This window comes from Anas platyrhynchos, chromosome 1 (assembly GCF_047663525.1).
Source record: "Anas platyrhynchos isolate ZD024472 breed Pekin duck chromosome 1, IASCAAS_PekinDuck_T2T, whole genome shotgun sequence".
NCBI lineage: Eukaryota > Metazoa > Chordata > Aves > Anseriformes > Anatidae > Anas > Anas platyrhynchos.
Genome location: NC_092587.1, coordinates 110,492,202 through 110,563,350, shown reverse-complemented (window position 1 = coordinate 110,563,350; position 71,149 = coordinate 110,492,202). Strand labels below are relative to the sequence as shown.

The following is a 71,149-nucleotide window of genomic DNA, read 5'->3' as shown; positions in this document are numbered from 1 at the left end:
CATCAAAGGCAGAGACGCCAAGGGGAGCACAGACACAATCAACTCTCCAATTTCCAGCCGTCCAGGCTTCTGAGTTAAGGGAACTGATTGCCTCCAGCAGATCCTTTGCAGAGCTGCCAAGTTATTAGGAGCTGCTCAAGGAAACAGAGTGACGAAGGTGTTCCCAGCGGCTGAACTCACCCACTGCCCTGCATCTGCAATCGAGCTCCACTTGGGAGCTTTGTTAGCTGGATTTCACTGAAGCTGGTGGGAGAGAAAGCGGATCGGGGTTTCTTTGGGGCTGCCACTCTGCGCCTACATCTGAATGAGTTACAGCCTCACAGTTCGGTTTGCGACCATGTTTTTCCCTCCCTAAGGCCAGTCTTTGGCTAACACCACTGCAGGAGGATCCTTCTCTTCCTCCCAGCTCCTCTATCCTGCTGCCAGGCCTCTGTCTAGAGATTGGAAGACTTGCTGATGCTGTCTGATCTTTTAATGGGGCTGTCCGGAGTCCAAAAGAGGTGTTTGCAATAGCAAGTGAAATAACAGAGAAGCGGTGGCAAATAGTCGGTTGTCAGGATTTCCCTTCCTGGTTATAATTATTCGTGCATAGTAGCACTGAGTGAGGACACCTTAAAACCAGGCCCTGTGCAGACACACAGCCGGAGTGTCCCTGTTGCAGTGAGCTTAAGCCAAGTCTATAGGATGAACAGCATGGGGGGATGAGGCAGCTCACCCTGGGAACCAAGGTGAACCATGGCTCCTGAGTAAAACTGCCCGCAGCTCTTCCTTCTACCACAAATCTGATCTTTTGGGGTTTGTACCCGTGCTTAAACTTAGGCAAACAGGTAAAGTCAGGCCGGATGAGCAGCTTAGGTTACCCCAACCACACGTACTTTCTGGTGTCATTACTATTTGGTAAATTGAACCCAGATTTAACTGGGAAACTTTCTCCCAGACAGGAATTTTGGTATTACCCTCCTGCTACGAGTTCACCCCAGCAATGCTGCCTGATTATGTTGGTACCAAGGAAGGTCTGGAGAGAGGAGGGCTCCTTCAGGGAGTTATCCAGAGCTCCCAGGGAAAGAGAGAAACCTCCCAATGAAAGGCAGATGCTGGAGGTAACCCAGATCTTTGCCACCGCTGTTCTTTCCAGGTGTCCATACTGGAGATGGAGGCGGTGACAGTCCCACATGGCATTGCCTTTAATGCTTTGTGCTGAAATCATTGCTTGGAGGTGGTGTCTGGCCATCAGGTCTCAGCATTATCAGACAAGACCCACAGGGAAGCCAAGGGCAGGGTGGAGGGGAGCTGGGCTGAGCAGGGCCAGCGGTGTGGGTGCAGGCGCCTGCATCCCGGCCCTTGCCCCCACTCATGGTCATTGTTGCTTCCCACTGACCAGCTGCCTGTGCTCCCCAGCCCACAAGCAAAATGGGTAACACAGCCCCCATTCAGCAGAGATTAAATGCCTGAAATGAGCCACACCTCCCAACAATTGCATCCTCCAGGAGGAGCAGCATTCAATAGCCAGGGAGCCCATTGATCCCTGCCATAAAGGAGGTGGGGGCCTGCGGGAGAAAGGCTTCACGCTGCCCCTCCAGCCCGCTCCCACTCTTCTTCCTCTGATGTCCCCCTCTGCCCACATCACTGTCCCCCCTCGGTGGCATTTGCCTCCCCAGACGGAGACCACGGTCTTAAAAAATTCCCCCATTCTTCCTGCAAGGCATCTCCCTCCTCACTGATCGCATTAGGACCATCATCTTACAACTCTCCCTCTCTAACAATTAGTTACTATCATTCACACTGTGCAATCAGCTGTTAAATCCTCATTTATGTTAATTTGAATGTGAATGTGCTGTTCAGCAAAATGTTAGATTGCCATGTTTACAAATATACTACAGGTATTTAGAAATTTAGATGATACAAAACATACTGCTTAAGCTACTTGTGATGCCAGTTTAAATAACTTAAGCCTATTTATCAGTTATTTAGCGATTCTTTGCACATACCACTGTTTTTCTTCATGCCACCCCTTGTCACACAAGCAAAAACATGCTTGCTTTCTAAAAAAATACATATATAATCTAATAACTGGTAATCTCAGTGATAGAATTTAATTGCGTGTAACCTCCACACGGGTAAGGCGACTTAACAGGAACACGTTTTTCTAATCCATGAAAGCATTCTTTAAAGCTGGTGCATTTAGAAATAAAGAGGAAAATAACCTCTTTGGCTTAGTGGTGGTAGAAGCGCTGCCTTAGAGACTGTAATATGTCCATGTGAAGTGATTTTCCCAAAGCCATTTCAGTATAATAAGCTCAAGAATTAGTTTCAAGTTAAAGTTTATCTCATTATGTGCTCTGACCTGTATGCATCTCACACTTCCCATCAAAAGCTGATTTCTTCTAATGGTTTTTCTTCAGTGCAGCCGGCAGGCTTAGGCCACTTAGCTGCACAAAACCTGCTTCTGATGCAGAAACTCTTCCCCCAGCCCTTGCTGGGACTGGCTTCAGAGGAGGTCCCACCTTCCACCCCACGGCGAGCAGCCGGGCTCTCCTCTGGGTAATGACTGCCTTTCCATTTGGAGCACTGGGGTCAAGGCCACCCTGATTTTCTCTCCAAGGGATTTTGGCATGCCCAGCTGTGCAATACACCCCTGCTCATTCTGGACAAGGTCCTGTGCAGCTATTGCACACTGGCTGCTTCTCCTCTCCGATGCCCCTGCAAGAATCCATGTTCCAGTCGTGCTATTAAATTTGATAACTGAATGAATTGTCGCAGCAGTGGCAATTAGTCTTGCACTGGCACCCTGAAGTCACAGGTACTGTCACCACCGATCCTCCAGCACCAAAGCAATCCCAGAGCCTGTACCTCTGAGAAGAAGGCAATAGGTGGCATTCCCTTAGGCTGCAGCCTTTAATATAAATGCTTTGGAAATCAGGGGCAGCTGCATGTTCTTGGTTTTGGGCACAGCTGGGAGGTATCGTTGGCACTGTTTGCACCAAAATGTGTGCAAGGATGAAATAAGATTGTAGGTGGCACAGAAGGTTTACTTGCCAAACATGCCTGTCTGACACACTTAGCACCTTATCCTACTGTTCCTCCACTCAAAGTACATCTCAGTGAGAAGGAAAGGAGACATCTCAAAATGAAGATGTCATTGAACATGAGAATAGCAAGTACAGAGTCAGATTGGGTGACATGGTCACTGGAGCATGGATGTAGTTCCAAGTCTTTGGAGGAAACGAAGGTGAGTGAGAAGGAAAGGATTAATCTACAGCCTGTGAATGCTGCAGTCAGTGCCACCAGCTTCTTGCGAGGTCCCCAGGTGCTGAAAAAGTCCCACAGCCATTGTGGACATGGGGCAACGTCAGGGTGCATTTGTTAGGGGGAAGTTTACTTTGTGCTTCGCTGCCATTGTTTGGGGTGAGGAATAGGTTTAAAACAACCAAAAATAAAAATAAAAATAAAAGTCTGGTCATTCTTTTGGTGTCTCTTGGCTGACAGAGAGCAACATCAGGAAGTTTGATGATCTGTCAGTACCTGTGAAGGGTGCAAGTCAACCACACATGTTTCCTGCAAGCTCAGTTCTCTCTGCACACCTTTGAAGTCTCTTTGCAGACAAAAGAACTTGCAGCAAGGAACCAGGACCAGCGAAGGAGAGGAATGGGGCAGCAGTGAGCCGTTGTATGTAGGTATAAGGAGGGTGAATGTAGATTTAAGGAGCACCCTGAACACTCTGAAACAGGGTGGTGGAAGCCACATGGGTAGCACAGGGTCTTTTCTTTTGGGTCAGGTATTTTCCAACCTTTTTGTTTGTTTGTTTTTGCAAAGTAGCCTGCCTCAGGTCTCCCTTATAGGATGGGACCATCCCACACCTCAGCCATCATGCAGGAAACGAGGGCAGCCAAGAGGATGGAAACCAGCTGGCTGCACTTCTGGGTGCAAAGTCTGCTGTCATCTGCTGTCATCTGCAGTCTCTACTGCTTTTGGAGTGGAAACATTGGTGAAGTGCTGAGGCTTTGCGGCGTGTGGTGGAGTGCAATGCTCTGGCCTGAAGAGATGTCCATCTTCATCAGCCTGAGGAGGCCTCCTTCAAGCTTGTGGTGCGGGAGCTGACCTTGGCTTGATTTTTTAATACTTTGAATATATTTCATGACTTCTCAGTGGAGTTCCCTCTCCTTTCTCTTCAGTGGAAGCTGCGAGTGCTTGGTGACGGTGACAAACAACTCAGTGTCCTTCAGCAGCCACCGGGGATGGAGGGACAGCACGGCACAGCAGCACTTCAGCTGTCCCATGGCCAGATTCCCAGCCCCACAACTGCCACTTTTCATTAAAATATTGAGAAAATATATGCGTTTGTTACATTTTTTGGAAACTAGAGCCATCTTTAAGGAAAAAGAAAAAGAAAAAACACACAAGATTTTTAAAGATGAAAAGTCAGTTGTTCAGACAACCTTCAAAGTGCTCGACTTAATCCGCGGGGCCTGGTGCTGCTTTTCTCGGTGCGGATTCCCCCCCGCTCACACACCTTGAGACAAAGGCCAGGGCTGAGGCGGGGACGGGGGGGGGTCGTGGGGGAAGGTTTTTGTGCAGGATGCGTAGCAAATTTATGCTAGAGACTGCCTGGAACAGGCTTCAGAAAATGGATGGAGTGTCTTCTGGAAGAAAAGGCCCCTAAGTAAACTCCGCCGCCATTCAGGAGATTTGCTCCGACACTTCACAAGTGGGGCAGGAAGAAAGGAAAATCTGCTGCCAGGTTTGGGGTGTTTATCAGCTCCCCTCCAGACACTTGACCCGGTGCCGGGGACCCCCTAATCCGCTGATCTGCATGCGGGAGCCTGGCGGGGCCTGGCCCGCGGTGGCCACTGGATGAGCCGGGGCCCCGTCCCCCCGCCGCACATTGTGCGCCTCTCACCTTCCACCGCCCCCGCCCCGCTCCCCCCAAGCTTAATTCTACTCACAGATCGTGAAATAAGTTGTTTGGGCTGGGTTGGCCGGGGGAATTGTCCTCCTAATGAAACGGCCTGTTCATTATACGGGGGTGGAAGGAAGGTTTAGCGCTCCCATACCCCAAGACCCATGCAGGTTAGCGCTGTGAGACCGGCGGGGGACAAAGGAATGAATAGCCAGCGCTGTCAAATCAGGCTTACAAACAGCTTGGCATACAAACAGTTACTGCTTGTGTGCATGTGGATTTAGGGTCCCCCGTCTCTTAATGGCCCAGATTTGTCAGTACAAATTGCCTTGCCCAGTGTTCAAACTGTTTGCCAAAGGAATGAAATGACCAAAAATTAGTTTGTTTTAGGAAGGGCTTCCTCCCCTCCTTGCCACCAAAAAAAAAAAAAAAAAGAAAGAAAAAAAAGAAAAAAGAAAAAAAAAGGTGGAAGCATCCGCTTCGACGCTTGGCGAAGGGCAACCTGGTTTCGCCAGGCCCCCTGAGCTGCTTCCCCCTGCTTCTTTTCAAAGCAGCAGAAAGTCTGACCAAATTAATTCCCAGATCTGTGGGTTTGCAGAATGCATTTAAATTATTTCAATGCCTGCTGACTGAAACTTTTTTTGCAATATTTTTTACGTTTTTAATTGCACCGATCATTAGCTGTCACTGTTTAGATTTATGAACTCCTTTGTTCGGAAACTATGCATGAACTGGATAAAAACAGTTTGATTTTCATAAGGTAGGGTGACTTATTTTGCCTAATGAATTGAACCAAGCAGAAATCCCAGAGTGAGAGTGCACTGTGGAAAATTTTCACCAGGTGATTTATCACCAGAGGGACACTTTAAATCTGGCTCAATTTTATTAAATCTGCCACGCATTTATTAAAGCTGGAGCAGGAATAATAGCTGCCTGCGATATCACATAATGACCATCATTCCACAAAGCCCCAAAATAGCCAGCCAAATATGTTTTTAAAGTAACAAACAAGGATAATCTCAGGACGTGTTTGAAATAACTTGTGAGCCTCATCCGACAGGCGTTTCACTCCCAAGTGCCTGTGTTTAAAACCCTCTGCCTGGGCATCAGCTGAGCCCCATTCCCTGCCACTGGCAGCGCGCTCCTCACGGGGGGCTACATTTGAACTCCCTGCCACATTCTTATCCTATGCCAACTGGATGCAGATAAACTTAAAGCAAGGTTTCTGGTGTTGCACTGGGGGGTGATCATCTGGCTTTGGATCGGGGCAGTGATGGATGCTTCTGCAAGCCCATGTGCCCCTGCATCAGCCAAAATCCTTTTTTTATTATTATTTTTTTTATTTTTTCCAAGCCAGTTTGAGGACACTGTAGCAGTGGTACAGGTAATGCCAGGCCTCCTTCTGGCTGGGTCTGAGCCCAAGTGGTGTCTCCACGCTGTCTGCAGTGGGTTGCTGCCAGCTTGCCCTGCAGAGGCTCCCAGCCAGCCTGAAGCTGTGGGTCTGCCCCCGTCTTGCAGCTGAAGCCCAAGCTTGTGAGCTGTGCTTGGGCGCACAGCACCTAAACTGGCGTCAATGTAGTCTGTGACAGGGCAAGATCTTCCCTGGATGGAGAATTTGCTGTCCCTCTTTGTCCTTTCCCATCTACAAGGACCTAGATGGAAGGGGAGAAGGGGTGGGAACGGGAATGAATGAAATAAATAAAGCAGAAAGAGAAAAGACTGGGAAAAAGTTGAATGATGGTGAAAAACTGTAAATGTGGAGGTTTGCTGGAGCTTGCAATGGGGTAGCAAAGCAGCCATTGCATTTGGGAAAGGACAGAAGGCTGTGTCCCTGTGGATGTCTGGCAGGGGAATGACAGATTTAATGGTGCTGTAATACAGTTTTAGATTGAAATATTTTAATAAAATGATAGTGTTACTGACAGCTGACAATCCTCTGAAAAATAAAGAGGAATGCACTTTGTTAAAGCCTTGTCAACAAATTCTTTCCCCCCACTTTTTAAACTCGTGAGTGGTAGCTGTGGTTACCCAGAATTTCTGAAAACCAGAGCCCAGCATTTAAAATTGTCCGCCCTAACAATGAGCCTTCCCTTCCCCAATTTGCAGACCCTTCAGAAAACACAGGACTGAGAGACTTGCCAGCTGAAAGTCTATAGCCTTTGGACACCTGGTCATCCTTCAAAATGCTGCAGAGGCTAAAAGTTAAACGTATCCCAGCTTTTGTAGAGACACTGAAGGGTAAATAGTATTGTGTAGATTTTTTTTATTCTTTTTTTTTTTTTTTTTTCCCTAGTATCACATTAATGAGAGAAGACTGAGTTTTCTTTGTACATGAGGACGAGCAGCGCACCAAAGCACCCTGGTAACACTGAGTCACTGAAACGGTTTGTAACTATTTTCCATGCCAGTGTTGTTGAGCCTTTCATCATTTAATTTAAAGCATTCACATCCTCTTGATGTAAATTACCTTCTTATTCGTAGGCTTCCTGAGATCACTAGACATCACTAGCAGCATATGTACTGTTTATGCACTGTGCTATTAAAACAGTTGTGAACTGTGCTGCCATTAAAAATGGAAAGACAATACAGCCCGGCGTCGCTATTTTATGTTTATTAGTGTGAGGAAGAAGGGAAAATAGGATTTTTTTTATTCAGCTGCAGCTAAAGGTCCGTGCACAGAAGTTCAACAGTAAGATTTTTAAAATTCAAAACATAAGAATAAGCAGCACTTCATTGCAGAGTTGAAAGATAATTGTGCAATTAACTGTATGAGGTCAATAATACCAGAGCTGGATGCTTCTGACAGATAGGGATAATCAATTCAGCCTCTGTATGAAAGGCTCAGAGGTAGCAATGGAAAAATAATACAGCACAAATGTTTCAGGGTTATAATGAACACCAGACAAATCATTATTGATTTTTTTTTTTTTTTTTACTTATTTTAAGTGCCAGCGCACAAGTATCTTCTTTGATTAAATGTAACTTTAGAATATTGCTGCAAGTTCAGTCTCTGGCCTGATCTAAGCAAGGATGTTAATTTAGAAATGTGGTAAAGTCTTCTCTTTGCAGTTTCATTGTGTAGGTAGCTGCCATGAAAATGGTCAGCAATGATGTCCTACCCTGTTCTGTTGAGGGGGATCATTTGAGCTCTCCTCACATTAGTAAGTATCCATACTCAGGTCTATCAAAATTCATTTAAAAGTCAGAAGATGCCCAGTGCTCACCGCAGCAATGTGGTAACACCAGAGGAAAAGGAAGCATCTTTCAGCCATCAAGAGCTTTCAGTCCTTATGGTTGCAGCCTGATGCTGCAGGTCGTGCCATGCCTCCTCCAGGTGACTTCTGCTTCTTGGAAGAGTTGGAGAGGAGCAGCCCTTGCTGCCAGAGCAACTCAAAAGCAGCGTCTCAAAACTTATCCCATCCACCTACAGTGCCATGGTCTGGCCATTAAAATAAACCTCGTCCTGCAAAACAATTCAACTTCAAGTGATTAAAAGGATTAATTTGGTGATGCTGCAATCAGAGCGAGAGCACGTGATTCATTATTCATCAATTACGGGTCTCATCCACACACGGCTGATTAGGGTGCATCATTGCCTCAAATTAAGCACGAAAAAGATGTTTTAAAGCAACCATATGGTTCTACTTCAGAAGCAGTTAGCTTACAAATTGAGCACATTGACTAGTCATAACTATTGATGAATGAGGGAAGAGTGCACCAAATTTATTTAGAGTTCCCCCTCCGCTCGTGCTGTGTTTTTTTTTTTGTTTATTTGTTTTTGTTTTTTTTTTTAATGTGATCTAATGAATCAGCGGAGTCAGCTTTAATTGCTAACTCGCTCGCCGATGAAAAAGGGAGCCTCCAAAAGACCCTTTTCCTCCTCCCTCTCTGCATCACTAGCTGGAAAAAAAAGGCCGGGGCGGTTGATTTCTCCCCCTGGTCTGAAGGCAAACCCTTGCATTTCCTCTCTCTGTACCCAGCGGAGCAAGGTGGAAGTTAATCACAGCGCAGGGGTCCGGCTGTGCTGCTTCCCCTGGGGGCAGGCAGGGCTGTGCAGAGGTGCCACCACCACTGCACCACTGCTTCATGAGGGTCTCCGTGGTGAGACTGGCTCCTGGGGCAGGGCAGAAGGTGCACCCAGCAATGGTTTCAGAATACATCACTGGATTCATGCGGGAGAGCCCAGAGCTTCCTTCCTGCAGTCTGTGGGCTGGGGGACAGTGCTCGTAGCCAGCTTGAGTCAAAGAAGAGATTCATACTGGCTTGGGTTCACTGGGTGCTGGGTCAGGCCCTTCATCACCAGCAGAGCCAAGGGGGAATGCCAAAACATGAGAGAGGAGACTCCTACAGAGTTTCCTTATCCCAGACTATTAGGGTGAGAGGTGGCTTTCAAATTATAGATAACATTGTCCCTCTTTTTGCAATAGTTTGCTGTTTTCGGTAAAATTACAACCTGTTGTTCTTCCCAAGGAACCATCTAAATAAAGGAGGAGAGTCACTCTGACCATCAGTTTTTAGGACAGAGACTTCATTTCTTATTTTTTTCTACCCAGCTGAATCAAACAGTGGGAACTCCACATGTTTGCAGGCATTCTCCTCCTCTTGCTGCTGTTGTGTAGTGTGCATTGTCAGGATGTCTGGAGCCCAGGACCAGGTAAAGGCAGTATGGAACGAAAATGACATTCCACATCAAGTTCATTTGTTGTCATACACAAACTTGTAAAAAGCCTCACTTTCAAAATAAATTTGCAATTTTTGAAACACATTACAATGACTTGCTCTGATATTTGTTTGGACTTTGCTTCACAGAAGCTTTTCAAATTTCTGTTCGTGTTCAGAACTGGAATATTGTTTAAACTCATAGGCATCCTTGAGGTTTGGGCGAACAGGAACACATCTAGCTTTACCTTAACTCTACCTTGTGTTGTTGTTGTGTAACTATAAAACATAAATCAGTGCAGATTCTCTGGTAGTTTTCTCTTTCTTCTTCTTTCTGTTTTTTGTTTGTTTGTTTGTTTGTAAAAATCAGGACATGTCAGGCAGCCAAGAATTTATCTGTGTTGGAGATGTTTTTATAGGATTCCCATAGACAGAATCAGAGTGATTAACCAGTAAGCAAGTATTTTCCTCCTATTAAAGCAAAATATAGGTGTATGTTGGTTTTGCAAATCAGAGTGGATCACATTTTCCTATGTGATTTTCATTTCTTCTTGAACCCATGGTATATGCTACAATTAATTGCTTCCTCCTGAAGCTTTAAGTAAAAGATGGTTTCAAATCAAAAACAGCATCCATTAAATTTAATTAATTTCTCCTGCAGCTGGTAAAGGGGCACCTGCTAATTGCGAGCTGTTGCTAAACCCTAGATCAGCCAGACCATTCTGGTCAGTGCAGGGAAGGGCATTAATATTTTTCCCTCACATGTGAGCGCTGTGGAAATTGCCACAGCAGATAAAGAAAGAAAACAGTAAGTTTGGGGCAGCAACTAGGTATATACACGGCACAGCATATTGCAGCCCTACCAGCAGCAAGGATCCCCCGAAGACCACACGTGGCAAACGGGAACAGCTTGAGACACACTGCAGCTGTCATTTGCTGGTACCATCGCTGCCTGCAGCACGAGGTGCCACTCTCACTGTCTGCCCTGACTGCAGGAAAATGTGTGCTGCTAGGAAATTAGGACTCTAGCATCACAAACATAAGGAGTTTTAAATATAACATGGCCAACCCACTCTGTTGGGAGAACCCCTAACTATTTGCATTTCCCCACTTTTTTGGCTTGATTTTGTAACCTTGTCATTAATAATATTTTGACTCATTCCCATGTTTTCATTGTATTGATTAATAGGAGAAAGGGGAGGGAGGAAAATGTATTCTAAACTGCATGTTTTTGGTGTATCCTGGTGTATCTTCCAGCCTTTATGTCATTGAACTGTTATGGAAATTTTGAAGCTAACTCTCAACACATATACACCCCTGTGAACTATGCATGTTTCTCCATTCTGGTTTAATCAGTATGAAACTTGGTCGTATGAAATATTTTTTCCTTAAACTTGTATTACTTCACAAGTACAGGAAATAAAAACAAGCAAGGCTTATCATAGCTGTGAACGTGTGTACAGCATTGTTATCAAAATGTAAAGGAGCACTTCCCCCTTGTTTGCATAACTCAGAAAATAGGCAGTAGACTTTCCTTAAATGCTACATAAAATGGCTTCTTACATCCAGGGTAAAAACGGATGCTTTGGCACAAAGAAAATTTACTTGACAATTTCTTTGGCATTGCCCCATCACCTTCACTCTGTGCTGGTGCCCGTGACAGACAGGCAACAGGGTCACTCCCCTGGCTCACTCCCCTTTTTTGTTAGTTTTTGGACCTAAGTCCCACTCACTTCAGGATCTTCTCCACCTTCGTTAGGTGTGCAAACTGCCCCGCTGCAGAGAAAGCCCAGGCCTTCCCAGGCACAGTGCATGAGCAGTTTGTTGGGCTCTGCACGTTCCTGTCTGGCTTTTCATGTCCACACCCATGCACCATTGGGCAAGGAGTTATCTCAGTCTCTGGTGAAACAGAGACAAGTAAAGATGCCCAATGAAAGCCAAGCTGCATCATGCCATGAAGTAAGCTCAGGCCTCCCTGTATTATGGATGATTGCACAGCACACTAAACAGTACTGTTGCCAAGCCACGAAATACCACGGAACTAATCCGAGTAACACAAGCATGAAAAAAGCAGCCAGTGTGGACATGAACATTTCCTCTGGGCATCACCCCTCCAGTCCTTTACACAGCCCCTCTCTCCCCTCAGGCTGCTTGGCGTGTTCCCACACTCTCTGCTCAGCACACCCCTTGCCCTGCCACCGCCCCAGCTTCCACATGACAGCAGCTCCTTCCCCAGGCAGGCTGAGCCCCCAGGCCTGGTGCCGGGGGTCCCACCCGGACCGTGGGTGTCCTGGACGAGACTGGATTCTGTGATGAAGAGGCATAAGTGTATAGAGTTAGTTTTGTGAATCAAGGACAAAAGTACTGCAGCCACGATCAGGGTCAGCTTCCTTAGGGTGCCCATGGTGGTTGCATGTAGTGGGCCGTGGCAAAATTGCCTCTGTATCTCTGATTTGTGGTGTGATGTTTGACCTCTGTATGAGATATACACACCCGTGTGGTTACAGACAGCACCCACGCACCCTCGTCCTGGCTTAAGGCATTTCTTTTCCCTCTGCTTTTCTTAAAAGGTGGGAGAAAGCAAGGGTGGAGAAGAGGCAAACACTTGCAGTGCTCAGATCCCCAGTGTTCAGCCTCTTTCACAAGAGGGATGAGAGACTAGCACGAGGGATCTACAGTAAAAAAGTCCCAGGGATGGACAGGGCTGTTTCCTGTGGTGAGGAAAGAAGCCCTCTGCCTGAAGCTGAGAGCAGTTCGCTGCTCAGACTGCCTAAGGATTGCCAGTTGCTGCTTGGTGAGTGTGTTCAGTAGTAGGCAGGCTTTTATACTAGATTTCTGCCTCCAGGCGTGTGTAACATTTGCTCACTACCATTTTGCAAAGGATAGGTCAATGTTTGTTACAGTTTACATTTAGGATTTAATTACAATTTCTTCAGATTAAGAAATAAAGCACAGAAAATGTCTAGGTGGAAGAAGGTTTTTCCCTAACAATTACACATTCCTTCTCTTTCCTCTTCTTCATTGCCCCCCAGTATTTGAGTTGTTTCCAGACACGAACAGACTTATCTTTGCAACACACCAATGACACAGTGGTGTAAACCCGTTTTGAAGGTCAGGGACAATAGATGCACGAGGATGAGATTTACTGTATGGTGGTCCAGATGGGTGTGGCACACTTGGGAATCTTCATCCCACACGTGGTATCTCCAGAGCCCACAGGGCTCAGACAGCCGATATATGCAGTTAGTCCACGGCTAATTTTGCTGGCAGAATGTGCTTGTACTTACATCCATAGGAAGCCACCCCTCTGTGGTGAAAACACTGCAGCCATAGCTGTACGTGCTACCTGTTTGCTGCAATAAGGTCAGCTTCTTCCAAGCAACCTTTGCCTCACCCGGCACTTACAAGCACGGACCAACAAGCTAGGTGATGTGGTCTGGCCTTGCAGCACATCAGCTGTTTCACATGAAGTGCTTGCAACCTTGCTCTTACCCTGGTAACCCTGTCAGGAAAAGGGACACTTGCTGCTCCCCCAAAGAAGGGACATTTGTTTCACATTTACTGCTGAGTAAGAGCCCACTTGCAAACAAATTGCCATGAAGTAGCTGTTGTGCTGCACATTAGTGGCCCAGGTTGGTTTACAGCAAATTGTCTGTCAATATCTCCAGAAGAGAGCCTCTTTCCAGACAGTAATATTCATGTCTAGTTAGCTCAGCCCTTCTGCATTTAGGAGCTGAGACCACACTTGAAATACAATGTCATCCAACAGTTAAATAACAGAAAGTGCTCACTCTGTAAATAGTGGCATTATCAGAAAAGTTTGGGACTGCTGAGTTAGTCCTAGCTAGATCTGAGCTCCCTGTAGAAGATCAAAATTGGGATTTCCACAAAAATTTAGAATATAAAATAAAAGTAGAAAAAAAAAAAAAAAAAAAGAAAACAAACCATGAACACAAACTTTTTGCTTTGATCTAGAGGGAAGTGTTTTGTTTCATTTTTAGGTAATTTAATGTTAGAATAAGTGTAGTAAAAGTAATACTCATTTGAAATCTCCCAGTATAAATAACAAATACTTCTTTTCCCAGAGAGTTTATATCTGGGTAAACCTGGCATAAGCTTATTGCATTTTGTGGGTGCCCCAAGCGTGTGTCCCAAGATTTTCCCATTCAGTCACTCAGTTTTGGGAAGCTGTGGAACTGGATAACCGTGTACCACATTTACCACCTGCGCTTGGGCTGCCAGGATGTGGAGAGGAAAAGAGGGTGCAGAGACAGACCCAGTGCATCCTTGGTGTTAGGGCATCCTGCCTGCTCTCATGCTGGAGTACCAAGGGGAGAAACACTGGCGGCAGAATTTCATAAACTGGAGGAGAACATGGGAAGGGTGCGGCACGATTCATCCGTCTGCTCGTACAGGAGCATTTCAGGGGCCATCTGGGAGTGTCTGAGGCTTGCAGGGGCTGCTGATCTCCGCAGGGCTGACGGCGAGCCAATCCTGCTCATGTTTCGCAGCAGAAGAATAGGAACTAACTGCTAATGTTCAGTTTCGCCCCAAAAATAATCAAGTGTCAATCACCGGCTGAGGATAAGCGAGCGGGTGGCAGCAGGGAGGTTGCTCTTCCTACCATATGTCTTTTCTCTTGCTTTGGATCCACGGTGGCATTTGTGAAGTGTCAGTACTCGATTCTTTCCATTACCTGGTTTTAATTAACCCCCTAAAGCCCCTTTGTGTGGCCGGTGATATCAGCCAGGGCTCTGAATAGAAGCCACCCCTGTCAAAAAATTTTGGAACAAGCTCCTCTTGAATGGGCCCAATGAGCCGGGGGACTGTTTCCTCCTTAATCCCACATTTAATCGCACGAGCTGGGGACAATAGGCAGCTTCTCCAGCTTTTTGCGGCTTGATTCCCTTTGACACATCCAGCCCTCTTTTGTCCCCCCGGCGAGGACACGCCACCTCCGCGTGCTCCGCACGGGATGAGTGTCACCGAGATGAAACGGCCTCCGGCAGCCTCAGCCTCCAGGCCCGGGCTGCTGGCTGCCTCGCTGCCCCCGTAGCTGCCTGCATGTGGGATCGGAGCAAGAAAAACCCAGATGCCGCCCTATTATTTTATTTTTTTCCCCTATACTCCTGTTAAGGATGTGTTTTCATCAAGGAAGTCAAGGATTATAAGATTTCGCCATGGCAACATGCTATTACGAATGCAAATGCAAAACTGGAAAAGGTGGAAGCCTTAATTTCTGATAATTAGATGACAAAAGCATATAATATTACAATTTTTCAAATACTTTGAAACTAGAAAAATCACCCTCTCCTCTGTCATAGTTCTCTAAAGAGCTATTTTTCTTCAAAAAGAGTTTTTGTTTGTTTATTTGTTTCTGGGAACATGGAAGAAACCAAAAAAAAAAAAAAAAAAAAAAAAAGCAAACAAGCAAACACAAAACAAACCTAATTTTATTTTATTTTATTTGTTTGAGTTGTGAGGTTTGAAACTCCACCCAAAAAGTGGCTATATCTGCATGTCTGTCTCTGTTTTGGGCAGGCTTTTGCCATCTAAAAGGCTGAGTAAAAGATCAGCGTGATCATCAGCCTGGGATCCATGTTTTAAATCAGGAGACTTCAGGCAGAAGCTGTTCCACGAGTGACCTTTCATTTGTATTTACAGTATTGGAGCTGATCACATGTTCATTAGATATTTCTTCAAATGCTTGCTGCATGTAGAATAAGTGGATTAATTAAATTTAGTTTAAAACAACAAGTCCCTGCACATGTATAGTTGGCTAAGTGAAAAATGCTGAGCAGCACATTGTACAAAGAACACCTGTTAGAAACTTTATTTTCTTGTCCGTCAGTATTTATCTTCACCTATCAAAAAACAAAACAAAACAAAACAAAACAAACAAACAAACAAAAACTCCCCAACAATAAAAAACTACAACACATAACTAGCAACACAGAAACAAGCAATGACCAACCACAGTATCTGAGTGCTTCTACCTCAGGAAAAGAAGACAAATTTGACTTATAGCATATACTAATCCAATCTACTTTTCACATATAATAAGAAAACCACTATGAAGTCACTGGTCTAGTGCTGGCCCAAATTTTCATGTGTAAATAGATACGTGTACAGACTCTGCTTTTGGGTGGTATGCTTAGGACTCTATTAACAGATCTTATTTTCACAGTAACAAGTCTTTCAAGGAAATTTTCTTTGCCAGAAGACAGGCCTGACTACCAAAGATGAAGATAAAAATTAGTAATATCTCCTCTAATTTGTCTGCAGACTTTTTTTTTTTTTTTTTTTTTTTCTCCGCAAGCCATTCATACAGCCCTCTTTCAAGGTCCTTTTAAAAATAAATTTCTTTCATGATGCCTGCAAACTCTCATCCTGCCCTCAGAGGATTTATTGCTAATTTGTTGAAGACCACACACATGAAATCAAATGCTTTTGTCATTTGTTTCTCATTGTACCCACTTTCTAAAAGAAAGCATCGCCTGCGTTGTCTGATCATAAACATTGAAGTTTGCAATCTGGCACATTTCCAAATGTTCATTTTTTAAGGGCAGCATTTTAGATAATTGTTGAGCTTCACGGTAACTATCAATTATATGGCTAGCTGGAAGCACTGACACACTTCCCTGTGGTCTGATATACCTTATGTTCTCCTACTGGACGGGCCTTAAATCTCTTTGTGGTTTTAAGTCCTCACCAGCTCAAGCAAGGCAGGATTTCATTCCATGACTTTATCACTTGTAAGCATATTCAGCAGTAAAAATGTTCCCTTTAAAGTGGTATTATTAAAAGCCACACAAATGGCTATGCATTATTGAGAGTTATTAAGCCTTATTCCAGTGGAGAATAGAAATATTGTATGGTACATACTGCCAGCTGCACAAGCACAGCTTGTAATCACAGTTCTCGTGCTAAGCACTTGTTCTAGCAACTATTTTCTGTCCAAGAAAATGCAGAAGCATCACTCACCTAGGTGCCAGAGGTCAAGACCTTCAGTGTTTCTGTGCCCATTAACTCAATACCTAGCCCTTAGGTGCCTGGGTTCTGCCATGAAATCTCCAGTGCTCAGCTAGGCACCCAAACTTCCTGTATGCTGAAAGAGGTTTGGGTTGGGGATAGGACACAATTTAAGCAGCCAACCTGCCTAAGTCAGCCAGTAATGTGCTGAAAAGGTATGTTTGAAACAAGCTTCAAGCACTTCACTTGAACAATCCTATATGTGTTTGCACCATGACAAAACAGGCTTACCTGGCACTTGAATATTGGCCAACTTGATCATATCAAGTAATCCTGGACCCCACTACTCCCATTATTCAGTATTGTCTATGTAAGGGCACCCAACCACATTGACACCTTCAGCTCCATCCTGATCCGACTTACCAAAGACACAGCTGCTGTTGGGCAGGCAGCAGCTTGTTGTGAAAGAAGGGGCTCACTTCATGGTCATCTGTACCTGCTGTCTGCAGAGGATTAAATATTGTCTGCAGGCCCCTCTGGGGTTTCTTCATCTCCCCTTTCTCCTTTTTTCTTGCTGTCCATGAGCTCCTGCGATGCCTAGGATGCCTCACTAGCCTGAAGACTAGACTATAAGATACAATTCATCCTAAGAGGAAAGCAGCTGTTTACCATGAGATGATGGGACCCATTCCCCAAGCTCTTCTCTCACCCTCTCTATCACCCCAGATGTCCTTGTGAAATTTCCCCATTGGTGCCCCAATGCCTAGGCATCATCCTGCTGGAATGGCCAAAAGATCTGGCAAGGGGAAATCCAAGTGCAGAGCTCCCAAGGGAGCTTAGACATGGGAGATACTCAGAAAGATTCAACCAGTAAATGAAAAGACAATTAAAAATGCAGCCAGTGGTGTTCTCAAACCATAAAGACTCCCACAGTCTGCAGGCATCAAAATATGAAGTTAAATAGATTTCTCATGATGTCAGAGAAATAACTTCAGATGTGCTTAGGACCAGTGTATTCTCTCACAGCAAAATAATTATCTGGGAAGTAAACTTAAGCTAATGGAGTCATCTTGTCTATAAACAAACAGCTTGCCAAGTAAAAATGCAAGGGGCTGTTGCCTCTTGAGAGATGACAATCTAAGATAATATAAACCAATCTAAAAAGATTTATATATATAAAGTTATGCACATACTTCCTATGAAATAATTTGACTTAATTAGTTTCCTAGGAAATAATTTGAAAGAATTAACAAATTTGAACACCATCCTAGCTAAAATTTCTTATATTTCTTCCCAAATGCTCACAATTGACTGGTTTTGAGACAATCCCTCTTATGGTGTTGGGATCTGTCCCTGCCAAGTACAGATAGAAAAGGCAGGATTTCATCCTAAAAAGGAAGAAAGGTCCTCAAAAACATCAAGTTAATCTGAAGGAATGCAATTAAAAAGATGTTTTCATATTAATAGCTGAGTTGATGAAGGCTATATGAGGGGGTAGTTCAAAGAACTGGCAACATACTGGAGTAGCAACAACCCTGTGAGTCAGGTGTCCCTCTATATTTGACTCCAGTATCTGTAGCAAAGTTAGTATGACATTCAGTTTTGAGATTTTTTAAAGGGATTTTTTGTGATTTCACTTTCCACAGATTGCATTTGTGAGTTAATAAAATCTCCAAGTTTGTAAAATGTTTGTATTCACTGGGGTTTCTTACTTCCAGAAAATGAATTTTTCTCAATAATCAGCTAGCTGATGCCCTCTGTCTTCCAGGAATAAAGTGTATTAGTGAGGCCCTTTTAGCTAGAATAACTTCCTACTTTCTGATAATCTATCTGCTCCTAATTTTCTGTCCTGGATGGATTTGTAACAGCAGCCTGGTAGGAATGAAAGTTACTAGGAGTGCTGAGTGGAAAGCCAGCCTGCTGATAGGATTTGTTATCTAGTTGGGTGCCAGTACTGGATGTGTGTTTGGGATCCTATAAATAGTAACAGATCTGGGTCTAAAATTAATTAATCTGGAGAGTCCTAATTAGGAATGATTTAAGTAGGAAGGAAGAAGCATTTCTCCTCAGTGAAAAATAAATGTGAGCTGTTTAAATCCAATTCTACCTTGAATAAAGAGATGAAGGTGCGACACAAAGGGAATGACACATTATAGAAATTCTGTGTGATGCTTGGTTCAAGAGTAATGCATCAACATGTAAAAATAATTAGAGACTGCTCATCAGGAAAGATGTGATAGTTTCCAGCACTGCACTTCAAACATAGAAATGTATTAAAAAGATACTCAGTGCACCAATAATGAGATTTATTACTCCAGAGGTGAACTTTTAGCGCTTTAGTAAAACACAGAAAGAAACAATGAGCATAGCCCCCAAAATTGGAACATAATGTTTGTATGAGTGACACACTTTTCGTTTGGTTTTTATTTTTTATTTATTTTTATTTATTTTTATTTTTATTTATTTTTTTTCCCCAGGAGATTTTAATGGCAATGAAAACTATTTGCTTCTTACCAGTATCACTGCCTCTGAGGGGCCGTGAATTTTCCCATGAGCATATGGTCAAAATGCTGTCAGCAATGCCTCTTGCTTCAGCCAACTTCTTAACTCCCACTGAAACCACCGAGTCTTAAGCACCTGCTGCTTTGTCTTCCTGACCAAGCCACAAGGCCCTTCTGCTGCCCCTTTGCTACAAGTTTTGCTTTTATTTTAATTTCTTGTTACTTTCAAGCACACAGATAGACACAGCATCTCCCCTGAACCAGGAATTTAGGAGGGCAATTCCAAAGATTCAGGGAGAGACAGAGGGCAATGCACAGGTAACAGCATTCCCTCAATATCCCCCCTGCAAAAATACCCAAGCCCACACCTCCCTCTTCCTTTAAATAAATAAATAAATAAATAAAAAGGAAGGGAAGGGAAAGATACACGATCAGCAGTGCAGCCTAATGGTCAATGTGCCTCACAACTCAAGCTGTGCAAAACCGAGCCTGGGAGGAGCAGCTCAGGGTACTGATGTCCCACCACCTGCTCTGGCCCTGGCTGCAGAAATGTCCTGGAGAAGGGCAGTGCTCAGGATCCCCAGGTGGCATGTGTCTCCAGACAGGCACATCCAGTGCCAGATGAGGCAGCCCTGACAGAGCTGGGACAGCTACAGGCAGCCCAGACCCAAAGCTCCCAGAAATGCAGCAGCACGGGTTACCCCCATGTCCTGCTCCACCAGCAAGATGCTCCAGAGAGGGTCTGCCCCAGGGAAGACTCCCTGAGCATCTCTTCTCAGCAGTAGCTGCTTGATGTATGCCCCTTCAGGGCCTCCCAGTTTGTGATGAGTGAGTGAAATGTGGCCAGAATGAGGAAAACTCGAGACATCTCTGATTTCTCCCCAGCCATCTGTGCCCTGTCCCAGCTGGGGGGGCCAGGCTGAGGGGAGCAGTTCAGCCTGCCCTATGCTGCTGGGGGGCTTCAACCACCAGAAACATCTCCCCTGGGTGCTGGGGAGCTGCTGTGCACCGGTGCCAATGATTCACCTGCAAGAGGGAAGTTACTGCACTGCAAATGATCTGGCATCACTGCTGCACAAGATTTGCTGCCTCCAATAGCTCACTAAATAGCACAGATGAAATCTGTAACACACTCTGACTGATACCAGCCAGGAATCTGACCTTCCCCTTGTCGGAAAAGAGGCTGTTTCACTCCCAGCAGGCCCTCTCTCCAGGCCTGCATTTCTTTCAGAGGGCACAAGCTGTACCCACCATGCCACGCATTTCCAGCCCTGCCAGAGCACGCGTAGCCACGGTGCAGAGCCAGCAGCCAGGCCACGAGTGCCCTCTGCCGCGTTCCCCTTCTGGCTACACACACATCCCTGCTTAAAGGCTTCGGAAACGAGTTTTAAGGGAAAAATGTGGTGTGCCGGCTCTTAAGATGTGTTTACAGGTGCAAACATCTCAATGTACACACACTTATTTTGCTGCCTGCCCTGCCCTGCAATGTTGAAAGGACAGGTGAACTCAGGACGGGGTGTTTTTAGCTGCTGTAACTCGTTATCCTTGAAGGAGGATACACAGACAGGAGCAGAAATCTACTTCGGAAACCATAGCCTAGCTAGAAGCTTTTTGCTGACTGGAAGTTTTGATTGCTTTCTCCCTCAAATTTGCACTCCCATCTGTGTGTTATTTACTCGAAAGATAAATTCCTCCCATGGTACTGGAAATCCCTCTATTTACACTAATTCCTTAATTTGCTGCTTAGATCTTTGCAATGTCTGCCCTGACAATTTAGCAGGTTTTTCAAACTGTGTCTATGTCTGCACAGCATTTTGCAGGCAAAGCCAGGCTCACACTGCCCTTACCCTGCACCAGCTAAGCAAAAGCCCACTAGAAATTGAAATTTGGCATGTTTTCTGCCCTCTGTCCCTTCCCCTTCTGCTGCACCCCCAGTGCAGCTTGGCACAGTGGCAGGGCCACCTCTCTGTACCTGAGGAAGACCACAGGGACGTGTCTGCAGCACAGGAGCTTCTCCTGCCTCTCTGGTGTTTTTGCATGGTAAGAAAAGCTGGCAATCTTCTGTGATGGTTTTACTCGGGTGGGCAGCTGAGCTCCACCACAACCATCCTCTCACTCCCTTCCTCAAAGAGGAATGGGGAGAAAATACAATGAAAAGGGCTCAAGGGTTGAGATAAGGATGAGGAGATCGCACAGTAATTATCGTGACAGGCAAAACAGACTCAGCATAGGGAGATAGTAAGATTTATTGCCTATTACTAACAAGCTAGAGAAGAGAAGAGAAGAGAAGAGAAGAGAAGAGAAGAGAAGAGAAGAGAAGAGAAGAGAAGAGAAGAGAAGAGAAGAGAAGAGAAGAGAAGAGAAGAGAAGAGAAGAGAAGAGAAGAGAAGAGAAGAGAAGAGAAGAGAAGAGAAGAGAAGAGAAGAGAAGAGAAGAGAAGAGAAGAGAAGAGAAGAGAAGAGAAGAGAAGAGAAGAGAAGAGAAGAGAAGAGAAGAGAAGAGAAGAGAAGAGAAGAGAAGAGAAGAGAAGAGAAGAGAAGAGCTCAGTTGGAAGGGACCTTCAAAGACCATCAAGCCCAACCACCCGACCACCTCATGGCTAACCAGAATTTAAAGCATGCTATTGAGGGCATTACTCCTAGGCAGGGCTTGTTACTAGCAGTATAGGTACTGGTAGAACTGGTTCAGAGCCTATGGGGTCCAGGCCTTCTCCTCCCCTCAGGGCGCTGTGACTGCAGCTGGTAGGTACAAGCTTCCCACTGTCAAAGGACATGGACAAATGGCAGAGTTGACCTGGCACAATACTGAACACCACCAGCCTAATTTTCTTAATGATCTTTAAGGGGCTGCATTCAGCAGGAGCTGCAGAGAACTGAGCTTTATGGGGAGTCTGTACCCCACTGCTCAGGTGCAATGATGTTCACAAAGCAATGATAGTAGAGCTGCACGTCAGCCGTAGTTTAGGCATAACCACAAAGTGCCTGAATGGTGCCATCAGCCAGAGGTTTTAGTCCAGCAGTCAGTGCATGACTATCTCCACAACAAAAACTACAGCCATACCTGACAACACGCTCCTCTGTGGACTGGTGGAAGTGACCAAGTAGATAGCTTCTTTTCCTGTTTATCATCAGGTTTCTCGAGCCTTAGCTGGGGAGATGATATCGCTTCTGTGTACACAGTCCTTGCCAGCAGGTTCAGAAGAGCACTGGTAGCTGCCAAGCCTGGAAGTGGGGTTTGGGTGTTTGTTTAGAAGTGTTTATCCATTGACATCAGGACAAAATATCCCGGTCACTCTATGGTTGACACTGAACAGTGAGTACCAACCTTCATGGTTAACACAAACATTAATTTATCACTCCAAATAATTATTTAATTCATGTTTTCTTATAGTTTTAATACGGTTGTAACATATATACATAATGTACATGTTTATTACTCTATGTCATCATATGGAATATGATGCTAGTCCATACTGAGGGATGTATGTACTCTTCCATAAACCCACTGTGCTATTTAACCTCTTACAGAATTGCTGCTTATTTTTAATGACCTGAGGGCACTGCATTTCTGGTGCATTATAGGATTTCTCTTTACATTCACTGGAGAAGAATGCACAGGAGTAGGGGAGAGAGCACCCCAACGTCACACCTTCACATTCTCCCTGAGGAGTCGTGAAACTCAAAATAGTTTCCTGGTTCAAGAAGTTATGGATGTGTATACACATACACAGAATAGATAAAAGGCATATTTACTTTCCTTCAAAGACAAATGGCAAAAATTATCAGCTATCTTATGCAAGTGCTTCTGTGGCAGCCCGCTTTGCACACAGCTGGGAACACGTTACCATCACCCATGATGACGTACTGAGAGATGCTGGACAGCAGCAGGAACATTTTTGGACTAAAGCCACTTGGCTCACTTGTGAGTCCATGAAAGAGTGCTGAACCCAGGCGAGGCTGAAATCCATCCCTCAGCCTGGCTCTGAACCAATGAAAGGTTTAGAGTCCAATCCTGCAGTGTTGTGAGGGACAAAATGTCAGGGGTGGGAGTGCCAAGCATATTGCAGTCTTACCAACTAAGAGAAGAACTTACTGTCTAAAGGACTACGATACCATGGAGATTGGTGTTTGCTTGTGGTAGCACCTTGGCTGAGCTGAGAGCTACTCGTGGGTGGAAAAGATGGCATGTTTCTACTGCAGAGAGCCTACTAGATGCAGGGAGACAGAGAACAATGGCTTAGCAAAGGCTAAAGGCTGCGGTGGATTTCAGCCAGAATATTGGTAAAGTCTAGAAACTTGTCTTAGGACAGGGTGATGTAGGATCTATGGCGAAGTCATCAGCAAAGGGTTAGCCTTGTTATGGAGGTGCACAATGGGAGAACAAGAGATGGTGCGAAATAGGAAAGGATTTGACTTTATATAAAGGGAAAAAAACTCCCTATGAGAGTGATCAAACACTGGAACAGACTCTCCAGAGGGGTTGTGCAGGCTCCATCTTTGCAGGTTTTCAAGAGCTAAGTAGAGAAAGTCCTGAGGAGCCTAGTCTGATGCCAGAGCTGGCACTGCTTTGGGCAGGAGATTGGACCGCAGACCTCCTGAGGTTCCTTCCCAGATGAGCGACTTTGGATTGCTGTGAATCTACCTGCTTGGTGGTACCCTCCTGAGCAGTAACAGTGGAAGAGCCTAGGATGCATTTATCCCTGCGGAAAGGAAAGATGAGCCAGCCTTAACAACCTATCATTTTCCTGGAGAGACTCTTTGTCAGGGAGTGTAGTGATAGGACAAGGATTAATGGCTTTAAACTGAAAGAGTAGTTTTAAGTTAGATATAAGGAGGAAATTCTTTACCACGAGGGTGGTGAGGCACTGGCACAGGCTGCCCAGAGGAGCTGTGGATGCCCCATCCCTGGAGGTGCTCAAGGCCAGGCTGGATGGGGCTTTGGGCAGCCTGGTCTGCTGGGAGGTGTCCCTGCCCATGGCAGGGGGTTGGGACTGGTTGGTCTTTAAGGTCCCTTCCAGCCCAATCCATTCTGTGATTCTGTGATTGTTCTAAAAGCATCATTCACTTGTGACATACTGGTGGTTCCAGATAATATATTGAAAGAAAAAAAAAATACAGTCAGGTTACTGGATGACTCTCTATTGGTTTTAACCTTTTCTCACATTTAGTGCTGTAAAGTGACCAATAATGCTTTCTTTTGAAGAAGGTCACTCAGAGTTGTTCCAAACCTGGTGGTAACAGGCCCTCAGAGTGGAAGCACATACAGCTGTCCGCCCCAGGTTTCTGTGTCTAGGATGTTGAAGTGGCTGCCAGCCAGCGCCAGACTTAAATTGCTTGACTCCATCCAATGGACTGAGGGAGGATTGAAGGCACTTTGTGTTAGCCCTACAGGAAAACATGAAGCCAAGTAAAGATGGTATGGAGCAAGGCTATTTTGTGAATCCAGGCACCTGCATAAAATTGAGAAGGGCAGAAACTAAAACACTGCTTCCAAAATTCTCAATAATTCTGACCAAGCTACCTGATTCAGGTAACAACATCTTCCCAGAATGATCCTGGGCATGCAAAGGTCTGGCTTTGTTTACAGAAAAAAAAAAACAACCTCCTAGGGATTCTCAGTCCTTGCTCCCTACTAGGTGGCGTGGGAGCGGTGTGGGAGCAGAGGTAACAAAGACAGGTAGGGCCCCGTTGTGGTGGCATGAAACCAGCAGACCTTGCACCTCTCTCCAGGCTGCCAAGGGAATGGCGTGGGGGCTGCTGGCCCCACGGGAACATGTAAGAGCAGTGAGTGGGAGAGCTGGAGGCGTCCCTGCCTGCCCTGCAGATTAACCCCAGCGCCAAGCATCACTGCCTCCAGGAGGGCTGCAGCACGCTGACGGACACTGCTGGCACACAGAGAAAGGGTAAGTCGCTGCCTCTGTTTTGTCTTAAAAAGGGGGTGGTAAATAACAGGGGTGCACTTCATAGCTTGTGTATTAATGACTGAGGCCATTTCTCTCACAGCACAGTTATTTCCTCACCACTGACTCTTTCCTCCTGGCAGGTATTTTTGTTTCAGATTTGTTGTTTTGTAATCATGGGGAAATAACAGATTAGGCAAAGTTTGTCTTGGACATGTTGCAATTGTTTATACGCTGTACCCGTATGCTCAAGGTAATAATTAATAGCTCTATGAATAATAACCTGAAAGATCTGTGGAAAGGTTTTAGTCCATCTTGCAAACGCTTCTTTAGGCAAGTCATTCAGCTAAAGGCAGCAGAAGTAATGCTGTGAATTATTCCAGTGGAGAAGAGTTGTCTTGTGCCTTCTGTTAAGACTGCCTGAGAAAAGCACCTACGGAGGAGGATCACGGAAAAAGTATCTAGGATCTGTGTTTTATTCTACCTTTAATTTATAAATCAGGCCAGCAACACAGTAAGTACAAATCAAAACAATCACGTTGTCACTACATGGCTCTGGAGTCTCCTGGCAGTGACACCATGCACTATCCGACAGCGTGAAGGGGAACCGAGACACCTGGCACCAGGTAATCCTGCTCTAGGGTTTCAGTCTCCATCTGCTTAACGACAATTAGCATTTCTTAAAAGCTTTCTAACATGCTGCTTTTCTTTTCTCACCTCTTTCTCACCTCTTTTTTTTCTCTGGTTTGAGATTTGAGCAAAAGAAAATAAAGTATTAATATATACTTCATACACAATTTCCATTAATGAATTAAGTTAAACTTTGTGGGCTTTGGTAAATCTTTAATTTAGTGTAATGCTTAACTTGAACTTTTTTGCAGGTTAGGTTAGAAAGAACATTTGAACATAGTAAAGCCAAAAAGCTGCACTCAAGATCTCTTCCCTAATGTTCACACACCTTTGCTCCAGGAAGTAGTTGGTTTGACACAAAACCTGGAGAATTTTAAAAAGTGGTTTTGAATTTAATGTTCATATGCTTCAGTGTTGAAGTACTCAGCTTGATTCACTGGTGACAACTCTGGTGCTCAGACAGTGTTGATCATCCACCCTTGGAACACCTGATTTCCCTCCTGTGGACAGAGGAATAAACGGAAATTTGATGGTTCATATCTTACAATTACAAAATGACTAGTTTAACGAAAATTACATTCATGAGCATACAAATTTATTCTTTAAGTATGTGTATACACTTCTTTTTGAAAAATCAGTCTTTTGATCACAATAAGCACAAAAGCCCTGACATTGTAGCTTACGTGTATTTAATGCATTCAGAGTCAGCACCAGTACCGAAGGAAATTGTCTTTGTTAAGGCTTCTCTTTAATAAAAATAATTAAAATGAGCCCATTGGAAGGAAAAAGAATAGGTCATTCAAGAATTGAGCCAGGAAGATGCTGGGAAATGTTAATACTTGATTTAAAGTAGAAGTGAGCTCTTTTCACACTGTAACATATATCCACTTACTCTATGGTTTCTCTTTAGCGCAAAGCCAGAGCTTGGTTTTGTTTCCTTGCCCCTCTTTCATAGAGGAGTCTCTCACAAGCATCAGGACAAGCGTTCAAACTGCTGACAGTCCCACTAGTGGAAAGCAGTAGGAGTCACTGCCGAGAAATATCAGGCAGCCAACAGACTGGAGCTGCAGTTAGACAGCAGCAGAAAGAATCTGAAATTTCTATCATTCTTTGGAGGTCCTCTGGTCCAAGCAGGGCCACCTAGAGCTGGTTGCCCAGGATTTCCAAGGGTCAGTGTGTTGTTCATGTTTCATACAGTAGTACGGCTGTTCTTATCTTGCATTTTTATCATTGCTAGTTAGGAATTTGCTCCGCTACACATGACAACACCACCGCAGCAGCACTGGCTGCTCAGCCTAACGACAATGAGGAAGTAATTTTCGAGTTATCAGCAGCAAGCACGGCTCATGCTGCAGTCTGGGAGTGTGTACAATATTAGCTTTTATCACCAACTTATTTTCCTGTATTTATCTGTGGCATAACTAAACACAGTAATTGTTTAAACAAATACCTCCCTGTGCCAACAGCATGCTTGGGGAACTCCTGAAACTCCCACTGAGTCAAAAGGCATTTTGTTTGCCTCAAGGCCTAAGCCTCCCTAGGGCCTTCTGGTGAGATAACGTGGCTTCTTAGACGTGAATACTCTGACTAGACTTACTAGGAGTCCGAATCTTTTATTCATTTTGCACAGTCATTTCAATTTTCCAGTAGTGTCCCTCCTGTCATAACACCTGCTTGGTTCAGTAGATTTTAGGAGCTGACCTCACCCTTCCTCTCTGCAAACCAGAGCTCCTATTTTGTTCAGTTACAATTTAACAATAAAAGTTATTTCCAGAAGATCCAATAGACTGCCAAGCAAATTGCTAGTGCTATCTTTGAATAATAATAATAATAATAATAATAATAATAATAATAGAAGTATTCAATTTATTATTTCAAAGAGAAAATTGCACTTCAAAAACTCCCAGTGTTTTGTCACAGCAGGAGGAGAACACAGCCATCAAATGGCAGCCCTGAGCATTCTTTAGAGCCACCTTTTTTTTTTTCCAAAAACATTTTTCAGGTTAGATCAGTGTTAAAAAGCACAGAAAAAGATGGATGAAAGCTCAGAGCACACTTTGCTCCTCAGTGTAATGAGATCACGCTCTTCTCCAAAGCTCCTGTGTGGCAGGTGAATGCAGCATCCTGCCCACCTCCTTGCTCCCACCTCTGCTGTGAAGTACCACATATTTTTACCTGTCTCTCCCATACCTGCATGTGCACAGGAAAAGAAGGAGGCAGTCCTCATTGCTCCCCTTATAAATGCTTTTGGCTTTGTCCAGCCTTTCATGTTATTTTGGTTTAAATTGGGTGGTTTTGGTATTCATCCTGTGTACGTTACCCAAGCTGCACAAGATTATATGGATTTAAGCTCTTAAATAAGTTGCTTAATACAGCACTTTCACATAGGCACATGTTAACACAAGTGATCAATGAGGGATTTTAATTAGTTTTTTTTTCTGAATAGTGAATGGAAGAAAGCACCCTGTGAAGAAATTAATTGTATAGGCTCGGGACTTCCATTGAATAGGATTAACTTTTCTTGAGACAGTAGCATTCTCACACAACAGTCAAAGGCTTTTTATTGCTTTTTTGCAGTTTTCTTCATACACAGATCTGCAATTAGCAAAAAATAAAAATAAAAAAATTACTGGAATGATCAAAGCAAATTCAGAAACCTGTAATGACACTATTACTAAATAAGCATTGGAAATCTCCCTGAGCTCTTAAAACCTATGAGGAAAATTGAGGGGGGTTGGAATCTTGTGCCAGAAAACTTTTGGGATAACATGCTATAAAATAGGGGTTTCAAAGCTGGAAAGAGGATGCACAAGTAAAACATTCATAGCTCAAGCAGTCACACCAGAACCGTTTTCTGCTGGTATCTATATCTAATCCAATTTTCACTTAAAAGACCCCCCACTCAGGGTAAAAATGAACAAATGACTAACTGTATTTAGATTGCTCAAAAATGGGGTGCTTTTTTTTTTTTTTTTTTTTCAGAAACAGGTTACTGCTATCTCCAGCACATGAAACTTCCCTAAAACCATCACAGCCTGTGGTTGCCACTAAGCAGGATGCTGTGAACAGAGCACTTAGCCCCTCTGGTCCCGTCCCCAGAGCAGACACCCCAGCTTGAGGACAGCCCTGCCTTCCCAACCATGGCCAGGATTGATCCAGGCTCTAGTTTTCCTCCAGTTTTTGCATGGAAAGAAGAATTAATTACTGAATATATAGGCTGCCATGCTATCCACCTGTATCAGCTGAGTCCGTGCTCTGGGGTGGGGGCACCATGCATTATTTCCCTGGCTGTGCTCTGTGAGTTAGGTGCTGTGTCCAGGTACTCCTAGGCATGTTTTACTATGGATTTATGTAGTTGTTAGGTAGTTGCACTTGGCGTTTAGTGCTGAGCTTTCTTCCCTCTTCTCCAAGTAATCAACTCTACAGATCTGGTTATCACAAAAAGCCCTAAAATCTGGGCTGGTGAAGGAGTTTCCCCTCAGTGTCAGGGAAGACTTATCTAAAGCAGAGTATGGTAGCTGACTGTGGGCTTCAGAAAACTCAAATACCTGACGAAACTCAAGAAGATGATACCAATCGCCAAGCCTTCTTGATGATTAACTTCTTCAGAATGATTAAGAATATCTTGATCTTGAATATATCCTACTTCCACCTCTCAATTTCCCAGGAAGCACCTGAGGTGGTAAAGGTTTGACCAGTACTTTTTTTTTGTAATTGCTGAGTCTTTCTCTTCTGATACCCAACTTGAGGTATCTCTTCAGTACACTGAAACCAAAATCTGCACTTCAAAAACTTTTTGAGAAGTTTTAATGCTGGGATTGGCAGATAACCACAGGGAAACAGCCAGCTGTTTAGAGGAGAACTGGACCAACCACCAGTAATTCCCATGGCATAGTGGTACTCTGCGAGTGCTTAGTGAAGTTGGGTCACTCTGTAGGAGAAAAAACAGGCATAAAGACCTCTGGGGCAATGCACTCTAAATGCTAGTTGAGGCACTGGCTTATTCTTGTATGCTGATTTAATTTTTCACTTCATTCCTAAATGCTACCACTGTGTCAGTCTGGATGGCAAGGCGGTGTGGGTGGTATAACTCAGCAGCTATTTACCTGCTAGTGTTTTTCCTACTTTAAATATATTTCCAAAACAAGACTATGTGAAGTTGTGAAGGGAAGGAAAGTAGGCTTTATTTCATCCAATTCACCTCAGTAGGGGATGGATTTGTTGGAGGTGGCAGCTGAAGCAGATGACCGGTCACTGATAAAAAAGAAACATTTCCATAACAGCACATCATTTCAAAACACTATTTGTCAGCTGACTGTATGAGACTAACTTAGAAGAAGTATCCGTGCAGTTGGGTGAAAGGTTTTTTATTATATCCCGCCTACCTGTTTTTTTTTGTTGTTGTTGTTTGTTTGTTTTTCCTACCCCTCATTTGAAACATGGTCGTTTGGGATGTTACAATCAAAGCTGCCATGCATAAACTATGTTGTTCAAAGGGATAGTGTTCAATAAACCACCGACAGTCTGGACAGACCGTCTTTTTGCTGCATTGGACAAACAGATGAACCCATGGTGGTACTACTGCTGCTGGACATCATCTTGAAGCTCAGCAGAGCTCTAGACTGTTACTTGAAAGTCAAAACCAAACCTCCAGCAGTAGCACAGAAGTCCTATAGCATACGCCATGCTTAGGCTACAGAGCCAGTCTGTGTTCGTCAAAATGAATTTATCAGTCAGCTCACTGCAACTGCTTAATGAACAAGTTCAATCATTTCTTATATGAAAATCTGTCACCATTTTAATTGTCCTAGCCACTTGCAAAGACATCAGGTATGAGGTTGGACAAGAACAGCTTATTAAAACAGCTGAACTGAACAGTTACATGTAAATAAAATGCAGCCCAGCTCCTTCTTAATTCAAGCTTCTGTAGACCACCGAGTTATGCTTGACACCAGAACAGGCATGTGAAAGCAGGTAGATTTTGTTTGCTGACTTGTGAGGGAAGAACATCCTGATCGTTTGCTGAGTTTAGATGTGAAATACCACTCTATTTTCTTGAGTTCAGCAGTCTGCTAGTATAAAATGATAAGCTCAAAAACGCTTACATAATTTTACTTCACTCTTAATGGCAGCAGCAGATGCCAAGTGCTGAGCAGATCATGAGGCTCAGGAGGTGTCTGAGGGGGTCCCTGAGCCCCAGCACCCCAAGGCTGGGCACCCTGTGTGTATGGAGGTGATGGATCAGTGGGGCCATGCTCTGCCCTCACAGGCACTCACGTGCCAACCCGGCACGGCAAGTACTGAAGCCGGCCTGGCACCTGATCGGCATCAGGATAAAGGCAGCAGCGTGAGGGGCACCGAGGAGTGGAGGCAAGTTCAAGGCCTCACAGCACACGCAGCTCCAGGACCCACACTGTGAAGAAATGGCAGAAGCTGAAGTCGGAGTTGGCTCCCTCCTCAGGGAACAGGGGCTCCATCTGCACTCCAGGTCCCATACACAGAGAAGTTTGCTGCCTCCCCAGGGCTCAGATCAGGGCAGATACCAGGAAGCTTTCAAGCATAATACAGCCCTCCGACTAGTGCCCACTCCTCCTCTTCCCAGTGGGTACTGACAACATGGCTACAGGTAGCCTGAGGTCTGTCAGGGCCCTGGGGGAGACAACAGAAGGACTCAGGAGCACAGGCAGTGCTCAGACAGGACTCAGTTCTAGGACCAGTCCTGTTTAACATTTTTATCAATGATCTGCAGGAGTGGAGTGCATCCTCAGCAAGTCTGTTGATGATACTAAATTGAGAGGTGCTGTTGACTAACTGGAGGAAAGAGAGGCCTCACCAAAATTAGCCCTGTTTTTCAGACCCATGCTCTTCTTTGATCCTCCTTCTTTTCCCCACGTCATGTCATGTCAAATTCCTGTCCCTCAGCTCCCACACCTCTCCTAAAAGGCTGTGATTTTTGCTTCACATTCACCTTTCTGAGACTCAGGCTTTTCTGAGCCTCTCTCTACAGAGACAAGTTATAGACTTGTCTCTCAGGCTTTCAGTGAAAAGAATGTCTTGCGAAGCTGTGGCCCCTGCTTTCTAGCAGCACTGTGACAGCAGTGAAAATTCAACAAGATACAACTCGGAGTAAGAACCATCAAGTTAGTGCATTTAAATTTCATCTATATTTTAAGATACTAGTTCCTTAAAGGGCTGCCACCTCCCACCAAAAATTAAAACCAAGCCTTTCCCAAGCCTTAACCAGTTCAGACAATAAAGTAATTTGGGTAAGAGACATATAATGCACTTTTTTTTTTTTTTTTTTTTTTTTTTTTTTTTCCCTGTAGATAATTTGTAGCCTTAGTAAAGGTACATTCCAGGTCCTTTTGACATTTCACAGACGGACAAACTGCATCATATATTTCATTGCTTGCATAGCGCTCACCAAAGCCACACAGAAACCAAATACAAAATAATAATAAAAATAATAATTGATAGGAGTAGTTGGAGGGACCATAAGAAGATAGCAAGAGTTTCTGGAGACAGCATTTCCTGGAATGCCAAGATTTAGAATTTCATTTGGATTTTGATGAACAGAGTCCAAATGCTATCAGCACATCTAAACTTTTAAGAGACTTCTTTTGTTGGCTGTAAGACATTAGAGAACTTTCTCTACTCTTTAGTTAGTGAAGAAAGTCAATAACAATAACAACAACAAAATGGAAAGGAACCAAGAGCTAGAACTAATGAGGATTCAGCAAATTATTTCATTTCTGATATTTTATCACTGCTAAATTCTCACATTTTGGTGGAAAAAACATCACCCCTTTCAACATAGGTGGGAATTTGAAATGCAAAACTGCTGAGTCTTCAGTAAAAATCTCTTTTACTTAGTTCATATTCATACTGCTAACATTGCTTAGGGATTCTTGCAAATACAAAACAAATAAATCCAAGTAATTTAATTGACTTGTGAAACAGTGGTGATAATACAAATTTGTTATTTATTTTATCACAACTGTTAACCAAAGCTGAAGAGCTGAGCAAATAAACACAATGTGAAGTTCTAGTAGACAGGATTTTCAATGTAATGCATGATTAAATGCTTAGATACCAAAGACCAAATTCATATAGCATTAAGGATACCAGAACAGTCACTGCTTGTGTGCACCTGACCTTTGAAGTTAAACATTATCCAACAGTTGGATTGGTATTTCTGGTATGTTCCACAATAAGCCTGGGGAACATGGGTTAAATATTTGATTTGAACATTAAGATGTCTGTAACCTCTGTTTAAGAAAACAACATGCCAAATTCAGGCAGTACATACAAAATTAAATCGTGTTTGAGTTAGTTTGTTTACTTTTACACTATAGAAATCTTGTGTAAGAATAGGCATAATCTGTCGGACCAAAGATCCATCTAGTCAAGTAGCCATCTCCAAATGCAGCTGTAAGAAGTCACGCAGGTGAGATTTCAGATGGGAAGACAACACACAATACCTACTGCTATAACTTTCTTAGCCTCCAACTGTTTTACAGGCAAGGATTTCCACAATCTGCGATAAGTGTGTTGTCTGTATGCATGACAGCCTCAGTGGTCTTCTCTTCTCTGAACTTATCTAGTCCTGCCTCGAGTTTGTGTAAACTTTTAGTACCACCAGCATCCTTTGCCAAGGATTAACAAGCCAGGTGTGACCTTATTGGGGTTATTTGAGATGTTTTGCTCTTGTAATTCAAAAAATCAGTGAACAACTGATCTTTACACAGTCTCCATGCTATTTGTGCTGTTACAGATCACCACCATATCCTCCCTCAACCATCCCTTTTCCTGTCTAGAGTCCTACCTCATTAGTTCCACTTTACTTAAAGAGAAGCCCTTCCATATCTCATTGTGCTTGCTCTTCTCCAAACTCTAGGTCTGTGATACCCTTTCTGAGACACTGGGATCCAAACTGCACACAGCAGGCAAGTATGAGCAAAGGATTTATGCAGTAGCTCAACAGCAGTGCCTCCTTTTCTCCATTCATTTCCAACTTCTTAACAATTTAATTACTTTTCCATTGCTATTAAACACTGAGCTAATGTTTTCATGGTCCTGTATATCATAAACATCTCATTCTTGGAAATGAATCCAGCCCAGAGCCCACCACTTCTTATGTGACTATTTCCCACCCAACATGTGCACACAACTTTCCCTTTTCTACCTTTTCCCACAGATGTCAAACTTCTAGTCATTTGCAAACCATCACAGTTTCTGTAGATTCATTGTCAGGAGGCTGAACTTGAAGAAAAAAGGTCAGCTAAAGGACTATGTCCTCTATAAGTGAGAAATGTGAGAAAATAGGACACACACTATTCAACCAAAATACATTTATATATATTTAATTTATATTAGTCAAAGAACACTTTCACTTGAATTTTCAGGAAGGACTGACTGAGCTTAAAACATTTAGATCTCAATCATACATTTTCCCTTAATTTTCTATTAAATTATGATTAAGCTTATAGCAGAAGATTTCATTGTCTAATGATGGTAGATTATATATTTTACCAAACCAATTCACATTTTTATTATAAATAGTATTGTTTTCCTGTTTATCCATTATTTTTCACCAAACTGTAGTTGCATTGGCATGTTTTCTGAGGTGCTGCACACACATTCTGGACATGGAGCAACCTTCTTTTCACATTCCAAGGACAAAATTGTGCCCAGTACATGCCCTACTGTTGCCTTCATTAGGCTTCCTGTGGTCAAAATGTGTCTCTAATGTCTCTTTGTGCTTCAAAATAATTGCAGTCAAATCAGACAAACTTTCCAACATCTAATGATTTTTGTTGAGAAATGATATCCTTCATAATTGCTTGCACCATCATTTAATAACATGCCGGGAGAACCCAAGATCTGACCCTGCTATGAAAAGCTGGTAGCTGAGAATCCAAGAGTCCCCACCAAACCTGCTCCAGCCATTTGAGGTGGAGCATTTCTGGGATGGAAACTTGCTTGATTGGCCATGAACATTTCTGGGGGTGCTACCATGCTTTGCTGGGTTAAATGAAGGGGGGAAGCAGAGAAAGAAAGCACAAAAGTAATGCAAAAGTAATGTTAACTGTTGAGTGGTCTTCAGAATAATAAAGAAATTGTTTTTCCTCAGTAGGTAAAGACAAGAGACTGGGTAAAAGAAGAAGACGCTTGGCAGTTTGGCACCAAGACTAATGAAGCCGATAGCCTTCTCCACTTTCTCTTTTTGGCCATCTCTCTTTTTGGCTGGCTTCCTTGGCATACACATTGCTGACAGTTTCTTGAGAAGTCAGAAGAACCATACGCTAATTTTCACCAAGGAAAGCATAATTCGGAACTGCAGCTGCTTGGCGGATATCCGTGACTGTGATTACAACCTGGCAAACTTGATGTGCAACTGCAGAACGGTGCTGCCTTCTACCATGGAAAAAACTAACTACAATAGTGACCTGACCATTTGGTTCACAGACACCTCCGTGCTGGAGATGCTCCTCAACTTCACAAGGGTGTGTGACTTGAAGCTCTCCTTCTGTGGCACTGCTCCTCTCCCGACAGAATACTTGACCATTTGGGGACTGCGAAAGCTCCGGGTGAAAAACAAGGTCAAGGGACAATTTCCAGAGCAGAGTGTAACCATCTCCAGTAGCAGCAACCATGAAAAAGAGGACTTCCTTGCGATGCACAACAAAGACAGGCAAATGTTAGTATACATTTCTTTCCTGGATACCTCTCTTTTCAATGGATACTCTTTGCTGAAGTCGTACAGCGTGGAAAATGTCTCTAGTATCACAGAGCATTTTCCCAGCCTGCTGTACTCTGATGTTTTCTCAACCTCAGACAACAAGAGCTATGTTGTAACGTTCATTTACTGAGTTTTTTTTTGACACAATCAGTAGCCACAGGCATGGCAAAACTCAAAGAGAGAGATGGGACTTCTCTTTGCTTTGGCCAGAAGGAGCCATTATGGGATGGGCAGTTTTGACTGTGTACTCTACAAGGAGGAATTTAAAGTAAGACAGACTCATCAGACTAATTTAGTAAACACTTCCATAAAGAAGAAAACATGAAACAACGGGAAGACATCACTACTAATTCTTCTTATATGCTGTAAGCTAAGAACAGAAATCTCCTGATAAATTTTATTTTAGGGTTCTGCCTCAGAAGAAAACATAGTTGCATACCTCCAGCTGTAGATCAGCCTGAGCTTCCCAGAGAATCACTCAGGTTGGACAGCAGCTCAGGAGGTCTCCAGCCAGCCCCACCCTGCCCAAATCAGGGCCAGCTCTGCGACCAGACCAGGTTCTTGGGGCTTTCTCCAGGCAGGTCCTGAAAAACCCTGAGGAGGGAGCCTGCGTGGCCTCGCTGGGCAAAGGCTTCTCTGTCTGCCTGAACTCATGAGGAATTTTATTTTATTTTTTTTCACATTTTAAGTCAGTACCTCCACTGTTTCAGTTTGTAACCACTGCTTGTTCTCCCACCTTGTACCTCAACAAAGAGGCTGGCTCCATCTTCTCAGAGAGCTCTTCCTCCACGTAGAGAGGCTGCAACTGCGGCCCCCTCAGCCTTCCCCTCTCCAGGCCGAGCAAGCCCCGTTCCCTCACACTTTTCTCACAGCGACGTGCTCCAGCCCCTGACTATCTTGGTGGCTCTCCACTGGGCTCACTCCAGTTGACCAACAGTTTTCTTGTACAGGGGGTGGACAAAACTTCATGTAGCACTCTGTATGCAGTATAGTGAGGGGAATAATCCCTTCCCTACATTTACTGGCCTTGTCCCCTTGCCACAGAGCCACCAACCACACCTCATGAGTGCCAAAGCATGACCTCACTGGTGACAAAGCACCTCTCCCATGCTTTGGATGCATCCTCTACCGGCCGTTTAATGAACCTTCGGGAAGAACCTTCAGGAACTAGACCTTGGTCTGTAATGCTCTCACTTGAAATGCTCCGCCACTTCCAACACCCTCAGCAGGAGGAAATGAAGATGGAGCATTGTGGGGACAGCACACCCCACCTCATTACTCGATCAGCTTTGGCATGTACGAGCAGCTCCTGCCAAATGCTGTCATGCGCATAGGCTGGCACCTGAGGACCAGGGTGAAAGCCAGCCCTGCGCCTCTCACCCTCACACACTCCTCCCAATCCTTTCTCCCCTGTGCCCAACAAGGTGAGCCTGACCCCCGCTCCCCTCCTTCAGCCACCCCACCAGGCCTATTTCTCCACACGCCCGCTGCTTCAATGGCAGAATAACCTGCTACTCCTGCTAACGACCAATGCCAACACCCTTGACAGAAGTCTGCAACACCTCAAAGTTCTCATCTTCAAATGCATCTCCATAAATTGACCGTCCACCTTTTCCATCATGGTCAGTTATGTCACCTCCCTGACACGCAAAGTCAGTAACTATTCTGTTAAATTTGGTGTTCTTCAGTCCAAATACTTTCTTTCCTGTTCACAGGGCCCTGAAAGTTTCAGCTGTTCGAGGGACAATATTTGAAAACAGCTCCGTGGTTACATGTCCTAAAGGTTTGTCATCAGCAGAAACTTCAAAATACACAATGGGGTTGGTGTCCTTTGACAGTCCTGCTGGTAGAGGTCATTGTCCCTTCTGCAGTTTTGATAAACTTTGCTGGCTTTCTTCGAATATCTTCTTGAAAGAATTAGCAATTTCTTGACTTTTAAATCTGACTGCAATATATTCTACTTTTACTTCACCATCTGCATAATCCATGGCTGTCCAAATTTAAGCACTATTTGATGTATGAGATGGTACTAAGTTAATTTCTTTGGTGATAACGTGGCTTGCACACACTTTAAGAACTTGGTCTCTTCTCATTAAGACTCTATAATATTTCTTCTGTGTAAGGAAGAGGATCTTTACATCTCCAACACCACGCTCCTTCCACTACTGGCTCAGTGATTTCAATTCTGGCTCAAATCTTTAAAAATAATTTCTTAATCTTCTTCTCCAGATTTTACCTTCACCTCTGGTAAGGACACAACTGGATCAAAATGGATATCATCACTATGCACCACTTCATCATCGCTACCACTTTCGTCTTCATCTGCTTTACTGGTTTTCTGTGCTCCAAACACAGTTGCTCCAGTATTCACGCATTTGAAGTCTTTATCTTTTGAGCCAAAAGCAAAGTCTCCAGAGTTTTTGGAAGCCAGATCAGCAAATGACAAGTCTGAACTACTGCCAAAACCAAATGAGATGATTTTGTTTTCTTGTCTTGACTCTGAACACTCTGAATCACTTTCTTTTTTTATTTGTCAAGTCTACAGGTTTGTCATCAGCTAGTGATAAAGTCTGCAATATGTGAACAGGGTCTGTGGTGGAATCTGGTTCTTCACTGCTAGCAGGTGACTGCACGTACATGTATGCTGTCATCTCATCAGCTGATGGACTGGGTACTTCTTCCTTACTGGCACAGACTGAATCAGTTGAGCTGGTAACCTCATCCTCTTTGGTGTTTTGAATTTTAACTTCTCTCTTTGGAGGCCTGGGATGCTTCTCTGGCAGAAGAGCCTGCTACCGCTGCTAAGGACCCACATCAACACCCTCGACAGCAGCTAACAATGCCTTGCAAGCCACTTCACGGACTGAGCTCATCATGCTCCGAGATCAGACCATGCGCTGATCTCCATGCTCCGGGAATATCTTCTGCACAAAATACATAGCTGCTGATGGTCACTATGCTTGCACTTCTGCCCAGGGCCCTTCTGTTTGTGCTCCTTCCTTTTCATGAGTCTTCTTCAATAAAGTTCTAATGCATGCCAGCCTGACACTCCTCCTTTCTTCACCCAATGCTCTTCATTCAAAGGGACCTGGATGGGCTGGAGAAGCAGGCCCACGTGCACTGCTTCTCCGGGCTGGAGCTGCAGACTGCAGAGCAGGAGCAGGGGGTCTGGGGGGAGCTGCCGCCCACCCGTGGGGGACCCGTGCTGGAGCAGTTTGCTCCTGGGGGATGGACCCCATGGGACAGAGCCGTATGGGAGCAGTGCTTGAAGAGCTGCTGCCTGTGGGCAGCCCCTGCAGGCTCAGTTGGGGAAGGATGGCATCCCATGGGAGGGACCCCACAGGGAGCACGGGCAGAGAGGGAGAGGAGGAGATGACGAGGGAAGGGAAGGGAAGGGAAGGGAAGGGAAGGGAAGGGAAGGGAAGGGAAGGGAAGGGAAGGGAAGGGAAGGGAAGGGAAGGGAAGGGAAGGGAAGGGAAGGGAAGGGAAGGGAAGGGAAGGGAAGGGAAGGGAAGGGAAGGGAAGGGAAGGGAAGGGAAGGGAAGGGAAGGGAAGGGAAGGGAAGGGAAGGGAAGGGAAGGGAAGGGAAGGGAAGGGAAGGGAAGGGAAGGGAAAGGAAGGGGAAAAAGTCTGCATCTTTAGGTGTGCTGGCTCCTGCAATTTCCCCAAATGTGGGGAACTTGACCTCATCTTTTATGGTAATGGTAAACTCTCCCCTCTGAAAAAAAGGAGAATCCCCCCTTGTGCAACTCTCATCTGATAAGGGAGACAAGGCTTCAGGCAGACAGGTAGCAAACAATTTTCAAGGGCACTGTGGGAAAAAGATTGCCATCCCCTGAAAAACGAATGTCAGGGCAGCATAGATAGTCAGAAGACCTCTCCTTGCCCATGTCTGCAGCATTCACATTCTATGAGATATGATTAAGGCAGGGATCAATACCTATAATAAAATAAAGGATTTGGAATAGCAACTCCTAAGTCTTGCATTGCCAGCAAAGGATTTAAATAATATTTTTTTCTCTTGATCTAGGATAAAATACATGTTCTGAGTGGAACAGTTAGTAAGATTCAGAGGAACCTATGAGTTTGCTTCAGCAACTTTAAGCTAAGTCTTTCCTATAACTGTCATTTATGATGGAGTGGTTTTGATAGGTAACACAACACAATTTTTCAGACTACTTAAATACATGTATAACTTCATTACTGCGAGCTTTCTCATCGAAATCAAGCATGTATTAACTAGTGAAGTAATTGGGTCTTTTGCAATTGCAAACGAACAGATTTAAGCACATGGATGTTTGAAGAATGGGGACTGAACTCGATTTAACTCAGAGAGCTATTAAATCAGCTATTGTAAAGATGGTTTTAATTTGTCAGCACCTTAGAAATAAACTGTAAGCCTTCTCCCCAAATCAAAAACGTTTGTAGTGATCCCGCTCACAATTTTGCCACAAGTTACAACATAGTTAGGAACTGAAGCCGAACTGACAGAGGTTGGGAACAGGGGTGTCATTCTGAGCATGTACATGCTTGGTGTGTATTACAGAGACAAGTAAGCCTTACTGGCTGTCCAGGAATCTCATCCTTTAACAATCTGAGCAAGAGTACTAACATTGCCCTCACAAATGATAAAAAAAAAAAAAAAAAAAAAAAAAATGTTGACACATAATTATATTGTTTTCTAGATGTTCTCAACCCTCTGTTAAAAAATTGTTAAAATCAAGCCTAAATCACCTTCCGTGAATTCACTAAGTGATGCTTTGCTGCCCTCTAGCAAAAAATGTGCTGAATAGCACAGTAATACAGTACTTTGCCATGACAGCAATGCTTTGCTGAGGTGACTTTTTGAAATCCACACATGCAGCTGTAACTGAGGGTATGTGTATTCTGGCCTTGCTGGGAAGAAATCACGACATTAATAAATGTATATGCTTTCTAAAGGTGCAAATTAAAGTTTCATTTAATTTTGCCACAGCAGTGTTTTGAGTAAGGATCGTGTAAAAGACATCTTACTCTTGTACACAAATAATCACTTCAGAGATTTTCCTGGAATCAGGAAAAAAACATCCTCTCAGTTACATGACCAGCAGAAATTTGCAGCACCAATATTGCACTGATCTTTGCAGTTCACCCATTCTTCTCCAACAGATACTAAAAACCTGATTCTCCCAATCTAAATTTTATGTGGTTTTGCCATTCAGAGGCTTACAGCATTTCTTCAGAGCAATGGAAAGCACAAAATACAAAACAAAGTATGTAAGTATACATGGTGAGCTTTATTAGTTCAGTTGGTGGTTTCCTTTGTCTGCACATGAACTACCTGCAGCACTACTTTAAGTCTCACACAGCAGAAACAATTATGTGATTTAGTGAATCTGTTTTTAAATGCCAGTGTAAGACACCTACATTCATCCACCCTCTAAATCTTAGCATCAGGTCAAGAACCAGCAGCCTGTGATGTTTCACCATGTATGTACAGTGACTAATATTTATACACACAATGCTTTTGTATGTGCCAGTCTTTAGTCTTGGTGTATAATTATTGGACATCCCAATGAATGGAAACTGAGATCATTTTTTTCATATCAGAAAAAAGAAATGGACATGGAAGCTGCAGTTTTCCTTCCAACTAGTAATTCCCCTGTAACTTTAGGAAGCCAACGTGGACCGACAGCAGCACAAAAACAGGGCAGTGCTTTGCACAGCAGGGAGAGGCTGCAGGATGGCAGCCAGGCCTGCTGCACCTCCTCCTGTGCAGGCTCCACCAGTGCTTGGCGAAAAGCGGTTGCTGGGTATGGTCTCAGTAGTGTGGGAAGGATGAAATATGGCAAGTTTCCAACACCTGTACTTGAAAGACCTGTTTTGAAAGAGGTCAATGATCTGTTAGCGTCTGCCATCATTCATCAGGAAAGGCTGGACATGATGCTTAGGGACGTGGTTTAGTGGGTGATGCTGTTGGTAGGGTGATGGTTGGACCATGTGAGATATGTTCATCTGATTCATATCAGTCTGGAACAATGCTAGGGCCTCATGGTGTGATGAATGTGACCTTCTGTCTTACATACCCTTGTATAACCACAAGTCTTAGAAAAACAGAGTGGTTAATGTATGTAATTCTTGTATCTTGCAAAGGAAAGTTTTAGCAATTCGTGTCAATAGAGAGCTTGAAGGGAAATGTATTTGTAGGCTTTTCCTTGAAGTCTGACATCTGGGGGGGTTCAGAATAACTGCTAACTATTATGACTATTGCGTGGGACACTATGCAAGTCTCTGGTATCTGGCCAGGAGATCAAGGAGACGGGGAGAGCTGAAGAACAACTAAAAGACAAAGCTTTCAGGGGACGTTGCACACGTCTCTGACATACAGCCAAGTTGGACAAAGGAGAAGGACAAGAGGGAGGAAGACTATGAGCCTTCAGCACGAGAGACCCCCAGAGGGACCACCGGAGACTGATACGTACGCTCCAGTAGGAGGGTTTGGATTCTGGAAACTAATTATAATAACCCTGTTTTTGTTTTTGTTTTTTAGAAGTAGTATTAGCCTAGGAGCATAAAAATCAGCTGCTTGATGTAACTGGTGTGCGTCTTGGTGGGGCAGAGACTCCTGGCGCACCCAGCGCTGTTTGCTTACCTCTATTCCTTTAATAAATTGCAAACTTTGATTATAGTCCTATTTTGAAGACTGAGCCATTTATTACAGTCCAGATGACCTTGGAGGGCTTTTCCCACCCTAACGAGCCTATGCTTTTTCTTCCAGCCAGGTGCAAGGCACCCACAGCCCCCTGCCCCAAAACACTCCGCCATTTAGCGCTGGGAGAGCCACCACCCCACTTTCTGTCCCTAGCCTAGAAGGAGGAGACACCCTCAGGGCGGGCAGGGACTGACAGAGGCGACAGCAGTGCCTGCCCCCCCCCCCCCCATCTTCCCGCCCCGCGCTTTCAAACAGCCCGCGCCGCTGCCGGGCACAAGATGGCGGGCGCCCCGCGGCCGGGCATGGCGGCGGGCGGGCGGCAGGGGGCGCTGGCGGTGTCGGCGGCTCGGCGGGGCGCTGCTGGGCGCTGCGGCGGCCGCCATCATGCTCGGGGAGCCGGGCCTGGGCCGCGGCGCGGTGTCGGGGCGGCGCGGTGTCGGGGCGGGGGGCTCGGCGCCCGGCGGCATGTTCCGCAAGGCGCGGCGGGTCAACGTGAGGAAGCGCAACGCCTCGGAGGAGGAGGACGAGGAGCGCGACGAGGAGCCGCCGCACGACCCGCCGCCACCCGCCGGGGAAGGGCCGGCTGAGGCCTCCACCGTGGCGGCGGCGGCGGTCGGAGGAGGAGGAGGAGGTCCCGGTGGCCCCGGGTTGCTGCCGCTGCCGCCCGGCTGCGTGCCCCTGGCCCTGCCCGGCAGCCCCGCCGCCTTCGCCTGTGCCGCGGGCTACGGCGCGGCGCTGGGCTTGGGGCTGGGCTTGATGGCGGCCGACCGGGCGGGCCTGGGGGGGCCCCCGCCGCCCTCCCCGCTGCCCCCTCCTCCTCCCCCGCCGCCTGCGGCGCCTCAGCAGGGCAACGGGCTGCCGGCCGCCGGCCGCCACAAGGAGAAGAAGCGGCCGCGGGAGGGCAAGGAGGTGCCGCGGGCCAGCCTGCTCAGCTTCCAGGACGAGGAGGAGGGTGAGGCGCCCGGGGGGGGGAGAGAAGAGAGGGAAAGGCCCGGCCGCCTCAGCCCTTGCCTGCCCACAGCCCTGGTGCTGAGGGAGGGGTGGCTTCGCTGAGCTGCTCCCTCGGGGTTATCTGCCCCCGGTGTGGCCCCTGTGAGGGTTTTGGGGAAGAACTGCTTCATCTCGGAGCCCACAAGGATTATTAGGTTAACCCCCGGGAATAGCCAGAAAAGGGGCTCAATGGTTTCTGGGCTTCAGCTTCTGGCAAAATAGTTGCGTTTGTGCAGTGTTTCGGCTAATAATTCTGGATTCCAGCAGGTACTGCACTCGTGAATTGGTCTATTCACACTCTGGTAATCTGATTATGGGTAGTAGTTACTGCATGTTAAAAATAATCAAAAATGCCACTCAAACTCACGACTTTATTGCATCCCAAAAGTTCAGGATGAACAGAACTGTTCTCCTGATGCCTTTTGTCAGCAGGACAGTTAGTATGCATTTGGAGTATCCCTCTTTGAAGGGATTTCCAGTGATCGCTGGAACTTGGGTTGTAAGGCTGCGACAGAAATCCTGATCGAAATCCTGAAAACATGGAGTAACAGCATTTATTTGTGAGAAAAACTGGATTTCCTACATAAATCTACAGTGTTTGTTGTTTCTGGTTTTTGTTTATTTGTTTGATGCAATTTAGTTCTTCAGCTCACTGCAGACCTCGTGGTAGGTTGTAGTTCTGCAGGCCTTTAAACTGGTAGGACTACAAAACATGGTTGTGCCCTTACCCATTAGTCATACTGGCATGCGAATGTGTAAGGTTATGAAAAGAGTGATAACCCAAAATGTCGGGATTCCCTGTTTTCTTCCAAATTTGCGGTCACAGTGAAGGATCAGTTGTTTAAAAACAAATATAAAACAAAAACAAAGATTAATACAGTCAGATAAATGCAGGTCATGTTTGTACATGATTGTGTACCTTCTGCCTTGCTTTTCTCTGACTGGATGTACCTGAAAATGACTCCCCAAAAAACAAGGAAGAAAGTCCCTGTGAAATGCTGTGCAACTCTGTATTACAACAGTGCAACTCTGTAGTTGGGTGATATTATGTTCTAGCGGCATTTACGAAGTTCTAGGTACAAAATTAAAAAATCTAATAGTAAGTAAACTTCTTGGCGGAGCTAACATAGTGTTTTCCAACTTCTCTTTTAAAGAAACTGAAGAAGTTTTCAAAGTGAAGAAATCAAGTTACAGCAAAAAGATTGTAAAACAATTGAAGAAAGAATACAAAGAAGATCTTGAAAAATCAAAAGTTAGAACAGAGGTCAATTCTCCGACAGATGGTAATTGCAAAACTAACAGTAACTTCTGTAACAGCAAAGGTTTAAGTATTGTAAATACAAATGGCGTGTTTTCAAGGTGAATCCTCTGACTTCTCAGAGAATTTAGCACTTCGAACTGAAGTAGAGCATGCATTAAATTAAATGTGTCCATTTGAACCCCGCAAATGCTGGTCTGAAGCTGGTAGAGTTCTCTGAATCTCTTGTCGTGTGGAAATGAATGCCACAGGACAAAGCTTCTCAGATAGCTACTTACGCGGTTGTCAGTAGACCCCAGTAGTTTCTGTATTTCAGCTCTATTTGTCAGATTAGTTTATTTTCTTCCTACATCTGGTGCTTATCTGACAGGATGTCCTTGTAACACAGCTTCTCAAGAAGGAAAATCATGGGGTGAGCAGAGTGGTGTTCTTTGTTATTAAGTAAATTATCCAACAGCTGCGTATTTCACACAGTTTGCACCTTAGAGCAGAGTTGGTGATCAGGATGATCACCAAGCTATTGGAGCAGAAGGATCTTTTAACAGTACACAGTTCTCCAGAGCTTGGGATAGAGCCTGGGATTTCAGTTTCATTGTTCTTCTGCTGTTGGTTATTGGGAAGCTCATTGGTAAAGTATATTGAGTCCTTTTCCCTTGCTGGTTGGTTTGTGTAGAATAGAAACCTGCAGCCCCATGTCTACAAGTCAGAGGCTTAAGGTCTAAAAATGGCAATGACAGAGCTGAAACTGACAAGAGTTCAATGTGGTATGATGGAGAAATTTCCCTTCTTTCAATCACAACACTCTTTAACTTTTAGTTAGTCTTTTAAAAATCTTAAAAATACTTTAAATACTTTTTTTTTTTTTGCATGTTAAAAACCCACAAATTCTTTGTTATTAAAATCTTTAAGTTGCCTCTGTAATGGTATGGGGTATGAGTAGAAACAGAAATTATGATTTCTGTGGCTAATGTTCAGGTTACCTGTCAAAAGCCAGATCTTAATTCTCAGTTCTGTCACTAAGGCTCTGTAAAGATTTGCATTTTGCACATGTAAGTGTATGCTTATTTTCTGTTTGTTTTGTATCTGTAGTTGGCTTCGTTACAGTGCAGGGGCTGATCCTGAATCAGCTGTCTGGATTCTCTAATCAAATACTGATGTCTGAAAATTCAGATATATGCAGTGTAGATTGGATAGTTGGGTTTACAGTTGGGTTGTGTTTTAATGCTGCCTGTGTATTGCCCACCTAATGCAGGTTAATGTTGCACCTCAGCACAGGAGGAAGGTGAAACAGTTCTTTTGAAATAATCTGTTCTTGTAGAAAGATTTGGTGCAACGTGGGCAATGCTTTCTAATTACCCACACATTACCTGTGTGAAGGTTGTATGTATGAATTTAATTGTCGAGTTCCCTCACTTTTTTAATATTTGGCAATATGTGGAATGTAGTTGTAGTTTCTGCTTTGTAGCATTTCATTTTTAGAGGATGTCAGTGACTTAAATCACAGTTAAAAAGGCATATTTTGCTAGATCCCAAGTAGTAAAATTATCATTTAGCATCTTCATTTGTTTTTCATTTTAGATTGTTAGACCTTAAAAAAAAAAAAAGAAAAAATGCCTCCAAGTGACCTTTACAAGAGAGTAAAATGTGGGCTTTGTTGTCTTAACAGTCGAACCACCACTAGAAAAGACAGGACAGATTAAGGATATAGGTCAAGAAGATGGGACTGCAAACAGTGAACAAGGAGAAGAAGAAATGGAAGTTGAAAGTGAGAAGGAAGAGGAAAAACCAAAAGCTGGTGGGGCTTTTTCAAGTGCTCTGTCGTCACTGAATGTTCTCCGCCCAGGTTGGTTATTGTAATACCTCTGATATAATAACAGATGCTTTAGCCAGCATTTGCAGCAGACTAAAGTATTTGAGAGATTAGGAAATGTTTTTCAGCAGTATATCCATCATCTGAGGATTCAAGAGAATGCAGTTTTCCAAGGATGTTCAATTTTACGAGCCCTTTTGGAGATGTTTTCCTACAGAATGCTTAATCTTGATGTCAAAACCAGACATTTCTCAATGTGTTGACAAACTATGAGAAAAATCTAGGTTGGGATAGGTGACTTAGCATGAATTTTAACTGTTTTCAGTTAAAATACTGTATTTGAGTGTCTCGGTTACATGTCTGCAAAGTGTTTCAAACGGTTTCTGTCTCTTTCTGTCTAATGAAGTTCTTATCAGGCTTTGAGGCCAAAAAAATCCATTTGAGAAAGTGTTTTTGCAAGTAGTTTGCTAATTGGTAGCTGATTCACATGGTGGCCAGCTCCCTAAATAGAATCTCCATCTGCATGCTCTGGGTCCTAGTGGATTCCCAAATGACTTTTCCTTTAGGGGCAATTGCAAAAGGGTGCGATACACTCGTTACTGCATCTGTAAAGGTACTGCTAGCTTGAATAAAATACCTTATTTCGAGTGTAAAGAGAATCTGAACTTCAACATTTTGTGCATGACTAGGCAAAGTAATGTTAAAAAGTTATTGAAGTTTCAAAGATTGATTTGTGGGGGCTATTCTTCATAATGTGTAAGTAAGTTGCATTAATTTAGTGCTAGTGAAGTTAGGTTTTTTTCTTCTTACACGTGTTGTTTTTTTCTTTCAGTTGTGCAATCTTTTCTTACTAGCTTTGTTATTCCTATTTGATGTCCTTTGATCTCAGAGCTACCATCATCTGTTCAAATGGTTGAGGATTTTTGTTCTCCAGAAGTACGAAGAGTTAGGGGCGATATCAGGACAAAATATGACATAATCAGGAGCCTCATTTTCTTCCTCCTGGTGCAGCAGTCAGGTTCTGTAAAAGGCTTCCTCTTCTCTAAAGAAGCATGGCCAGCAGGGCGAGGGAGGTGATTCACTCCCTCAGTGCTCCCAGACCTGGAGTACTGCGTTCAGCTCTGGGGACCCAGCACAAGAAGGACATGGACCTGTTAAAATGAGTTCAGAGGATTTAAACTAAGAGAGGGCGGATTTAGGTTAAATATAAGGAAGAAATTATTTCCTATGAGGGTGGTGAGGCTCTGGAACAGGTCGCGCAGAGAAGCTGTGGATGCCCCATCCCTGGAAGTGTTTGAGGCTAGACTGGATGGAATTTTGAGCAAATCTGATGGGAGGTGTCCCTGCCCATGGCCGGGGGGGTAGGAATTACATGACCTTTAAGGTCCTTTCCAACCCAAACCATTCTGTGATTCTAGGGATATATCCCAGAGGGACATGAGGCTTCTGCCCTTGTGGCGTGTCAGCTAATGGAAGCAGAGCCAGATCTTTTGGGAAAGATCCCATCTTTAAGAGTCACTGGTCTGAGTAATAAAGTTTGCGTATGTAGCTTTTAAGTTTCTTGCCAATGTATCTGTGAGTATGGATTTTTTTCCTCTCACTTTTTTTTGCCGTTTGCAAAGGTGTTTTGATAGGATGGCAGAAATAAGTAATAAGGAGTCACAATACCTGTTCTATTGCAGCAGTTGTTTTAACGGTGTAAACGTCTATCTCTAGGAGAAATTCCAGATGCTGCTTTTATTCATGCCGCTAGAAAAAAGCGTCAAATGGCTCGTGAACTTGGAGACTTTACCCCCGTTGACAGTGAACCAGGTAAAGGCCGCCTTGTTCGAGAGGATGAAAATGATGCCAGTGATGATGAAGATGATGACGAGAAGAGGAGAATAGTTTTTACAGTGAAGGAAAAATCCCAAAGGCAAAAGATTGCTGAGGAAATAGGTAAAACCTTTTTAGAGAGACAGCTGATATTATTTGCACTGTTTTTACTGCAAGTGCTCCCTTTCAACATTTTTAAACAACATGCAGGCATAAATCTGGAGTTACATTTCTCTTTTAAGAAAAAGTACTGCATATTGGAATCTGTGTATGCAATTTTGTGCACAGGCTATCTTCCTTTGGTTAGAAGCACACAACTCTACTTAATCTGGTAGAAACTTAGACTAAGGAGCAATTAATGTTGTTCCTGTACTTAGGAAGTATATAGTTGTCAAAAGAAAACCTTAGTTCTGCAATAAAGGATTCTGCTTCCTGGCAAACAGGTGAAATAATCTTTTGGAGGAGGAGAAATAGTAAGGCAATAGGTTTATATTGTTGGAGGGCTTTATCAAGTTAATTGCACACTTACCCATCAAATTTTTGAAATGGAACCTCGGTGATAACGATTTACAGATTAGCATTTTTAATTCCTTGTGAAGAAAGGGAGAATGCACTGAGATACTCCCACCAAAGTGTGGTCTTGTAGGTTTTGGAACTCATGGCCTTTACTATGAATTCGTGATCTTCGTTTTGTTACCTGTCTGTTTTATTCCACTTCAGGTATTGAGGGAAGTGATGATGAAGCACTGGTGGCAGGGGAACAAGATGAAGAACTCAGTAGATGGGAGCAAGAACAGATACGGAAAGGAATCAACATACCTCAGGCATGTATTTCATTTGAGCTCTTTTTTTGTTTTGTTTCTGCAATATTGGCTAAATCCATTACAAACTCAGGGGGTTTACGGAAGGCTATTTTGTCTGAAAATATTAGTATGTAACTTCTGATACTCTTTTGAAAGAAGTGAAAGGTCAGACTTCAAGTATCTGGTGGTATCCATTTCTTTAGTTTCTTTGTTCTTGGTGGATACTGACCATGTAAACAGCATTTATTTGCGGCCTCAAATAGAACAAGAATAATGATGCTTTGAAGAGACCTCTCTTCTTACTTACCAGTGTTTTTTTTTAATCTGTGTAAACAGTATATGCTTCATTGCTGTTTACGTGTCCTCTGTTGTGACATAAACAGAGTTGGAATTGGTAGCAGGTTGTGCCATTTGTTGTCTGTACAGTCACAGTGAATTGTCACTCAGTTGAAGATAATAGTGTTCTTTAAAAAAAAACACAACATTCCAGCAAAATCAAAACACTGATTCTAATAAATGCTCTTAGCAAAACTTGGTTGTTGTAGGCTAGTTAAAATTGTCATTTAATAACTTGCTGTAAGTATAAATATTTAGATTAGTAATGATACTAAGACTGTCCATTTAAGAAGGTGCTTCTGAGGATTTTTCATCCACCTTAGATGCTGGAAGTTCTATGCTCAAATCCACTTGATAATTGCATTAGTATGTTTCTGCCTACATTTTGCACTTCATAAGCTTTGAGATGTGAAACAAAGGTTCTCCTTTCTTTAACACACTACAATCCCATGTCCTCTTCCTCTAGGTTCAACCAAGTCAGCCTGCTGAAGTGAATAATCTGTACTACCAGAACACTTACCAGACATTGTCTTATGGTTCGTCATACGGCATTCCATACACTTATGCTACGTATGGATCATCAGAAACCAAGTCTCAAAAAACAGATAATACAGTTCCTTTCAAAACACCCAGTAATGAGATGACTCCTATTACTATTGATTTGGTAAAGAAACAGCTTAAAGACAGGTAGGACAGACCATCTTTTTAGACTTAAAGACCTGTCCCCTAGCTTTCTGTTCCTCAGGCGCCTTTTAGTCTTGGTGAGCAAACACAGAGTTTCATCGCTGGAAAAGTACTGACTGGCACATCCATTAAAAAAAAAAAAGGCAAACAAAAAAAGCTCAAAGTGAAGATGACATTGACACTTTGTTCGAAAAACTCCTTGGATTGCTTCTCTGGAAGTGAAGCTTTAAATATGTGACCATTGATCTTGTTGAAGACAGGTCTGAGTTTCATCTTCTGGACACTTAACAGTCTTATAGTCAAGAATTGCAAGGCTAGTGAGGTGTTTAGCTTGTCTAGTTGCAGTCTTTTAAACAGTAAATCAAATTTTTTACCCTTCAGTAGATAAAGAATCTAAATTTTAGTGTAAACATAGATATTTTTTTTTTCTAGTTCAAACATTGTGATCTGCTTGTCAGGTACACAAAATGTCCTACTGAATGAACAACCCAATTGCAGTCAGAAATCATTAGTTATGAACAACTTGGCACTCTACATGTCTGCAGTATTGGTTTGTATGCCCAGTGTAGCATTACAAACTGATAGTGAATCAAGTAGTAGACGAAGGCAATTGCCTTATAGGAACTATAGTTCCTACATATTCTTTTTTTCTTTGTTATTCCATTAAATACCTCTTCCTCCCAGTTTTCCTGTAGGGCTGGCCTTGCAGTATTCTGAGTGCTACATCTCTTAGTAAAAATTGACAGGAGTTGGCAGTATGATGCACTCAGTACAGTCTAGAAAATTAATTTAAATAATTAGTCTTGCTGTTCATGTAGAGAGGGGAGGAAATGATAGGTGAAAGACAGAGGTTGTCTCTTTACAATATTTCCATATATATACTTGGTACTTGCACTGTCTAATATCACAACGGTCTGAAATATATAGACTTCTGGATGTAAATTTGTTATTTATCCGTTGCCCCTCAGGTTGGACTCTATGAAAGAATTGCACAAAGCTAATCGGCAGCAATATGAGAAACATCAGCAAAGCCGAGAGGACTCTACCAAGGCAATTGAAAGATTAGAAGGGTCTTCTGGGGGTATTGGTGAACAGTATAAGTTTTTGCAAGAAATGCGAGGGTATGTCCAAGACTTGCTTGAGTGTTTCAGTGAAAAGGTAAGGATGCAAAAACATTCATCTTTTTTCAAAAAAAAAAAAAAAAAAAGGACTCTTAGTACATGCCAAACACATCTGTTTTTTCAAAAAGTCCCCTGAGAACATGATCTCCTAAAGGTTTGGTTATTCAGGTGTTAAATGTTGAAGAGACAGCATGATGAAAAATTCAGGTTGTTATCAAAGACCCATTATATCACAGTATAACAGATTAGTGACTTCAGATAAGCTAAAAACATTTTTAGATTCTCTGCCTTTTTAGATTTATGGCATTTCAGCGTTACTCAGATGCCATTTTTTGTTAACCTGATACTTAACACATGCAGAAATAGTGATGAAATGACAACATTGCTAGCTCTTTAAATGCTTCATCAACACAATATGAAAATTGTAGCTATTACAGACTTTCTCGTGTCAGGCAGTTTCACTTGTTTGGTAGTGTTCTAGAGCCTGAAGGAGTTAAAATTAGCGTAGCAGACTGAAAACACCTAATCTTTATTAAATATATATATATATATATATATATATATATATATATATACACACCCAAAAACCCCACAACTTACATAGCATGATACTCTTGTATATTTCTAACTTGAGAATTTAATTCTTTTACCCTGTTTTATTCATGCTATATTTACTTAATTTTTTTGTAAACTAAGAGGAGCTCCTGAATATGTACGACGTGTGTGTTTATACATGTGTATGCACACGTACAGGAGCTGTAAAATTCACTTAGCAGTGCACAGGCTATTTCTTTGTTGTCTTCTGACTTGAATACAGTAGCAGGTAGTAAGAGGATATCATGAGTAGTAAAAGCTGCTGCTTAGCTATCTTGTTAGGCATGAGAAAGGAACATAGAAGCATTTCGGTTGCTAATCAGTTAGACAGTAATTGTTTGGCATTTAGTTGTCTTCAGAGATGCCCATTTTCAGTCCTGTAAGCTGGAGAAGAACTATCAGTTGTGAACAAGGAAGCCCAAGGAAGTATGGACCAGTTAATTCACCCAACTAACTGATCAGTTAGGAAAAGCGTTGTTCACTGAAGAACAGGAAAAAACAGGAAAGTGTTCTGTTAACTAATAGTGTAACAATTTCAGTTTCAGTTTGTCCGAAGGGAATTGACCTATCTAGCTATACTAGGAAATAAACCAATTCTAGCCATGATAAAGCAAACTAGCTGCTGATAGTTTAACAAACGGGCTTGTTAAAGTTGATTTCTTATAATATATCTTTGTTTTCCTGGTCTTCTAAAGATTCTACACCTGGATCCCCTACCCCTGACTTTCCCAAAATACCCCACGTGCCAGTCCCTTGAACTTTTAAGGTGTTACTTTCCATCTCATACTTCTTAAGGCAGTTTAGAGATACGTTTCTGTTTTCAGTTAGAGGCTGCTGTATGTACAGTGAGTTGCAAAATTAGGATGTGACATGGTCAGTTTAACAGAGGCATATGACATTAATGATGATGTCCTATGTATTTCTCTGTTCTTTGGCCAAATAATCTGTTTCAGAATTCAGTGCTTTCAGCATGACGAAACTACTATCAAATTCAGAGTAGGCCACAGGACATTGCAATTTTTTTTTAAAGGGGTGGAAGGAGGGAACAAAATAAAGGAATAAAACAATTATCAGTTTTTATTTCAGTGAAATAATGAAATGCAATAGGAAGATAGATTCCAATTTTTTGAGTATAGACATAAATTGCCTTCAGCTTTTTTGTAGGAGCTGTGGCCCTGGCTACTTCACATTTAAAACAAGTGTATGTATGTGTTTAGATGTTATAATCATTATACATTATAAAAACACAGTATTACACATATACGCACTCTCTTTGGATGTGTGTCTGTATATATGCATACAAACATACACACACGTGTGTGTATGTATATACAAATATATATAAGCACATATCCCAAGCTTGTATAACACCAGGGCTCCCTATCCTTCCAAATATGATGCACTGATACTTTCTCTTGATTGTATTAGGACTAGTCAGGGTTATTAGTCAAATTCACGTTGTTATTGGTCTGAATGAAAAAGTTGTTTGCTGAACAATCACAAATGAGTGCACAGTGTTCTTGTCCAGTGCCCTAGAATTTCTGTGTATGTCCATTGACTTAGTTCTGGAGAACAAAAAATAGTGTCATAAGGTAGACCTTCGTCCTCCTACCACCTTATTTCTGCACTTACTCATGCTCAATCCTTTGTGACCCCCAGCCACACAAGACCATTTTGCCTGTATTCTGGTTTTGAAGAGATACTGAGTGTTAGAAACGCTTTGCTCATGGGTAAGGTGCAATGGAGAGTACAATGAGGAAACTGCTTTGAGAAATTCAGAAACAAGCAACAGAAGCGTCAAATCCTATTTTTTTTTTTTTTTGCTTTTAAGTGATAAAAATCAGTGAAATAGAAGAAGCTTGCCTGACTAGTAGTTCCTTCACAAGTACTTATTGTCAAAATCATGCTTTCTGAGAAGGCTAGAAAGTGGTAATGTGTCTTTACTTCTTGAACCTGAGAAAATACAAGGGACGCAGAAAGATCAAAGTGTTACAAGCCTACCTTTGACAGAATGATTAGATGAGCTGTTATTTTACATGCAAAAGCAATTTATCAAAACAGACTGTATCAGGAAAGGGGGATTGTAAATTAAAATTATCCTTATCTCCTAAATGTTCAGAGAGATTTCCAGTTTTCTTCTCACACTGTTCACAGTGAAAGTGTGGGGGGAAAAGCAGTGAAATAAATAATTGAATTTAAGGTAATGACTAAACAAAGCAGTGAATGAATGAGAGCTCTGCCTTTGTAGTAGTCAGTGAATCTGTCAGTCACTCATCAACCACAGTATTGATGAGAGAGGAATAATGGCTTCTAAGTTTCTTGCATTTTAAATGGGAAATAATTTGAGTGGATTCACATATACACATACATAACAGTTTTTTGTTTTTTTTTTTTGTTTGTTATTCAGAGGCAATTATGGAAAGAACCTGTAGGGATGCTTCCAAAATCTTTCATTTAGCTCTTCAGTTTTAGAATTCCCTTGACACGCTTAAGGCAAGAAGCTCTATTTTCAATGGAAAACTGCAATAAAACTAGTTTTTTGTTGTTAGTTTGTTTTTAAAATGTTACTTGGGTTTTCAAAACTGTCTTGAATTCAGAATTTAGACTTCCAACACTGGGTTATTCCTTCCCCTCCTCATTCCCTCTGCTTTGTTTTCCCTAAAAGAGAACGGTGTGTGTGTTCCTTTGATTTTAATCCCTGTAGACCAGTTTGTCGCAGAGAGATAAAATTTCTTTCATTTTAATGTGTCCTCGGATGTGTGTGTCATTCTCAGCTGAAATGGCCCTACAGCAATAATCTCATAAGCTTAAATATAATGGGAGAAGGTGGTTGTTTTTTTTTTTTTTAATAGCTGCTGAGTCACATTCTAAATTACATCAGGAAACAATTTCTGATTTTATCTGTTTTGGAAAAAAAAAAAAGTGTAATCCTGGATGGTAGGCAGCAATGATATATCTGAGCTAAAAAGGCTGGAAGATTATGGACTAAACATATGTCTTGGAGGTAAGGAGGATATGGCAGAAGTGTTCATATCAAAAGCAACTGACTCATGGGAGTTGCCTTTCCAAATTAGGAGATTGTTAAAAATTCTATTTTATATCTGAATATTTATGATGGTCTAATTTTAACTAGTCCCAGGAAATGAAGTTCTGTAGAAGTAGGCAGTGAATCTGCTATTTAATGTCAGGAAATTCCTAGCTGTTACCTATTTTTGTTGCTACTGAAATTCAGTCCACTTTTTTTTTTTTTTTTTTTTTTTTGTGGCAGGTCTGATACAACTTAAGTCTGTATCTTTCAAAGATTATGCTTAATGCAGAACTCACGCTTTGTATGGTTTTGATTTTAATGATAGGCTAGAATAACATTTTTACTGATTTGAGTAACCTTTTGGCATAATACATTTCAGCAGAGTTTTACTGCATTTCAGTGATAATTCTGTATATGCTAGTGAAATTTATAGCTAAACATTAGCTGCTGTCTTTAGGAGGTTAGATTGTTGCTTTGTTTTGTTGTTTTTTTTTTTCATTGTGTAGAGTCAGGTTCTCATCTAACTATAGAATACTACATTCTTGTTTAAAGATAAAGTGGAAACAGGGAGGTTGGTGAATTGTAAGCGTTGTAGCAATGTTCGAGTGCACTTAGTAGAGAAAATAGGAGTGCTTTAAATAACATTTCACACACTGGAATTACTGTCTTACTGTGTAGTCTCATTCAGTCAACAGAAATGACTTGCAGAGCACTTGCTATGGTTGAAAGCTGACAACATTGTTGAATGCATGCGTTTTCTTCAAGTCGAAATATTTACTGGTCTAAATGATGCAAATGGTTAAAAGCAAACGGCTTGTGCTGCTAGAAGTGCAGTGACAGCGTTATGCTTCGGAATAGTATGGCACCCCAGAGAGCTAAACACCTGGAGAATTGGATATTACGTAGTGTGTTGTATTTTTACAGGTGCCTCTGATTAACGAACTTGAATCTGCAATGCATCAGCTGTACAAACAGCGAGCTTCCCGCCTTGTCCAAAGACGACAAGATGATATTAAAGATGAATCTTCGGAGTTTTCAAGCCATTCAAGTCAGTCCATCTTGAAGGTTTTTATTATTCATTAAACAACCTTGTTTACTTACTATGGCTAATTTAAATGTAAACGTTTAAAAGTATGAAACTGTCTTGAAGTTTATCCTTACTTTTGAGATAGGTAGAAGCAAATTTAGATTAAAAGTTCTCTAATCTGTTTTGGTTTAAACTCAAAGCCACTCTAACTGACTTCATTTCTCCTTTCTGTTGCTCTTAACTGTATTTTCTCTTTCCTAGCACTTTAAATGTATGCATGGTGGCAGTGACAGTAGTGGTAGCATGTGACTCCAGATATTCCTCTTTTGTCAGGACCTTTTTTTTTTAACATCCTTCAATCTGGAAATTTCCTGCAATATCTACAGTTAACTCTGTACAAAGCCATGAAGTGTTGGGCTAGACCTGACTTTTATCTCATGCTCTATTTTGTAGGTAGCATAAGTATTTCTATTCAGACACTTAACTGCTAAAGCTAAGAAACTGGAAGAGGTTATTGCCATTGTTAAAAATCAGACTAATACAAAATGACTCTAAATGACTGTGTGGATTACAGCTTAAAATTAGCCAGTTAAAATATCTGTTTAGTGTGTGTGTTGAGAGGGGGGGTCCTCAATGAGCAGTTTTCTTGTGGTGATCACTTCAGTATGTAAAACTCTACAAAAGGTCCAAATGTTACCTTGCATGAAAACGCACATTCCTTGGTGGAGGTATTAATCTGCATGTTAAATGACAGTTAAAATACATTAATAGTAGTCTTTGAAGAGTGCCCCATTTTTTTAAAATGCTTTCTTGTCTGTCCTATTGCTGGCCTAAAATCCTATAGTACAAGCCACTTCCAATTCTGTCACAGTGTGCCCAGAGAAGAAATGTTGGTACCACTAGAACTCACTGAGTATGACAAAGCATTAGGGCATCAGAGCTAGTCATGCCTTTACGGAGCAGTCAGTGTTTGTATTCCTTTTAGGAACTTTATTTGGCGTCACATGTAGGTCTTGCAGTTTTACTATAAAGGTGCTGTGGTGAGAACTAGAAATCTAGTGTACTGCAAATGAATTTCCTAAAATAAACCTAGAACGGACTAATTTGGACTGTTTGTAGATGGTGGGTTGGTAATAGTGGTCATTGTCAAGGTTGGGTTTTAAAGGGAGGTCTTAGTTAGTATCAGGGAGTTTTGAGAAACATCTTCCCTGTGTTCTGTGATAATGTGAGGGATGGAACTGAACTATCTCAAGACACAGTGAACTGATGCCTGCCTTTGGTTTGATGTGTGTTGTGGACGTGGACAATTTGCATTCCTTCATACAGTGTCAGAACACTAATGGGATATAAGTGACCTTAAATTTGTCTGCCCAGTTTTATTTTACTTCATTGCAAAGACATGTAGCTCAGATTTGAATAACATCCAAAAAATTAAAAAATGATGACTTCATCTGTATTTTAAGGCTCTTAGTAGTTCTGGTACAGAATTGTAATATGGACATAGATCATCACTGATATTTGTAACAATGGATAAGTAAATGGATTTAGTTAGAATATGTAAACTTACTCCTGAAATTTGGGTAGGCTGTTGTATAGATTTCAACATTTGTGTTTTAGTGGGTAGGTGAGCACTGGCTAACACTCAATTCATTTCTAAAGATTTATGTGAAAAGAATGAACATGGAAGCATTCTTGGACCTGTCTGCTGGTTGCTGATCAGTTTCACTGCTTAGCTGTGCTGTTTTCCATCATGGGGAACATCTTTAATGAATCGCGGCCTACAAGGAGCTGGGGGGGAGGATTTGTTTTCCTGCTGATTTTGATGCATTTGAAACTTGAGGTGATGTCAAGAATATATGCATGGAGACTACGACTAGAACTCTGGCACATCATATATTCTGACTCGGGTCACTCTTCTCTGCCTTCAGTTTTGTTCATTTTATTTTCAAAAGATACACGGTGGACATGTTTGTCTAAGGAGAACTGTATGCCTTGGAGTATTCAGTTTAAGAAATACCTGTTAAAACCATTGACTTTTGTATAGTTGTGCTCTGTGTAAGAGGGACAAGAGTGAAGTATGGTGAAAACAGTCTTCTGTTTGACATTTAAGTGGAGATTTTTCCAAACTCCATTACTTCCTCTTTTAACCTCTACACTTGTGGAACCAAGACCTCTGGGTGTATCTTACACTTTCTACTTCAAATTACACTTAGTTTAAAGTAAGCACAGGTCTCTTGTGAGTCAACCTATAACACATTATATAATCATAGTTAAACATTTTAATTTTCATCCATGTAATTTTACAGATAAAGCGCTGATGGCACCAAATCTTGATTCTTTTGGACGAGACAGAGTGCTCTATCAAGAACAAGTAAAGCGTCGGACTGCAGAAAGAGAAGCTAGAAGGTAGAGCACTGAGACTTCTTGGCTATTAGGAGTATTTCCTACTCATGGAATACTCCTATCCAGTGTGACATACTAACATAAATAGCAGTGTTTCTTCCTTTCCTGTTAAGGGAAGAAAACACTTAAGCTAGTGTGCTGGAGAGAGATGTTCCTAAATACCCCAACTTAGTATGCAAATGTACAAAACAAGCAACCATTGCTGATACAATGCTGATATAAAATTGTTAAGAGAATATAAGTCCATTTAGCATATGTGTGTGTTCTGCTGGTTCATATGTGTGTGTTCTGCTGGTTCCTTTTCCTTCTATTACTTGAGGAAGCAACCCAGTGGGATGTTTGAGGTAATGACATTGTGGAAGTTTTTTTCAACCTGAATTTCCTTGCATTAAAATTGTGACAGGCTTAGGCCACTGTGTTCATTGTATAAGGGGAGAAATATAATTGATTTATTATACTGCTGATCTTTTTCAGAGCTCGTCGTAGACAAGCAAGAGAGCAAACTGGGAAGATGGCAGATCACCTTGAAGGCCTTTCCAGTGATGATGAGGAAACTTCAACGGATATTACAAACTTCAATATGGAGCGAGGTTAGAAAAGCTACTGAAGTCTCGTGCAACCAAATATATAAAAAAAAAAAAAAAAAAAAAAAAAAAAACACCAATGCAGCCCTGCACATATATTTCAGCATATTTTGGAGAAAGTTTGAGGACTGTTCCTTACTAGATTGTGAATGTGACCAACAAGGTTTCTTACGCCCATCTGTTTTGCAGTTTGCAGCTAAATAAATAGCCATCTCCTTAGAAATGCTTTTTATTTAATTCAGGCATTGTCTTGTTAGTGAGCAGTACTAAGCCTTCCTTCCAGTCTGGAACATGATTTATCGTTCTCCAAAATCTGTTGAGAACTGTTTTGATGTTAATGCGTTATTTTGTTTTGTATGTAGAATTCTGAAGACCTCAGTGCTTTCAAAACTTCTTTTGCTGATAAGAAGTATTTTCCCAAGTGTCTAGAAACACAATGGCAAAGCTTTTATAGGCTTTTATTACTGCCTGGCAAACTTTGCAGGGGACAAAGAACAATGTTGACTGCAAACATTACAGAAAGGTTCTATGGTACTGACTGATTTGACATTCCTCAGTAATTTTATAATTGGTTTACTCCAAGTAAATCTTATTATGCAGTTATGTGTAACCCTAATCATACAATGAATGGGGTTGTAAGTTAAGCTAATGCCTATTAAGCACTAGGAGAACTGTAAGAAACTTAAATAAAAGAGAATTTGGTGGAACAGTCAGCTTTTACAGCAGCAGTTAAAAGGCAAATGGAATACTAGAGGTTACTATGAAACCAGCAGCAAAGTAGAATATTACTGTAATAATCCTGTTACCTTCTCACCTTGAAACTGAGTACAATTAGAAAAGAGAATTTAATCAAAATAGAAGAAATACGGAGAAGCAAAGCAGTAGGGACCACATACATAGAATTGTTTATATGCATATGAGAAAGGATGATGCAGCCATGGTAGTCCGGAATGTTCAGTGGGCTGTATGGGACAGAGGGATGTAGTTTGGACCTGCTAGCTTTATTTGTAACATTGTTTCAGGATCCCCATGTGAAAAATAGTTGTATGACATAATCTAATTTTCTTTTGGCCCTCCCACTACCTGCTGCATGTAGTCATTGTTAGGTGTGTGCAGATAACTTCTATAACAAAACATTTAAAACTGTGTCTGCAGCAGAAATGGCTGATTTTTTCAAGGGTTTAGTTTCATTTTCGAAGAGATGAGAAGAAAATAGTCTATAGTGAAAAAGGTTTGGGCTGTTCAGGATACTAGTGCAGTAAATACAGAAAATACAAGGAATGTGCTAAGAGATTGTAGTGATTGTTCAGTGCCAGCAGCCATGTTGTGTCCAGCAGTTGTGTTGTCAGCCAGGTTCCACTCTGCCTGAAATGCTAATTCAATTGGCTTAGCTCAGAGATGTCCTGTACTTACACTTGGATGAAGAAAGTTATAGAATAATTTGAGTGCAGAGGTGCCTGGAGATCTGCTGCTCCAAATTTTGGTGCAAAAGAAAACCAGCTTTGAAGTTAGGTCCACACTGTTCTCTTACCTTTGTGAAAACAACCCAAATTATCACTAGTCCAATATCTGGTAGACCGAAAATCATTGTATGATGTTCTTGAAGTAAGGATTATACGGTATGTGAGAGTTCTTGCCATGTTTTTTATTTTTTTAAACCAAAGTTTAAAAATAAAAAGTTTGTATATTTGAAGCAAAAATAATAGAACTTTTAAGGCTAATGGTTTTTGGTCATGTTGGTAGGAGTTGGTTTATGACAGTCACCACTGAAGTTCCTCTTGAAAGAAGGAATAGTGGTTAATGTACTGCCATATTTTTCCTCCCCACCAGATCGTATACTGAAAGAATCCAGCAAAGTTTTTGAAGATGTTTTGGAAAGCTTTTACTCCATTGATTGTATTAAGTCACAGTTTGAAGCTTGGCGTTCAAAGTACTTTGCTTCTTACAAGGATGCCTATATTGGCCTCTGTTTACCAAAGCTGTTCAACCCTTTAATCAGACTTCAGCTGCTTATCTGGACTCCTTTGGAGGTAAGATCCTGTGCAGGCAACTTCCACGTTAGCTTCTATATAGCATGGTTCTTTCACACATCTGTAGAGCAAAACAAATTGAATCTTTGGTGCGTGCTTCTCATAAAAGCATGATCTAGGCATGCAGCCTAAAATGGGCACTTCTCTTGGGGTGGAGTGCTTTTCTGAGGAGTTCCTGGACTATTGTCTTCTGTGTTCCCAGAAGGCCAGAGATGAATTGAGCACATGCCAGTACCTTCTCAGGGACCAGAAAGTCAAGCAGTGTATTAAATAATACATCTAGGTTTTAAAATTTTTCTGAGAAAATTGTGATTCTAAAGAAGGTGATTCTTCAGGAGAAGTGGAACCACTAAGTGTGTTTTCCAGTGGGCTTGTGATCTAAGTCCCTACATCATACATCTTTCTTTCTCTCACCTGTCCCTCCATACCCAGTAGAACTCTGGCTGGCAATTGTCTCCCATGTAGCACTCATTGCCCAGTAATTAGGTAGGGAGCATGGGAAAAGCAGGACAGCACAATGGCAGCATAGTGGCCCTGGCCCGTATTCATTGTCCAGCCTGTGTGTGTATGCTGACGTGAGTAGCCATCAGGACAAACAGTTCAGGTAACGTTCGACTCCCATTATTCTTCCTGGTAGTGAAAGCTCTCGTAAGGTATTTCTGCAGCCGTTAAGTGTTTATTTTCACAGTACTGGTAGGAACTTGCTCTTTTCTGCCACGTTGGCTTTTACTGGGGAATGGGAGGTGAGTCAAGGCACACAGTGCGATTGCATAAGCTCGTTTTGTTAGGAAACGAGGCTAAGAAAGAAAGTTGTCCTCTCATCTTTCAAAATGTAGTTCATTTACAGCACCTTCTGCAGATTTGTCAGCCTCTCTCTCGAATGACTGCACCTCTTCTTCAGAAATGTTTTTTTTCTTTTTTTTAACTACTAAGAGGATGTTTTCAGAAGGTGATCTTCTGTCTCCTCTGCTCTGATTGCAGAACGATTCTTCTTCAGAGAGTATTCAGAGTATTTACTTTAAATTAGTGGGAGAATCTATGAAAGCTGCCTTCATTAAATTTAAAACTGTTGTTGTGAATTCTCCCTTCCTCCATACTAGTTTTGTGTGAGTTCCCAGGCTGGCAAAATGAAGCTTAAGTTAGTTGGAGACAAGGTATAGAATTCTTAAATCTCTCTTTTTTTTTTTTTTAATTTTGTACCTTACTGTTCCTATTACATTACATCTTGCTAAGTTTGAAAATTTACAAGGCATTTATGAAAAAGAGATTTTCTTAATCCAGAAAACATGATTTTATAAAGCAGCACAAATGAACTGTACTTTTCACATTTCCCATTTTTTTTGTTTTTTTGTTTTTTTCCCCCACCTCAGGTGTAATTAGAAATTATTAATCTGGGGGGCAGCTGCTGCCCAAAAAAGCAGTCTTTCTTCCACCATTTTCACTTCCATTTGATCTAGTGATTGTGTGGTTATACAATGGATTAGTTCATTTGGCTGATTTATGGAAAACTGACCGTGCTCTCCATCCTCTTTCAGGTTTTGGTTGGGTTGGGTTATCCATATACACTAATTTGTCTCGTAATGCCATGATTAGTGGTGTCCAGGCAAAGAGGAAGAAAATTTTCTTCACTTCTCGGGAATCAGGTTTGCCTTTGTTTCTGAAGGAACTAGTATCACTGCTTCAGAAGTAGGATAGGCAAAGCAGGAGGTGAAATAATTTGCTGGTCCTTACACCAAATCAAGTTACTATTTGGTCGTGAGGCACCATATATATATATATATTTTTTTCTTCTAGTAGAGAAGGGTACCCAACATATAGAGAAAAAAAAAGGACTACATTTTCACATTTTTACTGTGCTCAGATGCTTCCTACCCTGCTTGCTTAGAAAACTTGATAACCTATTTTAAAGCAATTTTGTTATAGTTTTCATGTGTATTATTCTTGCAGATGCATTATTTTTTTAATGTGTTGACTGCAGATCTCTGTTTAAGAATCTGACCTCTTCTCTGTTCATTTTATTAGGGCAAATGCCGTGATTTTGAGACTATGCTGTGGTTTGAATCATTGCTGTTTTATGGCTGTGAAGAACAGGAGCAAGAAAAAGATGATGCTGATATTTCGCTATTACCTACCATTGTAGAGAGAGTTGTTCTTCCAAAATTAACAGGTATAGTCTTAGAAAGAAAAAATGAAGGAGGGGGAGCATGGATGGGGGTAGAACAGCTAGCTGGTGGTTGTTCATGCTTTTAGATTTTACTGTTTTGTAAATGTGTCCTATATGTCTGAGTGTCTTAGTACCTGTATTTGAGTATTTGCAAAGTGGAGTAATTCTTTCATCTCCTACAGTGATTTCTGAAAATATATGGGATCCTTTTTCCACAACACAAACATCTAGAATGGTAGCGATTGTACAGAAACTAGTAGATGGATATCCTTCAGTGGTGAATGCAGAAAACAAAAATACACAAGTAAGTTGTTTATTCATAACTGTCTGGGATAGGTTAAGGAACTTGATTGTAGTTTTTATATACTATATTGGAAAACACAACATGTTTAATGAGGAACAAGAAGGAGACTTTTTTTCAATTCTTTGATGCTCTGCTAGCTAGTTAATGGAGAAACAAGTATGCTAATAAATAGGAGAGGGAATTCAATAAAGTCTCCCTAAAATTAGTAGTAGAGACAAAAAAAGATACCAAATGTACTGTGACTTCTTGGTCTGCATTTTTTGATTTAAGGATCAGCTAAAAATAGTCACTTTTCTTTTTTAGATCTTTGTAACCTTTCCAAATGTGTTGCTTCATAGTTGCATTGTTTTGCTTGCCTTCTATGAATGTGAGAATTAACGTCATGACTTCAGATTCCATGTGAAATGCAGTGTCCGTGTTGCTTTTAGAATAGTCGGAGATCAGCCAAAGCGTGTGTGTATAGGGAAGATAGCAGAAGGTTAAAATTGACAAAAGCCCAGACTTCGCTGTAGCTAATTGTGTAGGGAAGCTTAATGATAAAGGAATTCCATCACTTTCAGTTTTTGCTGAAAAGGTCAAGTTTTACCTCTAACCTTTATTGTAGACTTCTCTAAGACTGCATGCGTGCGTACGTACGCATGCCTTTTACTGTTAGGGTCACATGTGGTCTTTGTTGTTTTTAAAATCAATTTGAATGGTTAATGAATAAGCAGTGCTTTGACAACTTGCTAAGAAATATTAATCTGTTTCAGATGCTTTTAAAGGCATTGTTGCTAAGGATGAGGAGAACACTAGATGATGATGTATTCATGCCCTTATATCCAAAAAAGTAAGTTTGCTTTCAACTATTAGACCTCTCTGTTGACAAGTCAGTGTCTTCTGTCTGTAGCTGATAGGGTTTATACCTCTGTATGGTTCACTGGTTAGATACAAGAGCAAACTAATTACCATGCTGTGAGGAATTGTCAAAAACAAAGCAGAATTAGAATAAGAGAGTATTTATAGAAATGAACTGTGTGTGGGAAGGAGGAAGTCAGCAAACTCCAGATAGAGGTGGTCTTGGTTACTCATTAAAGAAATCTCTTACTTTCCAGCATCTTAGAAAACAAGAACTCTGGTCCATATTTGTTTTTCCAACGCCAGTTTTGGTCCTCTGTTAAGGTAAGTCAGTAAATACATCTGATAAATCTTTGCTGTAGTCAGTGTAGCAATGAAATCCCCTTCATTTTTGTGGAAAATGGTAGATATAAAATCACCTTTTCTTCAGATGAAAGAAATTTAGAGTAGTAATCTTAGCCTTTGATAGTACACTGTGCCCTCTTCAAAAGATTGTTAAGTGTGAAAGCATCTTTACTCATGCATTGTGGGTTTACTTGGCAGGCTCAACAACTGAGGGTTTTTTAATGTCATTTTGCTTGTCAAACCATATGATTGTTATTTTATTTATGTGGTAATGAGAGCATTTGGTTTGTCTCTCTTTTTGTAGTGTCAGAATTTTCATGAAAATAACTTGGATAAACAGTTTTCCAACCCCTTTTGGAAAACTTGTTGCTATTCATAAAATACGAGAACAGTTGTAATCTTAGTTTACTTGAAACGATAAGAGTGTGAAAGAAATGTCTCTATGTGGAATGTGCAATACAGAGTTTTCAGAAGTCTAAGAAGCTGTAACTGTTGTAGATTTTTTTTTTTTTTCTTCACATCCTTTTATTAGAAATATTAATTCCCAGCTAAGGAGGAAAGCATGAGACATGGTGATTGAACTGTTGATCTCTGTGGTCATGCAAAAAGAACTTTTGTCTGGAGTTTTTGATTTAAATAGTAGCAGTGAGGGAGGCCGTATTCTGAGTGGCTTTGCAATCATGTTGTTTACTTAAAATATTTGACACTGAATTCTTTCGCTTTGGAGTAAAGTCAACTTCTTAAATGCTGTCTGGAGCAAAAAGTGCATAAAGCACATTTATTAAAATGCAGTTCTTAAGAGCAACACTGAAAATTTACTTACTGTTTGTGTCTCATAAGACTGAAGTTGCTTGCTTCTGGCAATATTTGTTGGAGCCTGGGCAGCTTAGAACTATGCATGCTCTTATCACTGCTCTGTTTTAGAGAGGCAATAAAAATACAGCTCTCTTGCACTAGCAGGGCAGTTATAACGTCACAGAAGAGCAGAAATAGAAGCTGGGAGGCAAGTGCTCGTTTACTATTTCTTGATGATCTGCCTTAACAGTAAACTGCTGGCCGCATTCATTTGTGCAAGGCTGGCAGCAGTTCTCCGCAGGCCGTATGGCACGGGGAATAACAGCTGTATAGATGGCTTAGCCAGCACTTCCCTTCAGGCATTTTCTGCGTCTTTTGTTTCAGCTTGCCTCGGAAATAAGGGTTCACCGATAGCATGCCTGCAGATTTCAGTGATAAGAGGCTGTGAATGTGCCCCTATATGGCATGTGCTGGACCTCACTTGACATCAACATCAAATTTTGAGAACAAGGTGTCTTGAAACTTATTTTTTTCACTGATTGTTCTGGCAAAACAAAAGGAAAATTTGAGATGATGATTGTTGTTGTATGGGAACTTGCAACACCTGAACAATGTTTTAATGGATTCTGGATACTTTTGGAGCTGTCAGAAGGCATATTTCCCTTGCTTTACTTTAGCTATATTGCTGCATTTGAAGAGTCTTTAGAGTATTTGACTAACTTCTCAGTTTCATGACACTTTAAATAATTATCTTGCCTGTATTGTGTTTCCAGTTATTAGGAAACTTTCTCCAGTGGTATGGAATCCTTTCAAACAAAACTCTCCAGGAGCTGTCAATAGATGGTCTGCTAAATAGATATATTCTTATGGCTTTCCAAAACTCTGAGTATGGAGACGACAGCATAAAGAAGGCTCAAAGTGTGAGTAATATCCCCCCCAAAAAAAAAAAGTAAATAAACTTGAGATTACCTATGAAATTTTGACTTTGATATCTTCATATCATAATGCCAGTGAACCAAAGAAAGAACATTCTCTGGTTCATACCTGTAGATACATGTAGTTCAGGTATAGTGTAGGTTTTGGTGCTTTTGGATTTTTTTTTTGTCGGTTTCCTGCTGTTTGACTCAGTTGAGTCTTGTAACTGCAATCTTACCTGGCAGACTTAATAATTCATGTTGGATAACTTTTAAATTTGTGTTGCTTTGTTTTTTTAACTTTTTCCTCTTTTGTTTAGGTAATCGCTTGCTTTCCTAAACAGTGGTTTGCTAATCTAAAAGGAGACAAGACTATTTCTCAGCTAGAAAACTTCTGTAGATACCTTGTTCATCTGGCTGACACGATTTATAGAAATAGCATTGGTTGTTCTGATGTAGAGAAAAGAAATGCAAGGTAACTTATTTTGAGTTAATCAGTTGTGATTCTTGTGCTTTGTGTTATTTGCTCGCAGACATACATAAATATCTCGATTCTCCTGAAAGTCTTATGAAACTTCTTTGAGTTCAAACTTTTTTTGTTGTGGGATAGTAGATGAGGAGATTTTTAAAGGTGGTTGAAAACAGCAGCTGCTGTTTTAATTAAACACTCAAAACGTTTTGCGCTGCTCCTTTGTGTCCTTTACTCTGGCAGATTTTGTAGTTACTCGTTTTGGACGCCTCCACCTTGCAAACCTGTTGCAGATTCTAAATTACAAATCCTGCTTTTCTATATGGTGCAAAAGTTCTGGCTTTGTTTACACAACCAACTAGATGAACCTGTTTTCCCCTTGATCAAAGAGTCATTTTACCTTGTATCTGATAACAAGCATAATTAAAAGTTTGGCTTATATGCATGAATGCTACTGCTAGCCAAGTAACCCACATATTGGGTGGGCTGCTTTAATGATAAACTTAAAAATTAAGTGTTTGCACTGATAAACAGGAACATAACAAGACTGGAAGAGTATTTATTCATGTGCTGTTGTGTGGGGAGAGGTTGCAGGGTCAATAGTTCAGTTGTTCCAGCAAACCTGCTTAAACTGAAACTTGGAATCCTTGCTGCTACCTTCATTAGTCACTCTTGATACCTGGAATTGCTTGAGCTGTTGCTCAAGGTTTTTTTTTTTTTTTTTTTTTTTTTTTTTTCTAATTTACGCATAGCACTGAAATGTAGGAATTTCCCTTTAAGTGTAGCACACGATTTCTGGTTAGGAGCTTTTTCGTGTATTGGCTTTTTTTTTTTTCTCCCAGTTACCATATTGGTTATTGGCACTTTTCTGTCTTTAGATTCACTTTTCTCTGTGACATATGAATCATCTCATTTTCAGAGAACACTGAGCTTTGGTGCCACACTGGGATGTACTTAATCTACTCCTTATCCTCTCCCAAATTATGCCTTAGAGCGTTGTGTCTGAAGTATGATAGCAATGACACGTACCAATTTAAATTTCCTCGTGATTCAAATTCAAAAGAAACTCTTTACTCAATGAAATTTACTAAAATGAAAATGCCTAGCCTAGCATGATATTGTAATTGAAACAAAAGAGTTGGCAGATAATCCAGTAGAGATTAGAAACAGGCTACCAAAAGAGAGAGAATTTTAATTTGAAAGAACCTTTTTTTACCAGCTGAAATAATTTGGTAAAAATTTATATTGGAATATCGGAAGAGAAACACCTAACTAATTCTTTTTTTCCCCCCCATAGTAAATTCTAATTTAATTTTTATTGTCTGGACTTCTGCTCTTTTTTTTCAACTTCTAACAAAACTGTTCACATTGTCTCCATTAAGCACATAAAATTAAGTCTGTTGCAGATATTTTACTTTCTGTAACCTAAGGATGTGACATCTGTTCATGGAAAACCTAGTACAATTGTTTGAAAGAAAAAATCATTCATTTCTCCCGGGAGGAAAGTCTATCTTTTATCTATGTTTGTTGAGGGTAGTTTTCCAGGTGTTGGGTGCTTTTTTCCAACCAGATGCTTTAGTTTTTAAGCTGAATTTTGGTCCTGTAGTGTTTTTTGTGGGTCTTGCTTAAACTCCATGTCCATATTCCTTACAAGATGCTAAGATTGCTCTTGACAGCTGAAGAAGTACGGTTTTCTCAGGACTAGGATCAATCTGAATTTTAATGTGATTTGTTGGTGGCAAGCTTCATATTTTTTAAGGCATGCATTAAAACATACTGTTTTTTTCCTGCTCAAACATTTTTTGTCAAGAGAGCTGTGACTCACTGCACAGCACCATAAGTAATCCAAGAGTTTTTCTTGAGAAATGTTGCATCTAGTATTAAACTATATGTATGACTAGTTCCTACTCTCCCTTCCTTTCTAACCCAACATAAAATTTCCAATTTTACTACAAGGTTGGTAACCAACCTATTTTTTATCAGACTAAGAAAGTGGAGATGATGTGAAGCTATCAGAAACGGATTTGCTGTACAGAGTTATAACATGGTTGTTTGTTGAAATATTTACACTTTTAACATGATAATTCCATTCCTACATTGACTTCCCTGTCCTCTTTTGTTTGTGTTTTTTTTTTTTTAGGGAGCAAATAAAGCAGATCATAAAGCTTCTAGCAAGTATACGAGCGCTGGATCATGCTATGACAGTTGCAAATGATCACAATGTAAAAGAGTTAAAAATTTTAATAGAAGGAAAATAGACTTTTCCGACATCTCGTTATGAGCTTTAAAACCATTCCTGATGTGTAATTTATGTACATATGTAAAGTTTCTTAAACTGTAAAGTATTGATCTTTGTTTTAATACAAAGTGCATTCTTATATACAGCATCCTTAAAAAAAATATTCTAAAGTTGACTTCTTTAGAAGCAAAAATGAAATCCCAAGATTGTGATCTTCCCAGAAATCAGACTTTGCTTAAAGTTTCTCAAAATCTTGTTTACAAAAAACACTTTATACCCATGATTAGTAGCCATCTACTCCTCAATGAATTGTTCCACGGCTAACTGGAATGTGTATAATGTATTAAGTGTAATGCAATATTATGCGTATATTTATACCACCATCTTACTTTCACACTGGATATGGAGATCTTTTACTGTTCAAAAAAGTTTTTCATTTGCTAAAAATTACTTGTTTTGAAAGTAAAACAATCATATTATTGGTCAAAAGGGCTGGCAAAATATTAAAATATGTGAAAATCGTTTGGCCTAAATAGTAGAAAGACTTTCAGGTGGAACCTGACCTTTAAAAAGCAGATGTGCTTCACTCAGATTGGAATAACAAAAAAGTATTTACATTCAAATATGGAACTCTACAGACTGTTCTTAGAAACAAAATAGGAAAACCTAAATCAATGCTTAACTACTTCCTTAATTCAAACAATGTAAACTCAAGATTATGATGCACGTTTACATGACAGTGTTTCCTAATTCCCAAACACCTCTCCAAACACCTTACATTTTCTAGGAAAACTAGTTCACCTGTGAACTCTGGACCCTCATTCCTTGTGCAAGGTGGTTAAGTTCATTTTTTTTATTATTTTTTTTTTTTAATAACTTCATACTGGGAACCTCTTTCTTCTGATTGGTATGGCTAAAGATGTTAAACTAAATGAAGGTGAAGAAAAATTTATATCCGAGGATTTGAAGTGTTTGTATTGTAATAAATAGTCAAACGTTTAATTTCCTGCTAAATGCCCTCTAACAGTCTTGGAAAGCAAAGCATTTAATTTAGCTGTAAATTAAAAAGAAAACTCCTTAAATATTTGATGATCTACATTGGAACACCAGTGATTTAATGTGATGGGGTCCAAGGCATGCTAAGAGCTGTACTAGCCTTGGATTAAGAGCTATTTCCCAGTGTGCCCTACCTTTTGGGGGAATCGTAGCAATAAATTGGCATCCTGAACAACGTAAGAATCACTGTATGTTAAGCTTCTGTCATGTGGTATAAATGAGTATATTAAAAACGTACAATTTGTAATATGCACTCTTCATTTGGACACTGAACAATTGTTTTTCTGAACTGTTGGGATTGATGGAGTACATTCAGAGTATCTGCTTTTAAAAAATGTTTCAATAAACTTGTCTGTCAAGGAGCTGTTGTAGCTTTATTCCTTTGGGAAACTCGTAAAGAATATGCAAGCTGGCTGACTGTTTCAATATCTGTGGAAGAGAACAGTCCATGGACAGTAGATGTTTGGAGTGAGCCAAAGCATCTTCACTTTGAAAAAGCAGTGAGATAAAGATTACACGCTGGAATTCAGATCTTGAAGATTAGGAAAGTATTTAAGCAGGAGCTGTCACTATTTGGACTTTTAGTGACCAAATGTTTGAAACAGAGCGCACTACTAATGGAGCTCCAACATTCAAGACAACTTTAACTACTGCTGTTAAAAACACAGGCATTTTGCTCCCATTTGGATTATGACTAGGCCACTAAGGAAGGGATGAAGAGAATATCTTCCTTCTAACCTCATTATAAATTACAGCTACAGAGAAATTTTTTTTCAAGGTAATTTGTAGTCTTCCAAGCAGTTTAATTAAAAAAATGACCAGTTATATTATACTTAGTCCATCCTCCCTCTCAAACAATCATGCCCTGTGACTGTGGTGTTGCATGTTAAATATAACAAAATTTACCCAATTTTATTTACAAGCAACCACTCTATACTTCACTCATAATCTCATTTATTGACCCAAATTAAACGTGATTAGCAAAGCAGTTCTACCTTACGCAATAATCTTTAAACAGTGTTGCACAACTGCTGCTTGGTTAGGGTATGATGCAAGAGCAGGTGCTTTAAAATGACTTCTCCCGTGGTTGACCATGGGTATCTTATTGTTCACTATCAAAATTCACAAATATAATAAGAGGCTGATGTCCTAGATGATGATGATGAAATCCCACAGGAGAAGTTAGTAATATTGTAGTAACTAATTAGTAACTAATTAGTTATGTGACATGGCAATCGTTTCTGCTCAGAACTCTCCAGGGACTGTTGGGAAGGTCTAGTAACTTCTTTAGCAGCTAGTACTTTCTAGCATTGTCTAGAAACAGGAAAGATGTATAATGCAACATGAAAACACTGCATGTAAAATCGTTGGTCACTGGAAATTTTAATGAACAGCATAATATGTTACAGAAGGGTTACAGTTACTTTATTAATTACTACTTTGTTATACAGGTGCTTTTTTTCTACAGTTGCAGGTATTACAAAATTACCCTAAAGCTCATTAGTAGCAAAGGGGAAAACCTTGTCCTTTGCTATAAGGGAAGACAAAACGA

General features: G+C 41.7%; 2 protein-coding genes across 12 annotated transcripts; both read left to right on the top strand.

The window, feature by feature from the left end:
- Window positions 1–24,692: 24,692 nt before the first annotated feature.
- Window positions 24,693–38,340, top strand: EPCIP (exosomal polycystin 1 interacting protein). 10 transcript variants are annotated; one of them, XM_038172924.2, is made up of 5 exons: window positions 24,693–24,931; window positions 33,456–33,504; window positions 34,695–35,258; window positions 37,016–37,083; window positions 37,530–38,340. In XM_038172924.2, exons 3-5 carry the CDS (start codon window positions 34,753–34,755, stop codon window positions 37,859–37,861), a joined length of 906 nt encoding a protein of 301 aa, XP_038028852.1. In that variant the 5' UTR covers window positions 24,693–24,931; window positions 33,456–33,504; window positions 34,695–34,752; the 3' UTR covers window positions 37,862–38,340. The 10 variants fall into 10 exon arrangements, 7 of the variants coding, with proteins under 7 accessions (XP_038028852.1, XP_038028851.1, XP_038028850.1 ...); XM_038172923.2 differs by having other exon boundaries at window positions 34,692–35,258; XM_038172922.2 differs by lacking the exon at window positions 24,693–24,931 and adding an exon at window positions 25,215–25,554.
- Window positions 38,341–42,320: 3,980 nt separating this feature from the next.
- PAXBP1 (PAX3 and PAX7 binding protein 1) lies at window positions 42,321–69,959 on the top strand. Of its 2 annotated transcripts, none has more exons than XM_027449192.3 (18): window positions 42,321–42,943; window positions 44,136–44,264; window positions 45,906–46,082; window positions 47,766–47,861; window positions 48,585–48,688; window positions 49,470–49,690; window positions 50,656–50,845; window positions 55,355–55,478; window positions 57,764–57,863; window positions 58,335–58,450; window positions 60,275–60,474; window positions 62,497–62,641; window positions 62,821–62,942; window positions 63,695–63,771; window positions 64,037–64,103; window positions 65,693–65,839; window positions 66,154–66,308; window positions 68,443–69,959. In XM_027449192.3, the coding sequence occupies exons 1-18, from the start codon at window positions 42,376–42,378 to the stop codon at window positions 68,558–68,560; spliced, it is 2,856 nt and encodes a 951-aa protein (XP_027304993.3). In that variant the 5' UTR covers window positions 42,321–42,375; the 3' UTR covers window positions 68,561–69,959. The 2 variants fall into 2 exon arrangements, with proteins under 2 accessions (XP_027304993.3, XP_027304992.3); XM_027449191.3 differs by having other exon boundaries at window positions 42,322–42,943; window positions 47,766–47,987.
- The last annotated feature ends 1,190 nt before the right edge of the window (window positions 69,960–71,149 follow it).

Excerpts from the sequence above, each read along its gene's own strand:
- EPCIP (XM_038172924.2), top strand. The coding sequence starts at position 34,753 with ATGAAGCCGATAGCCTTCTCCACTTTCTCTTTTTGGCCATCTCTCTTT. Across the intron at positions 35,259-37,015 it reads CACAACAAAGACAGGCAAAT|GGCCCTGAAAGTTTCAGCTG; the intron begins GTTAGTATACAT and ends TCCTGTTCACAG. Across the intron at positions 37,084-37,529 it reads CGTGGTTACATGTCCTAAAG|ATTTTACCTTCACCTCTGGT; the intron begins GTTTGTCATCAG and ends CTTCTTCTCCAG.
- PAXBP1 (XM_027449191.3), top strand. The coding sequence starts at position 42,376 with ATGCTCGGGGAGCCGGGCCTGGGCCGCGGCGCGGTGTCGGGGCGGCGC. Across the intron at positions 44,265-45,905 it reads GGTCAATTCTCCGACAGATG|TCGAACCACCACTAGAAAAG; the intron begins GTAATTGCAAAA and ends TTGTCTTAACAG. Across the intron at positions 55,479-57,763 it reads GGAGTTTTCAAGCCATTCAA|ATAAAGCGCTGATGGCACCA; the intron begins GTCAGTCCATCT and ends GTAATTTTACAG.